Below are 60,948 nucleotides of genomic sequence, written 5' to 3'. Positions count from 1 at the left end.
ATTAGTGAAATGAGTCCAGGTTGAGTGAGACTGAATGCTTTCCCCAAGTCCCACATGGTAACTGCCTTTTTTCTTCTGTAGGGGGAGAAAGAATTGGGAAGAGATTTCAGATTTCTAGAGATTCCCTTGAATAGTTCCTACTGGACTGCTCACTGGGACAATATTCTTTTTCCTCCCCAAGGTGGCCATATGCAGCAGCAGTTCACCCCATCCATTCACTCTCATCACTTAGAATGGAGTTGTCCCCATGCAAACATCGAGCAATGGCACCGTGAGAATTGATAGGCTCATGAAAGCAAGGCTGATGGGAGCCCTGGGGTGCACCCCCAAACTAAAAGGACTCAGGTTGCAAGACCTGTCACTTAACAGTCACAGCAGGATATATTTTTTGGTAATTGAAGCCTAATTTGGATTGTGTTTTTGGAAAACGATAACATTAGTTTTCTAAAAACTAGAAAATTTGTTAGGGGGGAGTGGTGGCTCTCTCCAACTCCACTTTGAAGCTAAAATGGCAAACTGTTTGGAATACAAACTTTTCCTTCCCGTGGATTTATGTAGTAGATGTTTCAAAATGACTGGCAAATACATAGAATTCATACAAAGTTAGAGGCAAAAGGGTGCTCCAGAACCCTCTGGTTGAATCTCTTCACTCTATAGTTGAGGAGAATGAGGTCCAGAGAGGCTAAGTGTTATGCCCAAGGGCACACAGCTGGCTCACAAGACGAGACTTGAATCCGGATTGCCTATGTACTGGCCAATGCTCTTCCCTCTCTACTGTGCTCTACTTCCCAGCACCACAAGAGGACACCTACTGTGTCTTGCAGAATCTAGACTATTTTTTGAAAGCTTGGAACTAAACTTGTGACTAATTAGAATACAGTGTTCCACCACCTTTAAGTCACCAGCTAAAATCCACTGCTCCCCGTCGCAGCACGCCCGAGGCCTTCTGGGTAACCAAAGAAAGATTATTGTCTCAACTCAGTTCTCTGTGTCTAGGTACCCACAAAATGGAAATCACTTTACTTGGGGAAGAGCAAGAGGACAAGATGAGATGAAAAGGAAGCATGTTTAAAATGGATAAAAGGAGGCACTTTTTCCCCACTACACACAATTGAACTGGGGAACTCACTGCAGCAGGATATTAAGATCAATGGTGAAGATTTGTGTTTTAAAAGATTAGACATTTCACATGCATATCATCAACAGCGACACTCAATGGGATGAAAGTAAGATGGATGAAAGTTCTCAAGCTTCAGTGCATAAGTTGATCACCAACTGGGTCAGGTGAAAAGAAAAAAAGTTGTCTACTGGATTAAAATTTCACAGAAAGGCAGATCTGGGGGGTTCCAGTCATTGCTGCTGTGTAACAAACCACTCCAAAGTAGTGGTGTGAACCAACAGGCATTTTATTATGCACATGGATACGGTGGATCAGGAATTTGGAGAGGGCACAGCAGGGATGGCTTGTCTCTGATTCATGATATCTGGGGCCTCAGTTGGGAAGACTTGAACAACTAGGAATGACTTGAGGTTGGGGGCTGGAATCATCTGGAAGCTTCTTTACCTAACCTGGGATGACTTGAAGGCTCACTCAGCTGGGACTGTCAAGTGGAGCATCTATATGTAGGTGTCAAGAGGGAGTGTCCCAAGAAAAAGCACTTCCAAAAAACAAGTGTCCCAAGAGACCCAGGTGGAAACTACACGGCCTTTTATGACCTATCCATGGAAGTTTTAGAGCATCACTTCCAACACAGTCCATGGGTCAAAACCGTCACAAGCCCACTGAGATTCAAGAGGAGGAGACTTAGGACCGCCTACATCCCTCCCCTATGGGGAATGGCAAGATCACATTGCAGAAAAACCTGTGGGATGGGAGAGGTTTTCGCAGCCATCTTTGGAAAATGCAATCCCCCAGGGAAGTGGTGGGTGATGTGAGGTTACAAGAACACACAATCTAGTGGAAAAAACTGACATATGAACAGAGAATCACAGTACAATAAAATAAATTTCAAGGTAGTTATTTCCCCCTCTTTTACAAGAATTCTTTTTTTTTCCCTTTGATAAGAGTCATCACATTAAAATTTTTTCATTCATTGTCTGTCTTCTACTAGATTGGAATCTCCATGCATTTAGTTTCCTACTGTAACCCCTGTGCCTAAAACACTACCAAGCCCCAAATAGGCACTCAATAAATATTTGCTGAAAGAGTACATGAGTAAAGTGCTGTAATAGAGAAGTAGTGGGAGGGCTGTGGGAGTACAGGCAATAACAAAGCACTCAGCTTGACAGAAATGACATTTGAGTGGGTCTTGAATGCTCTTGAAGGATAAACAACAATTTTTCTGGTGGAAAAAAAAGGGCATAAATTTTTCTCCTTAAATCTCCTCCAGAGACTTCATTAGCCAAGTTTAAGTGGGCAGATCTCATCCTAAGTGTACAGACTGCAAGTAGTAGTTACAATGTTCTTGGTTGCAAGTGAAAGAAAACAGGGACTCAAATGTATTAAAAAATAAGCAGCGTATCGTATCACATAACAACAAGTCTGGAGGCCAACAGTTCAGGCAGCCTCAATGCCATCCTTCTTCACTGGGTCAACTTAGCTCCTTTGTGGTTGCAAGATGGTGCCCACAGTGGTAGGCATCACAGGCAGACAAAACAATACCCAGCAGGGGAGAGGACTGCTTCTCCTTTGGAGTAAGAGCTTTCCCATAAGCCCCTGACAGACTTACCTCACACTGGCCCCCACACCACGCCTTATTGGCTAGAACTGTGTCCCATGCATGTATGTAACCTAAACGCTGATAAGAAGAAGGGGAGAAACACGAGCAGTTAGACTAATCACGTGTTACTCCTTGGGGCTTGACCTGAAGCTCCTGCCTCTCCTGAAGCACAGGGCTATGCAGAAAAGGGTGGATTCCCCCACAAAACAGAACAAAACAAATAACGGGGGTTTTGTTAGGAAGGAAAAAGGGGAGATGACTCCTCGGCACATAATCAACAGTGTTTGCAACATTAGGCTTGGGGAAGGTTAATGTTCTGTTTTCTTTGTGGATGACTATTACCTAACAATTTTATTTATTCTTTTTCATGCTTTTTGCTCCTTTCCTTTCTCCTCTGCACTAGTAGTCAGTTGAATACATCAAGCGCTGTATCAATAGGAAAGAGTGTCATGTGTACAGTGTACATACGAATCTAATTAATCAAAAATATGTTGATTAGACGTGAGTGCACTTTCAGGTAAAAACCTTGATTCACATGCTTCTGATAGCATAGCCATGCCCAGCTGTTCACCACTTGAATCGTGCTCTTTCATGGCCTTGTGCCCGTTACTTGTGCTGATTCCTCTGTCTAGGAAGTCCTTCTCAGTTTCCTTACCTATAGTGGATACTAGTGATTGCCTCTCCAGCGTCCATTCTATCCTTCTAGTAATTTGCTTGAAGAGATGGCGAACTGCCAAACTACTTTTTTCAGACTCCCTTGCAGCTAGGGTCTTGATCTGAAATAAGTTCAGTCAACCAGGTGCACTTGTGTAAGATTTGGAGGCAGATGCAAGGAGAAGGCATCATTCTGTTGCTGTTGCTGTTGGCCAGCAAGGTTTGAGCAATAATGTTAAGAGGCATTTAATGCTGTTGGACTCAATGTCCTGTTTCAGTGTCTAGTCACCAGTTTCATGGGTGTGAAGCGCCCTTGCTGCAGCACCATCCCAACTTCTGGAACATAGCTACTGTGGTAGGCCCATGAACTCAATAGCCCAGGGGTACCCCCCTGACTTCTGCCCCTCCAGCTCATCAATTTTGTAAGCCTCTGTTTGATTCTCAGTATTAAATATTTCTCTGTTTGAAACACCTAGAGTGGTTTCTTCCTGTACTAAACCCTGACTCATAGATCACCTAATTCATATTCAGCCTTCCAGGCACAGCCTGGGTCTTCCCTGAGCCACCAGGTTGGGCCAGGTGCTTCCTCTGTGCTCCCACCACGTCCTGCCTGGTAAGCCCATGCCTCTTTATCTTTGCACCCCTGGCACCAGTGTTTGGCTCACAGCATGTGCAGCATCAATATTTACCGAACTGAAGCTCCCTCTGCCAAGATACCAGACAGGTCCTGAAATCTAGTCTAAAGGGTGCCCCACCTCATGCCTGGTCGGCAAAGCCCAAAGAACAAGTGGCTCTAGACTTATACTGGATTCTAGATGAATCCAGAGCCCTCAGCTTTTCCGTACTTTAGTCCCCCACACAAGAGGCCACACCAGAATTGAAAATTTGACCTGATCCCCAGGAAAAGGATGATAAGGAACAAGGGAAGTTGCTTATCTCAAGAGTTACCATCTGGTGGTTTTCAGGACCCTCTACTGCTGGGCCTACAACGAGGCCTGCAATCAATGGCAGCATAGCCTTTGGAGCGAGGAAAACCCAAGTTGGAAGGTGTGTGCCGTTGTGTAGCAAGTTACTTTCTGAACCTCAGATTCTTAATCTATAAAATGGGGTTGATAATATCAACCTCACAGGATTCTTGGGAGTAAAAGAGATTATATATGTAAAATGCTTAGCACAGTGCATGCACATTGGAAATGCCCAATACCCATCAGTTACTGTTACGGCCACCATTGTTGTTGACTGTGCCATCACTGTACCACAATTCTGTTACATATTTTTTACTTCATATACATGTACTTTCCTTCAGCCCAAACAGACTCACATGCAGTTAGACTAGAACGTACTTCTCTATACTTTCTTCCGAGGTGTTCCATTTTACATCATGATGTGATTAACCCTTTTCTGCAGAAGATCCAGCTAGGCCCAAGTTTGGGGCTGTGCTGAGGAAATAACAAAACCATCTATGTCAGTGGCTCTCGACCCTAGCTGAAAATCAGGATCACCTGGAGAGCTAAAAACAAAACGGCAACAAAAAGAAACAAATAAAACGAAACCAAGAAACAATGTCTGGGTCCGTCAGCCAGAGATTCTGATTCAGTAGGGCCCAAGCATCAGTAGATCTTAAGGCTCCCCAGGTGATTGTAATGTGCAGCTGAGAGCCATTGCTGAGGGTGGGAAAGATTAGCGCTTCCATCGCCTCTGGGAAAGAAGAAAGAAGCTCTTACTTTTCTATAATCGCCACCACAGTGGAGGAGGGGAGAGGACTAAAGATTACAGTTGAATGATTCCACTTATAATGTGAACAAGGCATTCTTATTATGAACCTGGATAAATGACTCATCATGTTAATCCTCTGATTAGTGTCTGGGTTTCTCATCTAGAGGTGTCTGATCTGACGAGAAGAGGAGTTATCAGAAATGCTCTAGGACATGGAAAAAGCTAGTCTGGAAATACCTGTGAGGGATTTCAAGTTGGCTTGTGGGTGTCTGTCCTGTGCCAGCCCTGTGCACACTCGCACACTTGCGGGCTGGTTGCTGATGTCAGGTGTACGCACTTTGATCCAGGGCAAGTGAAATGATCCCTGCTTTGGCATAAAATCTAGCTAATATCTAAATGCTAGAGATAGCTGGTGACAGCTGGGCGTGTGCTCAGACATAAAGTACAGGCATACCTCATTTGATTGCGCTTTGCAGACTTTGCTTTTTCACAAATTGAAGGTTTGTGACAACCCTGAGTTGTCAGATGATGGTTAGCATTTTTGAGAAATAAAGTATTTTTAAATTAAAATATGTACTTTTTTTAAAGACAGAATGCTCTTGCACACTTAATAGACTGAAGAATAGTGTAAACATAAGTTTTATAGACATTACTGGAAAACCAAAAAATCCATGTGACTCACTTTATTGTGATATTTCCTTTATTGCAGTGGTCTGGAAGCAAACCCACAATATCTCTGAGGTATGCCTGTACATCTAAAAAATGTAACTTCTTCCCCATTATTAAAGTGATACACAAAAGAAAATAGAGTGGGAAAACAGAAAAATAGCATGAACCCAGTAGAAACTAATAACAGACTTAAATAGAGTTATGAGGTGCTAGACATGGTTTTAAGCTCTTCACCATATAAATTCATTTACCCCTCACTACAACTCTATGAGGGGTAACTCCACTTTACAGATGAGGAAAGAGGACCTGGAGCTGTCGTGTGACTTGTCCAAAGTGGCAGCTAGTAAAGGAAGAGCCAAGGTTTGGACTCATGCTGCATTTAACAGGGTAGGGTCAACCTCAGAGATATATATAGCTCATAAGGTAAGCTTTATCCAAGGATTCAGTGCCACTTGCTAAAGTTTAAAAAGTTAATCTCAGTTGCCATTTATTCATCCATTTATTTCACAAATATTTACCAAAGGCATCTATGGGCAGCACACTGTTCCAGGCTTGATTATCAAGATACTGAAGAGTATACAGAGGCTACCTGTCCAGTCATTCCTATAGCATTGAACTCTCAAGTGTCTCAATATGTATAATCAATACAAGTATAGTAAGATTAGAAATGCAATAACTATTCTCTGATTACAAAATCCAAAACCAATACTTCAAAACTTTCAAAATGTCACAGTCTTACTGGATGGAATGTTTGGCATGATCCTCCGTATTTTCATCAATTAATAAGTACACCTTGGACAATAATTTAAGTTGAACCTCATGAATTCCACTTTGTAGCAACACGTTTAATATAACAGTAGTGTCTTCAAGTCAGAAATTTGGTGTTTTTGGATGGATGGATGGATGGCTGGCTAGATGGAAGGATAGATGAGTGAATTAATAGCTAAGAATGCCTGGCAATGTTCTAGTTGCTTAAAAATTGCATCTTTAAAAATAATTCAGTGTTTTCCAGTTTGTTAAACAATAACTATGACTCAGAAGAAAATTGTGATTTCTGTCCTTTCCATGGACTAAACATGCAACTTCAAGGAAGCCATTATGATGCCAGTTCCATCTGATTGTTGTGAGGATCAAATGAGCTAACTGAAATGAATTATGTAGCACCCTGCCTAATACATGTTAAACAGCATATTTTAAACTGCCTTTAAAGTGAAATACTATGTGCAGAAAAGCAAAAATTCAAATGATACAAAAAGCTATACAATGCAAAATACGTTTCTTTTGGCCAAGTTTTCCCGCTATTATTACTACTATTATTAGAGATCTCCAAGCAAAAATAACATCTCCCTGTTGATTAAGAAGGGAGAGGTTTACAGACTAGGAGATAACATCCTTTGAGTCAGAACCAAGTGAAATAACACATGTATTCTGGTTCAATTCCAGCATGAGTGATTAACATTCTCCAACTTCAAATAATTTTTATTATTAGCCAACACTTGTCCATCCCCAATAATACACATGTTGCATCCAGGCCACAGAATGAGGCAGCCTCTCTTGGCATGTTCACAATCTGTGCATACTTTCCACTGAGGGTTTCCCTTTCTTTTTGATTGCTATTCCATAGCTTTTCAACTCCCACTACTTTCAACCCTGGGATGTTTGCCGACACTGAGTGCCAAGTAGTTCCCAAAAAACCAAAAAAATATAAGCACCTGTAGAATCCCAGGGAAGGAAAGAGGTAAAGTACATTTTAAACATATTTATTAACGGTTTTAATGTTTGTGAAGAGATTTATATTTATTTCTTTTAACTTTGAGGCTGGGATTAATACACGTATTCCTCATTATTTCTCACAAAGTCTTGTTGATAAGCAGGAGGAAGAGGGCTATTCTGCAATTTTGTCTCGCAGTCTGTGTAAGTGGGATCCAGGACACAAGAACGACTCAGCCCTAAAGTGCAGTCCTGAGTCCCTCAAGAACTCAGGCCCTCCTGCCTTTTTGCCGCCTTCTTCCAGTAGAAGGAAGGGGTGGGGGGAGCGGGAAACAATTCAAACCCTCTTTGTAAGGGGCGGGGCCGGGGCGGAGCCTCCCGGCGGGCATTAGAAGCAGGTGACCCAGGCTGGGCGGGAGAGGCCAGTCAGCCCGAGGCCGTGACTCCACTGCGGCCAGCGCCGCCGCCGCCGCCGCGCGCAGTTCAATACCCGCCGGAGGTGGGCCAAAGGGTGCTAGAGCGCGGGGGAGGAGCGGAGCCCGGCGCGTCCCGGGAGAACCGCCACCGCCCCCAGGAGTCCGCTGGAGCGCGGATCCCCCTGCAGGGGAGGAGAAGAGCGGCGGGCGGGACGCGGCGGCGGGCGCGCACCATGCAGTCCTGTGAATACACACTGGCAGCGATGGGGGAAAATAAGTGTCCCTGGACTTTGGACTAGATTACAGCCAGATATTCCAAAAGCATCGAGACACTGCCCTCTGCGGCCTCTGAAAACAAATGAGACCCATAACACCCTTGCATAAGCTTTTAAAACATGGATCAGTGTAGCAAAAGGAAAGCTGTTTCCCCCCCGCCTCACCTCAATATATTTTTCTCTTCCTCCTCTTCTGAGAAAGCCTATATAGTGATGAGCACACACTTTACTGTTAGAGAATTCTGTTTGCTTTTCTAATCTATTGAACCATTCCCTCATTTATATATTAAAGTCTATGTATTGATGAATACACACGTACACACACCACGCATACATACTTTACTGTTAAAAATTCTGTTTGCTTTCCTAATCTATTTAACCATTCATTCAAGAAGAGTGTGAGGCCATTACTGGGGAAGGGGGTGACAGTGCATTGGCCAGCAGAATACCAGTGACCAGGACTGAGTGGGGACTAAATTTAAGAAGCTAAAATGGCAAAAACAATTAAAATTAGAGGATGTCTCCCTAGAAAAACAGCAAGTGTAGGGATTTGCGCTTCATTTATACCAAAGTTGGAAAAGTCAGATTTAAGCCCAGGTCAGTTTTTACATTATGGATATTAAGTAAACAAGTGTATAGTTTCCATAGTGTATTTAAGCACTTTGCTGGTGGAAAGAAGCCTGGTGTTATAGTTTTCATGGACTTTCAGAAGCTATTCACGTTTATAAAAATGCACTGCTCTTACACACTCATCCTCTGAATCAAAATTTCAGTATATTCGACAAAACCTTGTACACAGAGCTACAGAACTTTTTGCACATCTAATTCCTCTACTTGTTCAGAAGCTTCTTAGAACCTTGAAATAGATCCCCTGCCTGAGGGCCAGTTCCTCTCTTGTTTTTCAAATGAGGAACTTTTCTGATCACCTTGACCTCTTCCCTCAGTTAACATTTCTTCCCAGAAAGTACAAAGATTATTCTGCTGCCTTAGGTCATTGTGACTAATTTGGGTTTTTCCTCTTCCTTTTTTTTTTTTTTTTTGTGGAGGAGTGTAAAGATGATGCAGAATGTATCTAAAAGTTGTGGGATGATGTGGTTGAAGTGATTTAATTCTTCCTGTTAAAACAACTATTTTTCATTTTGGCAACATACCAAACCTAAAAAGAACAACCAATTTACTTTAAAAAAAAAAAAAAAAGACAGTTAAGACAAAGGATACTAAGCCAAGGAAAGGCAATACAGGTAATGCATTTGGAGGTCTAGGTCCAGGCCAACTCTCAGAGCTGCCTCTGTTTTCAGCCTCTGTTCTCACCGCTGCTCTCCCCCTCCCTTCCCTCAAAGATGAAGCCCACCTGCTTCCCTCAAGTCTTACCTCAGCCACCCCTCCCGCTACCCAGGGCAGAGAAGCCCATCTATTTATGGTCGCCCCCTATTTCCATCTCATATGCTGTTTTCTTCTGATTTTTATTTTTATTAGGCAAACAAACCACACTCATGAAAACAATTATAAACTGGAAGGTTGTGGGGTGATTTAGCAGCTTCTTCACAGCCAGCTCTGTGATTTTAGTGAGGATTTAAGGCCCAGTTTAGTTTCACATGTACAGCTTTTGGGCTGTCCCTTTCATGGTTCAATTGTAAGCAACGTCTCCCATCACAGATTAGGGGGTAAAGATTTAGAAGGAACTAATATGTGACCTCTCAGTAAATCAGTTGATAAGACTTAGGAAGTCATTTTAATTTATATTATTAACCTCACACTTTGAAGTTGTCTAAATTGGCTGAAAATAAGTATTCTTGGTGCCTTATTGGTTTATCCTTGCAAACCTTTGTCATGTTTTCTCGTAGTCATTTCCAGTGATAAGCCTGTGTGTGTATTGTGTGTAATTGTGAGCAATGTACAAGCTTAAATAACGTGCTGACACCACTGTTTCCAAGTTGGTATTCATTAGGCCGTTTCCTCCTGGGCTAGGGCTGCACTAATCCCGACACCGGCTGCCAGGAGAAAACCTCATGGAGCCCACACCGCACCTTAATAACAGCATCCGCGACCTGCAGTCTCAAGTACAGAATGGGAACCCCAGAGCTAGGAAATGTAGTTGTATATTTTAATGAACTGCTACCCCTGCTAAAGAGGCTTCTTTCACTTTTGTGCTCTACAGAAAGACCAAGGGGGGTAGGAGGGACAAAGCCTTGAATAACTGCTTTCTAACACCGAATGTGGCCAACAGGACAGAGAACATCACAAATCTAGGCAGGTGTGAGGTACAGTGGCTGAGGATTTCCTGCTCCCCCTGCATGCCCTCTCTTGCCTCCAAAGTCCGATCAAGGGATCCTGGGAAAGAAATACGCCTGGGTCGAGGAGGGTGGTTTTGAAAGAAAAAGCTACCAAGACATTAAAGCAGGGTGAATGAAGGGTAGGCAGGATGAAAGTAACTAAGTAACCTGGCTCAGAACTCTCAAAAGCTTCTAGCAGCTTGATGACAATTACAGGATTTATTTCAGTCTGTGGTACATCATTTGAAGACAATATTACTTCATGTTGTTACAAACTGTATGTATAGTGTGTATGTGTTGTGGGTGTGTATATAAATAATATATATTATATATATGAGAGATTTAGTGACTTTTGATACGGGTTTGGTGCAGGTGAATTTATTACTGAGCCAAGTGAGGCACATACTGAGTCAGTAGTTCGAGTCCAGGGCATTCAGTACTTTTCCTGATTTCCATGTGTGTATAGTGCCTGTCCCATGCGGTATTGTTAGTGTCATGTCAAATCCAGAACTCACAAAGCAGAGCCAGCGATATTTTATTTGTAGACAATCAACTAGAATCTATAAAATTATTACTGGCAGATGATTATAATTCCGGATCCCTAACACTAGCAAAAGGAAACCCAGAGCATCTTGATAAGAAGTTTTCTGTTTTTGTTTTGTTCCTGGAAGTCAGTAGAATAGCAGTTGTATGTGGTTATATTAGTGCCAAGATACTTAATTTGCTGACCTTATTATTTCAGAAAAAAAAAATTGTATGTATTATACTTGTGGGAAGTTAAAATAATGCTTTGAGATTTTTATCAAATATGGAGAGTAGTTATTTATGAAAAACAAAGAAATGTCTATTTTTGTTTCTTTGTTCCCAATTAATGTAGCTAAATTTTAAAGTGCATTAAAGCAATGGTAAAGCAAATAAGATGCTGTACAAGTAGTTTTCTCATGCTTTCATGGAGAGACACTGTTTTCTAAGAGTATCTGAAGGAGGTATGTGCATTCTAACTTCATGATCAGATTTCTCGGATGTACTTTGAATATAAGTGGCAACGTTTTTATTGATAATAAAATCAAAGAAATTCCAATCACCAGAAGGAGAACTAATGAAAACATGTTTTACCTGAATGAATATACTTCATAGGTTTCTCCTGCTGATCCTGTGATTGTTTCATGATTCACTTGAAGAAATGAAGGAAAATACACATAAGAACAGAGACATTACCTGAGATTGTGTTCTATTTTATCAACCCTCCATCTATACTCTGTACTGAAGCAATTTGGATAGAAGTGCTGCTGTTGTTGTGTGTGTCTGGTTTGCAGTCAGAAACTCCCAAAACTTCATCATTCAGCAGTTAGATCCACAACTTTGTATTAAGGTCTAAATACAAGTCAGGGAACCCAGCTAAGATAAGAGGATATATGGTTCTCCCTCTGTATTTGTGGGTCATTGGTTCCAGTAGTCTCCCTCCCCCCCGTGCCACCCCATACCAAAATCCATGGATGCTCAAGTCCCTTATAGAAAACGGTGCAGTATTTACATATAACCTACGCACAATCCTCCCATCTTCCCCCGCACCCTCCTTTATACTTTAAGTCATGTCTAGATTACTTATAACACCAAATACAAATCCTAAGTAAGTAGTTGTAAATATAATGCAAATGGTTGGTGGTGTGCAGCAAATTCAAGTTTTGCTTTCTGTAACTTTCTGAAATTTTTTTCCCTAAGTATTTTCAGTCCATGGTTGGTTGAATCCACTGATGCAGAACCTGTGGATACGGAGGGCCAACTGTCAATTGATTTAGAGTTGGCACTTCCCTGACAATCTGGACAGATGCTTAGTAAACCTGAGATAATTAATTTAGCATCAAAGTGAGTACTATGAGCATTATTAGATTGGTACATGTTAGGGCATTTGGGAGAACAGAGAATACAGCAGTTGAGCTGGATCCTGGTGCAAGAGCCACTGTGCCTTACCCGTCCAGGTCTCTAGTTGGCACATCTTCCCAATGCTTTCTCATTGTTCATTCCCCCCAGTGGAAAAGGGGGGCACTGTTGGACTTAGGAAGTTGGAGAAATAGGTAATAATGCTTCTTTTAGTGATTTAGTTACAGAGCTCTTACGTGCAACAGAATGAGAGGAAGTAGAATGGTTCTGTGCATAGATTTGGGAGCTAGACTGATTAGGGATTCAACTCCCAGCTCCATCATTCATGGGCTGTTGATCCTGAACAAATTACTTAAGCTCTTAGTACTTCGTTTGTGTACTGCATCTTATACTTTCTCATCTGTGAAAGGGGGATAATGATAGTACTTATATTTTAGGGTTGAGAGGATCTAAAAGATGAAATCAGGTTAAGGTAAGTAAAACAAGGAGGAAGCAGCCATTCAGGCATGGAATGGAAAGGGAATTGAAAGACTAGTTTTCAAATTTGTGTCTGCATAAGAATCATTTGGGCTTCCTATTAGAAATGTAGATTCCCAGGCTTCAGCTCCAGGAATTGAGATGAATTTGGGATCCAAGAATTAGGTCTTTTTGTTCTGTTTTAGTAAACTTTTAGAATGATTTTAGGTTTACAGAAAAGTTGCAAAGATATATCCGTTTTGCCCTAATATTAACATATTATCATAGCACATTTGTTAAACTAAGAAGTCAACATTAACGCACTACTGTTAACTCCAGACTTCATTTGGATTTCACCAGATTTTCCACTGATGTTCTTTATCTGTTCTAGGATTCCGCGTTGCATTTAGAGAAGCTTCATTTCTTACAGGGACTTTCAGCCCATGAGAGGCAGGTGGTCTGGAGACCACATCTTGAGAAACACTAGGACATGTCAAGGGCTGAGGAAGGTCAAATTGCCCCATCCTCACCACCATCCTGGTGGTGGGGGTGTTGGATATAGAAATTTGATTTGAAGAGTTGGGATGGAATCCTCTCCCTTAGATGAGAGGGGTTACCTTAAGAAGTGAGGCATCTATTCCTAATGCCAGATGAAATGAGTTTTGGAGTTTGGAAGGTGGGGTTGCTGCCTAGCCTGAGGAGATACATCTAGGGATGTGGGCAGATCAGGGGAGTGAGTGCAGCAAATTGGGAACAACTACTTTGTGGGAACACAGGAGGGCTCAAGTAGTTGATTAAAGGGGATTACAAGGGGCCAGTTAGCCCGTGAGCCATAGAAATCCTGTATTTCCTGGAACCTGGTGATAGTGTTTTAGAAATGGCTCATAGTAGTAACCAACATCAAGCACTGCCACATTGGACACGAGCAGAGAGTCAAAGGGTGAAGCTGAGATGACCTTGTTGAGAGAGGGCAGTGGGAGGTGGACAAAACACTGATGCCCTGCGTTTGGAAGAGTCGGTTCCCACAGTGAGGAGATAAAGGGCCACCATCTGGGGAGCTAGAAGTAAAGGTCAGTAGAATTGAGAACGGTAAGATGAAGGAATAGATGTTGTAAGAAAAAGCTAGCAGAGTAATTTGAGGTCTTGAAGTAGAGATCGACATATTCTTGAGGACCTTAGGTTCTGAGGCTGTCACTGACTTTCTCTAATCACATTCAAATTATTTAGCTGCCCTCACAGCAGTTAAGTAATCACCTAACCTGTTCCTTTTTTTTTTTTTTTTTTTCTTTACAGAACATTCACCTCTTTTCATTTGACTCTGGATTTCTCTTAATTTCTATACTACTTCACTTTCCTGGTTCTTTCTGCATGTTAGCGATCCTAAACCATAAACTGGTATTCATAACATTTCTTTCACATGAAGTACATGTTATCTCATCTGCCAAACCCATTTAAAACGGACTAGTGGAAATTGCCTCAGAAGCCAAACAGATTGCACCTGTGTACAAGGGACCAGGTGTCTCTGAAGGGCTCCTAGATCTTTTGTATTCTTGCTGGCACGGTGTCAGGCTGGCCAGGCTGGTGAGTGGCTAACAGTTAAGATTTTAGGTGATCTAATCCTTAACTTGATAGATGCTGGGTGTAATCTACAGATTCTGCATAGAAATTAGCACTTACCCCTGGGAGAGCCCCTACCAGCTGTCAAGTGCTTTACCAAATAGCTCTATACTCAAGAATGCGGCTTCTGGGTGAGGGAACAGTCGTAGTCATTTTACATGTGGTTAGAGAGAAGTCTTGGGTGATGAAAGATTTTAGCTAACCTACACGCTATAGGTAAACATTTCCAAAAACATTGCATAACCTGAATACAGAGTGAATTGTTTTCCAGTAAATACTGGCTTCAGCATTTTTCAAAAGTCAAGGAATGGTATATTTTATAGAATGGGAAAACTAAGAAATGAAATTTGACCTGTTGTAAAACTAGGATTTAGTGCTGTTGAATTTCAAGAATGGGCATACAGGGTACATTAGGAGTAAATGTGAAAGCATAGGGTCATGATGGAATCTGATACAGGGTGGAAAAAATTTCTCTTAACCAGAAACACTGGGCCCTAAGAAGTTGTCTTAGGGTCAACCACATGAATTTAACATACAAAAATGGCAATTTAATTTGGTTCAAACATACATTTCAAACTTTTGTCTTTTCCTTGTAAAGAATAAAGTTCAGTTCACGGTATACCAGAGTTAAAATTGCACAGATGTCAGTATTCCAATAGAGAAAAATAATTTTTCTTAAAAAGCGAAAAAATAAAATTTGAGTTCAGGTAGTCAGATATTCTTTTATAGTCTTACTACTTTAGGGAACAAACCCTTCCTCGGTATAAAAATCTGGAAAAACATGCCATAGTTGCCACCCTATTAATAACTAGTTTCCATGCCCCATATTTGTTGGAGAACCTACTTTGTGATGTTTAAATTTTTACCTTAAGTTGCCTCAATTTCCCATTTATTAAAATGGCTGTATTGCCTCTAGAATTAAAGCTGAAGGGGAAAAGCAATTTTTAGCGATTCCCCTTATTCTACCAACTTGTTCTTGAAGCTACAGTCATGCCCAATGTTCCTACCCCCAATTTTTTTTTTTTCAAACCTTCGACCACTCGAGATATGTCAGCATTTCTGCTTAGTAACTGGCATATTACTACGCGGTGCAAACTATTGATATAAACAGTGACTTGTGATCGATTTTTTTTCCCTTCTGTACTAAATCAGATCATTTCTCCTCATCAGCAACTTAACAAGAACAAAGTTAAAGATGTGACCTTAGGAAGGTAACTAAGGTGGAGGAAATACTACGGCAATACTATCAGGACTGATGGAATATTGCTCAAGTGCAGTGGCTAGGGTCTAAAAGAAACTTGAGAGATCTGGTATATTTCCAACTGAATGTTAAGTGAAATAGCATGTTAAAGTCAAATTACGTGGCTTGTTTAAAAGTCACCCTCTTAACAGCAACCACAATTCTACTGCTTCCTGTTCTTCCATTTTCTTTCCTGTTCAATTGCTTGAAACCCTCAAACAACAAGTTCTGATTCTACAGTATTCCTGTAATTCCTTTCTCTGTGGATTTACCTACTTTTATCTTTCAATGTGCATTTCCATCTTGGCACCATAACAAACAATTCAAAAATGCCATCTAATGCATTATGCCACTGAGCACTGTAGCCAGTGATTTTAAGTGGACTAGATTATCTTCAGGTTGAAAAGAGCGTAAGCTGAAGAAATAAATGTCTACATCTTAACTAAAGGCAGGGGTCAAAACAACTTATGAATGGTTAGTTGGAAAATGCTTTAAGGCCCGACTATCAGAGCTGACTGAAAACATTTGAGTTAGGCAGAGTTGTAATGTTATGTGAACAGTGAGAAGTGTTACAAACACAGTAGCCATATATTTTAATTAAAACAGAGTTTATTAGCTTTTCTTTTAATATAAACATGAGGAAGAAAAACCACATAAGTTGTAGCATTCTTTTCAAAATAAAACTGCAATCAGTACTTGAATTTCCAAGCTCCAAACTCCATAAACAATATTTTTTGAGGTGGTAGATTGTAGTATTTTATATACCATAATTTATCATTTATGTCTCTGTCCCTTAAAAATGATGGAACCTGCAGCACTCAGTATAATGTGAAGCCTTGCTATAAAGAGAGAAAGTACTTCTGGCCCAGAAATGCTTTGTTTACAGGCAAAATTCCTAGGATTACATTTGAGAAGGTAGGAGGAGAAAGATTTCACATAGTTGAGAACACTTTTTTTTTTTTTTTTTTTTAATATTTCAAGTTTAGGTGACATCGTTACCAATCTCCAAAAAGACTGATTACTGGACCTCCCTGCCTTTTAAAGCCTGAGGTAAGGGTTCCTAAGGTTTATATGTTTCCTCTTACATAGAACTTGAAGTGAGACACCTACAGCCAGGTTAACACACAGGATAGAAAAGCTGTTTCGTATCACTTACTCTCCTGTCACTACTACTAGGGTCCAGTTCTTTTCAATTTATTACATGTGAATTAACACTGTTGTTCATAATTCCTTCACCAAATCTAGAAAAAAGAAACTTAGGTGATCAAGCAGGTAAGCAGCCCAGCCTTGCAAAGGACTATTTTAAAAAGAGGAGGGGAGGTATCCCCTCAAGTCTTAGTGCAATTTTAAGCTTTGATACTTGTAGAAGTATAAATGCCACAAACTTACGAAACATCATTTGAAAGTTTAATCGAATTTCTTCTAAACTCATTTAGTTTTGTAAATTTTAAACGTTAAGCGTTTATTGTTTTATTTTTTATTTTTTAAAATTTATGTATTTATTTATTTATGGCTGTGTTGGGTCTTCGTTTCTGTGCGAGGGCTTTCTCTAGTTGTGGCAAGCGGGGGCCACTCTTCATCGCGGTGCGCGGGCCTCTCATTATCGCGGCCTCTCTTGTTGCGGAGCACAGGCTCCAGACGCGCAGGCTCAGTAATTGTGGCTCACGGGCCTTCCCAAGCCAGGGCTCGAACCTGTGTCCCCAACAAGAGAGCCTGCGACAGTGAGAGGCCCGCGCACCGCGATGAAGAGTGGCCCCCGCTTGCCACAACTAGAGAAAGCCCTCACACAGAAACGACCCAACACGCCATTAAATAAATTAATTCATTTAAAAAAATAAAAAATAAAAAAATAAAAGCTTAATGTTTAAAATGTACAAAAGTAAATGAGTTTAGAAGAAATTCGATTAAAGTTTCAAGTGATGTTTTGCCAGTCTAGCATTTATACTTCTGCGACACTGTTCTGGAGTATCCAAGCACACTATATTAAAGCTTAAAATTGTTCTAAGACTTTTGGGACACCTTCTATTTCATCACCGGCTTGTTAATTACTGGACCACCATGTTGGCTGGAATTATGAAAATATCCTTTAACACAAGTACATAACAAAGAGGAAAATCATCACAAAATCAGAAGCACCATTATAGTTAACAAGAAATGCAGCACGGACCCAATAGAAGGAAATAACCTACTTTCTCTGTTTATGATCGCAAACATGCTAATATGCTAATAAGTACTGCCTGCAAAGAATTTGGATGACATGTGTTATTCAGCAGCTTTTTGGTTTAAATTGATTGCCAATAATGACTAGCAGCTTCAATGATATAGTAGGGAGGAAGAACCCTGCAAAACCTAGCGATGCTACAACAGTCTGTTCCGAAGTTTGGCTTTATGAGTTGTTAGGAGTCCCATGTTTTTTTTTTGTTTTTTTTTTTGTGTTTTTTTTCTTTTTTGTTTTTTTTTGTTTTTTTTTCTTTTTTGTTTTTTTTTTGTTTTTTTGGTTTTTTTTCTTTTTTTGTTTTTTTACTTTTTTTTTTTTTTGGAGTCCCATTTTTTGATGGTAATACTGCACTGATTCTAAAGGAATATGCAGCAGTATGGGACAGTGAGGTAAGAAAAACATAGAAGTTATATAGCTAGTGTCTTTAAAGTCTAAAAATTTAAACTATTAATTAAAAAACGTCACATAGCTCACAGCTATCAGATATCTGTGCGTGGATTGGGAGCAGATATCTGTGCGTGGATTGGGAGCTTTTAGCTTTGGAGTGGTTTTTGTAACTCTGTTTACAATAAAAAGGACAGAAGAGCGTGTTACATTGACGAGGTCCCGTTCTTTCCTATGAGCATAATCTTCGCTTGTCCATGAGTCTCTTGAATTCAATGTCTTTCTTTAAGGTGAAAATACTAACTTTGCTGGTTTCTGAGCAGGAGAGGTGATATTTCTCCAGTCTTTGTTTCGAGGGGTTTATGATGTTACAACCCCTCACTTCTCCCTTAAGAGAGGATGGCATTGGAGCGCCGAATACCAATGAAATGATCAGCGCTGAAAGACCTTCTCATAGCAGCTCTACACACGTCTTTGTATTTGTCGTCACACAATCTGGAAATGGCCTAGGAAAGTCAATCAGGTAGAACATAGGTATAATTAGGGGGGAAAAAAATGTTCGGACCTTAAAAAAACAAAAAAAGCATCATTGATAAGCCACACATCTCCATTCGTTTAGATAAGTTCATAGTTACTGCTACTTTGGATAGCTGATATCTACACTAACTGACAGTTCCCTAAGGTAATAACCTTTAAGGGCTATGATTAGATTGCTGGGGCAAGGGGTAACTTGCCCTAATAACTTAGAGTTACTTAAAAATTGGCTTCCTAATGATAGGCTCCTAATAGCAATATCATCTGTTACCTACACACGTGATCCTTAAACGTAATGGACATACACTTGGGCAAAATCAGTGTTTACTCAGCTATTCAACTTCTCTTCAGTTTTCATTAGTTATTACATACTCTAAGAAAATTTTAATCAGGTAGGTATGTGCTGAAGGTAGGAGAGGTCTAATGACAAGCGCTGAAAGGTGCTATTTCACTTGCACATAAATTATGGTAGAAAAACATCTTATTCTAAAGTACCACCAAGGTACCACAGAAAGTATCAATTTTAAATGTGTTCATTTCAGTTGTGAATTTTGCTGTATACCCACCAAAAATCATAAGCCATAAGTATTACGTTGTTCCATGTACGTTACCATTTATATTAAAAACTCATGTACTTTCTACATCCAGTATCTGAATCCACATTATACCTTCCAAGTATAGGTCTCTCAGGTTAGCCACGGATGCTTTGTCTAATAAACTCATGGGACTGAACTGTGATACACACACACACACACACACACACACACATACACACACACACACACACACGAACTGCAAGCTGAGTAAAAAACAGTTAAGAGGGAATTCCCTGCTGGCGCAGTGGTTAAGAATCCGCCTGCCAATGCAGGGGACACGGATTTGGGCCCTGGTCCGGGAAGATCCCACATGCCGAGGAGCAACTAAGCCCGTGCGCCACAACTACTGACCCTGCGCTCTAGAGCCCGTGCTCTGCAACAAGGGCAGCCACTGCAATGAGAAGCCTGCGCACCGCAATGAAGAGCAGCCCCCGCCCGCCGCAGCTAGAGAAAGCCCGCGTGCAGCAGCGAAGACCCAATGCAGCCATAAATAAATAAATACATTTATTTATTTATTAAAAATATCAAGACAGTAGAAATAGTCCAAAACATCAATTATTAAAAAAAAAACAGACAGTTAAGAGTGGTAAGTAGATTCTGTAGGTACATCTGATTAGGGATACAATTTTAAGAAATTATTCATGTATGGTTATATGTAAGTGTAGAGGTTCAAATGGAAAACCATTAAGAACAGATTAAATATGATTGAAAGTATTCTGAATTATGGTTACAGAAGAGACAATTTTTTTTTTTATAATGTGGGATCCCTGTATAAACCATAAAAGACACAGGAAATATGATGCCAACGGGTCAATAAGCTCTTCAAACTGTTAACAGCTTTCCATTTTCCTAATCACTGCTTAATATAATTTAGCTACAGGTGTGGCTTCGGTGGCTGACAGAAAACCCCAGTTAGTGATTTCACAGCCTTACCTCTAAGTTCTGTGCTCTTTCTTTGCTAAGAGGAGTGAATAGAACATTCAGGTTGTTGTCATCTGCTAAGGAGCGAAGGTCAAAGTAGTATTTGGCATACACACTGAAAGGAACATTAATATTAAACTGAAGTAGCTCCACGAAGTGCCTTTCCATCTCATTCCTGGGGGAGGAGGAGAAGACAAAACCAACACAGGACAATTTTAGTCAACTGGGCTATCTTCAAAAATACCATTCTGAGCTACTAGGATGGCTCTAAATACTGTTTTGAAACCAATAATGGCTACCCAGCTGGATTAATACCCTAATGTGCAAACAAGGTACAGCTATTTGTGGTCCTTTCTGCGTCCCAGCACTTTGAGTCTGGGACAAGGGGGAAGAGGTCATGGCCCTCTTATGCACTCATGCTGCTGACTCAGGGGCTCATTCTTCAGAGTTCCATTAGTGCAGCTGTACGATTCATGCTCCACACTCACTCACGAGGCCCCGCTCTAGTGATCAGTTGAAAGGAATGATGTATGCTGTTTATTAGCTCTGAAGAACTTGCAGACATTTTCACCGGGCTGGTGACAGGCAGGGGCTTACTGAAGTAGAGACGAGCCAACAAAAGGAGTGGGCACATCACCACGGCAACAAATGGATCCATCGAGAGCCACTGCTATTATCTCTGAGGGGGGAAAACTCTTGAGGCAACAAGGATTCATCTCAAGTAAATAAATAAATAAGCTACATTCGATGGGAAAGGGAATCCCCCCACCCCCACCCCCACCCCGTGCATGGGGCTGTGTCAAAGGGCATAATGCAAGTTTCTGTTCACCTTAAAACCTTACTAGGGTGAGTTGTCGTCACCATGACAGGACAGGATGCACTTTTTAAGCTTAGGAAGGCAGTAAGATTATGTCTCAGCTAGACTAAACCCACTTTACGATACGACCTCTGATAGAGCAGTTGTTGCCCCCGGTGTTAGGAGAGCAGCCCAGAATGTTCAGACCTACCGCCCCTTGCCAGGACAGACTGCACACGCCCACAGAGGGCGAATTCAATGAAGTGGGAAAGTAGAGTGCTGGGAGCAGGCTTCTGCTATATGACCATATCCAGCCATTTGCTTGCCAAATGTTTAAGTAAATAAATATAAAGTTAGAGTAAATCTTACCACTTTTCACAGCAATCACTTTAGAGAGTTGATTAGATAAAAATGATAAATACCCAAACAAACATGCAAGTGGCTTATTTTACAATACATTTGGTTTCTTGGTTTTCAAGTGTTAATATTTTATCCATTGGATAAATCAACAAATGCTCCATGTTCTCCTGTATGGAGAGCAGAGTATGAGCAGAAATGAGGTTTCTCATTTGTTGAACTTTAAACCTAACTGAACCTACTTCCAAAATTAATTTCCTGTTCATACGGCCAGAAGTCTATAGAAATGTAAATCAGATAATGTTTTGATAATCAGCTAATCAGGACTTAATTTACTACAGGAATAAATGCACTTCACTATCCCTTTTATATTTTCTCCACTAATACATTTTAATTGTGTGGAAATACAGTACTTCATAGGATTAACATGTCTATTAATAGAGCTTTAATCACTGAAGAAAAGCATTATGCCTACAGAATATGCATCTTCTGTGTTTTTTGCTGTTTGTAAATGGCTAGGTGGCTGAAGAGCCTACCACTTACAGGCGCAGCAAACTGTCTGAACAGCAGCTGCTCAGTTTAACTTACTCTTTTGAAGGGAAATATATATTTAACAAGACACAGAGATGTTAGAAAGTTTTAAGGAAAAGCTGATAGACAGCAATTTTTCAATTCAGACTCAAAATGAGACCATTACAAATAGTAGTCAACAGCAGAGGGATGAAACAAATGTGTATTAAACACTTTGTTGTAATGCTTTCCAACTCCCAAAGATCATAAACAAAAGCAGCCTATTATAAACATAACTCCTGGTGATTCTCCGTTCTACACAGAAAAGCGTTGTTTAGAATTAGTTTCTTCATAGCTGGACAGTGCCGCCAATGCTCCTGGGCTCAATGTCTATGAACACCCACACGTTTCCCTGCATGTTCTCGGATGTTGTACCTGGAACCAGAGCCCCAGTCAGCTCAGCTGCAGATTCTGAGAAAATTTCAGCTGCCATCATGGCAGGGATGGTGTTCACGATTACAAATTTTCCTTCCTTCAAGGGACCAGTTCAAAGACTGATGATAGTGTTGGTCAACGTCACTTTAGTTTCTGCAACTTCCAAAAGTACTTCTATTCATTTCAAATTCATTATCTGCTGTTCCACTGTTTGCTAAGATTGCTACCAGCAATATCACCACGACCACCTGGTTTACATGATCACCAAAGTGGGCATTTTCACCAAAAGCCACTTTGACAGCTACTGACAGTCACTGGTCCCTTCTCTTAGTCACAGCTTTCCTCGCTTCAGCTGTAAATATGCACTTTGGTAATTGTGAATTATCTAGGGTAAGGGGCAAAGGTAACAAAAACAAACTCTTGCCCCTGCCTGCCATCTTGATCGGCCTCTGCTGTCCAATATAATCAAGAGGTGTCCTTTCACATTTTCCTGAATGCCACCCACAAAGACAGGTTCACTGTCAAGCGGGCACTTCGAGAGTCTGCTGGAATTACCTCTCTGGCTCATCCTGCTTCCCACCCTTGGGGCCCTTCACCAGAGCCAGATTGGAAGCCTGGCGTTTCATGCCAATGTGAGCGTGCCATCTGTGAGGAGAACCTGCCTAGTTAACTCAAGGCCCCACAAAGTGCCGCTGTGTTTGCTGAGTGCCCTGGGTGAGGCCCCAGGGATGCTTCCCGGACGACCTGAGAGGTAGGTGTTTCCTAGCTCAGCAGACTTTAGGGGAGGAGACAGGAACACAGGGATCTGAAACCTTTATATGTGGCTACCTGTACATCATAGTTTCTGTAACAACAGAACCTCAGATAAAAAGGAGAAAAAGACCAGCAAAAGCAAATACACAATGTGTGACTCAGGTTGAAATTATAACCTGTCAGTAGTCTAGAGGCCCTAAGACCTTAACAGTGGCCACTTGCTTCAAAGACCAGGCATGTGCCCCTTAAAAATGGACTGGACCTGGTAGACAGCTTTAAGAAAGCTGTCAAGTTACTTACTGTACCATGTTGCTCTGGTAGTGAGCTTGTAAAATGTTTGGCAAAAACCACCAGAAAAATAATTTCAATTTCTCAAGCAGAATATTACAACAATAACACATCAAGACCTACCAATGAATGAGGGGAAATACAAATTGTTATACTACAGCTAGATAGAAAGAAGGCTGTAATTTTATGTCTATTTCAGCTCTCTGCACAAGGTAACCTTTCTTAAAATGTAACATTTCTTAAAAATGTAAACTTTATGAGAGCAAATGAGGTATTGGAAAATGGTTAGAAAGTTCACGGTAACCTTACAAACTCACATGTCCTCAACTGTAACGTCCTTGAGGATCTGGCAGTCGTCCACATTCCATACAGCCCGATCGTCCCAAAACTCGGAGGCAAGAAGAATGGCTCCCAAAACAATTCTTTTCCAGTTAGTGGGGCAAATGTCGATCTCAGCATAAGTTAAAAGCCTTTCTAAGTAAACCTGCAAAAGTAGAGCACTGATCTTTGATTTTCGTTCAGTTTAAGTGCTGTGATAAGAATTGTTAGGAATGACAGATTTCATCTCTTTTTGACACCCCTTTTATTCCTAGGTTCTACAAAGACTTTGCTCAGCCAAGCCAAGGCCAGAGGCCAGGTCACAGTTGTAAGTCAGATATTTCTGTGAGTCTGATATTTCTACTCTGCCCGTGTGAATTTCCAACCCAATTTTGGTCACAGGAATGAAAGGACATCTCAGCAAAGGGCATTCTAAAGACACGCATTGTATTATTACCTTCCCACTTGTCAAGGGCAGCACATACAGCCCAGTGTCGACTTCAACTGTTCAGTAAATGCTTGAGTGCCTATCACGTGCAATGTTAACTACAAGACTGGTGGTGGTTGCATGGCGATTTTACATAACGCTTGAGTGTGTAAAATTCTGGTAAGACTGAGCACATCTTTACCTTCTCTTCAGAGTCAGTCACCAGTCCTTTTGTGGCATGAACTTGAAGATAAAAACTGGTGGTCAAGAGAGCCTCCCAGTGGCTGCTGCGTGGCACAGCAGGACAGGCAGTACAAAGGGGCTTTACAACTGTCAAGTATTCCCATATTTTAGTGCCTTTTGAAGGAACACACATGCATACAAAGGGTAGTCCTTTTCATAGCCCCAATTTTTCACATCTCCATTATCATTTCATTATTCATTTCTGTCTTACATAATCTGCAGCTTAGTCAATTCTTTTGGTTTTAAGGTGGGAAGACCTGCCTGTGTCTGTATCCCTGGGGCTCCTCTAAACCTGCCGGTTTGTGAGATGATTTCACGGTTTCTTTTACATGTATCAAATGTCTACCCTACAAAGAACTGGATGGAGTTAACAGCTGAGCAAAGATTAGAGAGGTAAGCTGTGATTTGTTGTTACCTCTGTAGAAGAGTGTATATGCCATTTGACAAAAAGAAAAATGTCCAGTTTGAAAGAGTCTGTTTACTCTCTGAAGGGTTATCAGATTGACAGCTCAGATTCGCCCATGCCCTCCAAACTCTACTGTGTTTTCAAACACGGGTATTGAGATTATATGTTCTTAGTGAAATTCGGCTCCCATTCCCCAAAGAACTCAGCACTCTCTAGTACCCTAAGAACGACTCTCCCCGCAAGGTTCAACTCTCTACTTTATGGGACTCATCAGAGGCACTGAAACGACACTGGCAATCTCTCAACTTCCTCTCACCTTTGTACTGGCAAACTTGGTACACGTGCTGATATTCATTTATCCCACTTGCCCTCCTGTCTCGGAGGAAGCGAGATTTCTTTCTTTTCACTGAAGCTAACTCTCCTATGAATGAAGTTGATCCCACCTCACTTCTGCAGAGCACTGTGCCCACAGTTAGTCTCCTTTTGAACAACTTCTCCCTCTCTGTCAGAGGCTTCCTCCAGTGTGAATGCTTCCATGTCCCCAGCCTGTCCCCCACTGCCCCTAGACGGCGTCCTCAGGCCTGAGGCCAGCTCCTCATCTCCCATCCTCTCCTTAACCCACTTCAGTCAGCCTCCTGCTGCTACCACTCTACAGAGACTACTCTTGCCGTGGTCACCGGTGCCTTCACACAAACAACCCAGAGCTCTTCGTCCCAGAGCTCCACTCCCCAGGCCTTCCCTCATAAATGAAAGAGCACTGCCACACGCCCAGTCGCTGAGACCAAAAACCTGCACTTGAGTGTATCCTGCTCCAATCTGTTAGGACTTCTTGTTATCTCTACCTTCACTGGTACCCTGACCGCTTTTCTGTCTGTCACTTCTGACTTGTATCGCTGCCACTGCCTAACTTCTCTGCCTCCCAACAGACTACAGTCTGTTCTCCCCAAAGCAGCCAGGAGAGCCTCTTAAATTAAGAGTACTTTATGCGCCTGCTCCAGATCTGCCAGAGGCTTCCCATCAAACAAATACCTTCTTCCCGTGGCCTGCAAGTTACGAGGCCCTGTGCGGTACGGCCTTGTCCTTCCGTGACCTCATCACCTATGCTCTTTCCCTCATTCCCCGCTCGGATCACAATGGCCACCTTGCTTTTCCTTGAACACACAGAACAAGTTCCTGTCTCAGAGCCTTGCACTTGTCCCCTCTGCCCGTAATGCCAGCGTACCTGATCTTCCTCAGTTCAGCCAGGTCCTGGGTTCAAACATTACCTCTTTAAAGAGGCTCTTCCTGAGCTTTCTAGTAAGCCCCTCTAATCACTTTATCCCTTTACCTTGCTTTCTCTTCATGGTTTTTACCACCACTTGAAATAGTCATCTTTTAAAAAACACTCATTAAAAAAAAACACTTATACTTTGCTATACACCTGAAACTAACACAACACTGTAAATCAACTGTACTCCGATAAAAAAAAAAAAAAAAAAAAAATTTACGTCTTCCACACTTGCTCCATAAAGGCGAGAACTTTATTTATCCAACTTGTTCTCTCCTCCACCCCCCACATGTAGAAAAGTGACACAGAGTAGGTATTCAGTGACATGGTATTTATGACATGAGCAACTTCTTGGTAGCATTTAGCGTTTGGACCATACTCTCCTTCTTGAACCTCTCCTGGTGTCTCTTAGGGTTCTCTGCTGGGTTTCCTACCACTGTAGCCACTCCTCTGGGGATCTGTCCCTTAAGTGCTGACAGTCCCTAGTAGGATCTATCTTCTACCCACTTTTTATTTTACATACTTTCTCTGCATTTGAACAGCTACACTTAATTCCCTCCCTCTAGCTCAGATTCATGCTCCAATCCCATATATTCAAATGATTACTAGACACTGCCATTCTGCTGTCTCGCAGGTACATCAAGCTTAACTTGGCTACAAAGAAATGCCCCTCTTCCAACCCAAATACTCTCCTTCCTGCATTTCCTAGCTCTCCATATGCAAGCACCATTCCTGCCTCTCTCAAGCATGTGCTAAGCACTCCAAGTGGCCTGTAGCGCCAAGAAAAGGCCTGTGTCTGATCCAGTACCCACTGAGGGGTCTCTTTTCAAAAGGACAAGCCTCCTGTCCTAAATTCTGCCTTGATAGGAGCAGGCAGTGAGTGGCCTAAGTATTCCTTCCCTGCAGACCACGCAGCTGACTTTCCCCCCTACAGGTTTGCTATAGGGAGGAGTAAAACAATCCCAACTACCTCTCACTTGAATATGATTTATTATTCAAATGATAAAATCTTACCATAGGAATTAGGAATGGATGACAAAAAGGTCCTTACACAGCTGTAGCTTAGCAGGCTAACTAGAGTAAAGCCTTCTGAAGTCCTACTGGCACCCTAGTCCTGGGCAACTTCACATGCAGGCAGTAAGAGGACAGCAGGGATGGTTAACACCATTATCCATTATCCAAGGAACAGAGAACTGAGGGCAGTAGTTCTCAGTCAGGACACACATCAGAACTGCCTAGGCAGTGCAGTCTGGGACTCAGCTTCAAACTGCCCGGAACCTGTTTCTGCCTGTGGACCAGAGCGCTCAGTGATTGCCCCGCCCCACCACCACCACACGCGTCGTCTGTGTGTGCGTGTGTGCACTGTGCGTGCGTGTGTCCCCTCAGGTGTGGAAGGAGAAACCAGAAATCTCTCCTGCTGCCTTTAATAGCAATTGTTTTGTGATGAGAAAAGCAATGGCAACGTTTTAAATCATAATGATGATTAAAGCTCAAATGTGTATACTTTACTTTCTTTTGATAGGTTTCTCTTAATAAAGTTCTAATGATCGTTTCAGGAACCTACTTTCATTTGGGAAAAACAGGACCATACCATGTGTACAAGACAGAAATTTCTACAGATGCTTTATGAAAGAAAAAATATCTTACCAAAGTTACTACTGCACCTTCAGCAGTTAGCTGTGCGGCACTAGAAAGAGTATGAACAAATCCGTAAATGAATTTGTGTTCAGGATCATGCTCGAAGTATTCCTCTGGAATCTTTTCTCGCTGAAGGGAGAAAAAATGCAATTTAAGTATCCACGGAAGAAAAATACTTAAAAGTACCCTTAAGATAGCAGTCTTCACACTTGGGCCCACGTGCCCCTTAAAATAATTCTGATTGGGTGACATGTCTTGTAGTCTTTTAAATCTAAACAATGGGATCCTAAAATACCACAGTGATCCAGTACTCACCACCATTCATTAAAGAAAAATACAGGCACAACCGCAGAAAATTTATGTATTTCCACGTTCCTCCCCACAGAATTCTAACCAAATGTAAACTATTGGGTTGGCCAAAAAGTTCATTTGGTTTTAAGTAAAAATAAAAGACACAGTTTTCATTTTCACCAAGCATTTTATTGAACAATATATTCACTAACCAAACAAACTTTTTGGCCAACCCAATACTTTTAGGCTCAAAAGTCTTGCTGATCACCATATGTCATACTTTTCTGTAGTCAACTTTGAAAACACATTTCCAGTGTCCTGTAACCATAAGGCTCTAAGAATGTGCTGTCCTGTACAGCAGTCGCCAGCCACGTGTGGCCACAGAGCACCCGGAGAAGTGAATTTTAAAACTTTGTCATTTTAATTCGTTTAAAATGTAAACAGTTTTCTAATTTTCTTCTTAGAGGCCTTATCATATTAGGTTTATTTACAAATATTTATATTGTTTGATGCTATGGAACATCATCCTTTAAAAAGATACATTTTCTGTTACTTGGGTATGTTTACTTACCTGCTCACTATTCACACAAAGTGCAACTCGGTTCATATCCATCAACCCCTTATACAACACGTCTTCGGGAAAATGACTAGACACAACATGGCGTGGGGAAGAAGACTTAAAGGAAGATGAATTTGACTTCGAGCTGGAGGAAGTAATTTTCTTCTAGTAATTAATTTCAAAGCAAATCAGCATGAAATAAACACAACTGTATAAGAGAAAAATACCACTTCAATAAAACTGACACTTACTGTGAGTGGATGTAATCTCTCATCAAAAATATCCAAGGATCTATCTGCAACTCTATAAAATAAGAATGTGCATTTAAAAAATTAATTCAGGACTTACTATCTTAGTAAAATATCGGCTAGGAGTAGAGAGAGGGGTAGAGGAAGCTTAACCTTCAACGAAGCAAACAGTTTTATAAATTCTTCTCCTGGATTCCACCCTTAGAAAGGTTTCCTGACCTATTTTTACTCAGCACATCAAGTTCTGTGAAACCTTTTCTACAACAACCAGCCAGAGTTGCCTCTATAAGCACTGACCCTCCCTAACAGGCAATGCTAGTAAACCAATATATTTTCACCCCTCTAACCTCACACTGGAATATGCAAGAACATTTTATGAAGCAGTGGTGGTGGGCAATAAATTCTTCTCACTTCAATCAATGTGAATATGAGATTCATGGTTTTTTCCCGTTTTTTTCTCTTTAGTTCTTTATATCCTTATTGTGTATTTCTTCTTGTCTCTTTTAAATAGTTTGAGTTAAAAATGTAATTGTCTTTTTATTTTAAAAGAAACCAGGCTTTTTAATTTAAAATTTCACCACACTAATACACTGCGCTCATTTGAACAGCGGTTCTCTAAATGTGGTCTGCAGGCCTCTGGGATTCTCCCCTATCCCCTCCTTCAGGAGGCCCAAGAGGTCAAAACTGCTTTTATAAGAATACTAAGACACTACCTGCCCTTCACATTGTGTGACATTTGCTATGGATGTATAAAAGCAAAAGTGGGTAAAACTGCTGGTTTCTGAGCATGAATCAAGGCAGTGGTACCAAACTGAATTAGAAGTCATTCAATTATTCACTGCCACTTGCAGTTAAAAAATCTGCTTGAAGAACATCCTTGATAAAAGAGTAAAAATTAATAGTGTTCTTAAACCTTGGTCCTTCTTTTTAATATTCTGAATAAGTGGAAAGTATGCATTAAGCACTTTTACATACTGAAATATGGCTGTGTTAAGGAAAAGCACTTGTGACTTGGCGGTAAGTCATTTTTTTCATAGAACACCATCTTTATTTGAAACACTTTTTTCATCGAACACCATCGTTATTTGAATGTACAACTGACACAGTCATTCTTTCAAAAATGAACAAAGTGAGCCTGTCACTTCAAGGAAAATAACTCTAAAGTTATTTGTTGCCAATGATAAAATTCAAGCCATCAAGCTAAAAATATCAGGAGTTTTGGAAAACTTCTACCTTCGATTGTGAACTTGACAACTTCTCAACACTTAAAAGACTTTTCTGGTAAGACTGGTGGTGATACTAACAAAAGTGAGTTTTTGACACTGTCTAAAGAAATGTGAACCAATACTTTCCAAATGACCAATGTATAATATTATAAAGTCAGGTACAGGTAAAAAGATCTACTCAGTATGCATGACAGATCAATGGGTATTAATTTAACATAGTATTTATTACAAGTTCATTGATATGATTTAGAATTCCATTTTAACTAATTTAAGAAACTAGCACATGCAGACTTTTGGTACAGTATCAAAGAATATACCAAATTATCTGAAGGCTTTAAAAATACACCTTTTTCCAACTATATATCTGCAAGCGGCTGGATCTTCTTCATATTGTTTCTTCAAAACAAATGACTGAAGACAGAATAGATATGAGAATCAGCTGTCTTCTATTGAGGAGATACTTTTCTCTCAATATTTTTTGTTGTGGAAAATAGTTATTTTTCATTAAAAAAAATGATTTATGTTGAACACTGGGGTTCCCAATCAGGGGTGATTTCGTCCCCCAGGGGACTTCTGGCCATGGCTGGAGACAGTTTTGGTTGTCGTAATGTGGAGGGAAGAAGGTGCTACTGGCATCTAGTGAGTAGAGGCCAAGGGTGCTGCTATATATCCTATAACACACAGGACGACACCCCACAACAAAGCATTATCTAGCTCAAAATTTCAGTAGTGCTAAGGCACACCCTGTTTTAATATACAATGAATTTAATTTTTTAAATTCTCAATTTCAATTTCTAATACAGTAAATTATCAATATAACCCATATAAACAACTACTCTTTGGGATGCTCAGTAACCTAAGAATTAAGGGTCCTAAGAGAAAAATAAATGATTCACTTCTATATTGTAATAAAAGCACTCTAATAATAAAAGCTTATGCCAGTAACATCTATAGTTATTACCTAACACTAAACTTGATACCTTGTAAATTAATTAGCTGGAATAACAAGATAGGTTTCAAAAGAGCTCACCTGTTCTTGATGTGGTAATATATTGCTAAGGTCATACTGTGGAGGAAAAAAAATACATTGTCATCACTGATTTTTATCATATCAGGCCTGAAGACATTTTTAAAAAGGGGTTAGCAAGGAGGGAAGACCTTCCAGAGGCCCAGTGGCCCCGAAATCCTCGAATTCAGAACAGTACCACATGGGTGCTTTCCCCCTTGTTTTAGGTTCTTCAGCTTTTAGCAAAATTAGGAGACCCAAAATGCTAGATATGCTGTTAGAAGGCATGTTTTGGTTGATTATTATAATATATAAATTATTACATATGTCCCCTGTCATTTGTCCTTCTACCCACAAAACCTTCTGTCCTGTACAAGTTATATCTATCTATACACATGCTTAAATTTAAGCCATATAGTAGTTTGTGTGTGGGTGTGTGTGTGTGTGTGTGTGGTTTTTTTGTTAGCCCCTGCATTTCAGTTGATTTAGTTCGCTATCCACCTACCCATCCGTTTTCCATTATTTCCCTAAAAGTAAATAATAAAAGTGCTCTATACCAAAATGATTTCAAATCACTTTTACATAATTATTAGAAAATTTAATAGCAAAATTTTATAGCCACAAAACTGATGATAGGTCTAGCTATCCTGAAATAAGCAGTGCTAATAAGACAGCATAATACTACACAGTATCCTATTAATGACAGGTATTTCCAAATTATTTTAAATAAAGTATTAACGAACAGATAGATACAAGTCCTTAGGTAGTCTTTTTTAAGTTACTATATTCCTAAGTTATTCACAGATGTTGTATATTAGGCAACAAAGGGGTTCTCTGGTTAAGTTATATGCTCCCCTTTGTTCTCAGTGTCTAAAATGAAACTCAAAATAATTGAGGGAAGGCAAATCTGAATTTTAGAATAGGTCTATAGAATCTTAGCACTTGTATAAAGGCCTGTAACACCGTTAGCATCAAAGATGGATACTTCTATAGTGCTTCCAAGTTTCATCTTCAAATTGATTTTAAAATCACAGCATTAGAAGTTTTATGATGGAAAGGACCACTGAACCGTAGATGACATTTAATTAAACCACCCATTTTACAGATAAGGGAACCAAGGCTTAAAACTGACTTACCTAAGGTCCCACTAATTATCAGAAGCAGTTCTCTTTCTCCTGCCCTCTAACCAAATAGTGGCTCCCAAGCTCAGCTGCACACTGGGATCATCTGAGAAGCTTTAAAAACTGCCTGGCTTCTGCTTCAAGATGTTCTGATTTAACCGGCACTGGGTATGACTTGGGCATCAGGACTGTTTTTAAAGATCCCCAGATGACTGCAGCGTGCAGCAAAGTTTAGGGATGAATGAGTTAGGGTTAAGATCGGAGAATCACTCGGGATGCTTTTGTCCATATAATCATGCTTCACATCATTCCCCATCTTGTCAACAGGTGTGTGTGCGTGGGTGAGAGAGAGACAGACAGACAGACAGACACACAGACACTGTGTCTTGGAGGCGGGGGCAGGCGGGTGGACTTTGTGCATCCAGAAACATATATCTTGAAAAGTTGCATAAGTGATTCTAATAAGGCTCACCTACCCCACTGAGAACAGCTACCCCACTGAAAACTAACCCCATGATAAACATTTTCAAAATCATTCCTAAAAGCCAATTGGCCCTATTAATTTTCTCAGTAAACCTTTATTTCACCAATAATGAATGTGATGAATGATCATTTCTAAAACTTCATGAGAGCAAATTAAAATTTACTGTACTTCCAAAAATTAGACTAGGTCGGGAAAAAAAAGGATGAAACCTTCTTGTCTGAGCAAGGTAAATCTTTTTTTTTTTTTTTAATTTTATTTAATTTTACTTAATTTGGGATGCATGGGGTCTTTGTTACTGCGCGCGGGCTTTCTCTAGTTGCCAAGAGCGGGGGCTGCTCTTTGTCGTGGTGCGCGGCCTTCTCACTGTGGTGGCTTCTCTTGTTGCACGGCACGGGCTCTAGGTGCGTGGGCTTCAGTAGTTGCACACGGGCTCAGTAGTTGTGGCTCGCGGGCTCTACGGCACAGGCTCAGTAGTTGTGGCGCACGGGTTTAATTGCTCTGCGGCATGTGGGATCTTCCCAGACCAGGGCTCGAACCTGTGTCACCTGCGTTGGCAGGCAGATTCTTAAACCACTACACCACCAGGGAAGTCCCTGAGCAAGGTTTACTTTCAAAGTACTTTTGAATTATATACTGGACATCAGACTCTTTTGAATTCAAAAGAAGCTGCGACTCTAGCCAAAGTAGAGTGGTTTTTGTACCCACAGATTCAGTGTCTTGGCTGAAGAAAAACATTGAGTGATTATGTGATAAGTGCCCAAACTCAGGACTTTAGAGATGGGGCTCAGTTTTTGCTGAAACATGACTTGACTGCAACTATTATTGTAAGCAAGAGAGGAAAGTTACATTATTATGACTGTGAACTTGCTGTCTTTAATTAAAGTAGAAGTTACTGAGAATTTAAATAGCTAAAAAAAAAGCTGGCACATTAAAAACCAATTAAAAATACAATTAGCTTATAAAATTAAGACAACAAATAAAATTAAGGATAAGGACATTAATATTTTCAAATAGCATTTCCCAAACTGTGTTCTGGAAAATCAACATTCATATCCTAAGGAGATGTTAATGTTTCGTGGACAACCGCGAGGGAGGAGGCAAGAAGCTCTGCATCCCGTTTGGTTTTTTTCTCTTAAATAAGCTTGAAAGGTTCATCATTAGGGTGTTTTGAAAGTGCATCTCCAATTGTGGACTATGAGGTGCTCCCAGAAATTAAAGAATAGTTTCCATCATCATGACACTGTTCGTGTCTCCTTAAGTATAAGCCTGACCACAGCCATGTTTCCGAAACCTCACCTCTTTTATTGTTCTCTGCTGTGAGTGATACAGTGTGTTGGAGATATATATATATAAACAAAACTTAAATGTGTCTATTAAGTTAAAACCTCAGTTGAACAAATTTCATCTACAAAGAAATTAAGCTTGAGTGTGTATTTCTTAAGACTGGTTTGATATATTCTCCCCCTCTTTGGGGGACAGGAAGGAGAAGTAAAATTTCATACAGAAAGAGTGCAGGAAAAAAAAAAAAGCACAGTGGGATAAATCTGACAAACTCCAATTAAATTTAAATGCAGATTCGCTTTGGTGCCAGCAGGGGACAAGCTGTTCCTTCTTCTAAGAGCAGCTTCCAAAGTAGTGCACGTTGTTTGAGGACTACAACTCATACAGTAATAATTGTCTCTAGAAACAGCCAATCAAAAGCACCTCTCTTTCTCACTGTGTTCAACAATGGCTTAGCAACAGAAACGCGTCAAATAAAGATTTATACTTTTTCTGGGATTTCTTATTTGCTAACTGGCTTTCCCTTCTATCATGCGCTCTAAGATTAAAATGGAAACTGAAAATTCATATTTAGGTCCTTGAAATCAATCTATAGTTGACACCAGTTTTTTAACCTGATCACTGAAAAGGACAATTCAAATGAATGAACTTATGTATGGCTAGGATGCTTTTAGCGATAAGGGGGTCTGTCACTCAGCCCTTGGCAACCTACTTGTACTCACCATTTTACTGTGGTTCTAAGATTAGGCTGGCTGACCGTGCTGTCATCTAGAAATATTGTTGAGCATGAGCTATACTTTTTAGTAAGCTGCCCTGGAGATACCTGAAGGGGAAGGGAAATAGAAGAAAATGTCACAGTAAGTTAAACCTATCAAGTGTGTGTTTTTCCTCGGTTAAAATGTCAAACGATAAAGCATTAAGATTTTTCTTACACTCCATGAACTGCCTGAGTGTGATATCATGTGCAGCTCTATGGGAAACCTCTATACTCTGACTTCCACAGACGAGCTTTGAGAAATGGGTTCTAAAATGCTGCCTTGATATAGTACCTATAATCAAACCTGGCAAGCACCTATTATAAATTACCTTTATAATAATGTAAAAAGTTTAGAATAAGATTTCAGGGTTTTTTCCTTAAGCAATGAAATGCAGCTGAGATTTCCTATTTCTATTCAGTTACTACAATAAAACGTAATGCTTTATGTAATACCGATGTAGGAGCATTTCACTGCAGTAAATGAACACCAATAATAAATGTTCAGGAGACAGTGTGACGAAACAAACGTTTTCCAATCAGAGGCTGGGCATGCCAGGGCTGCTCTATCACTAAAAAGCTGGGGGCCATAAGTCTCTCTGGGCCTCAATTTCCTTATCTGGAGGACAAAAAGGTACTGCTTAAAGATTCTCTCGCATCCAAAAAAAACGGATAAAACAACTCTGAGAATTTAACTTCTCACTTCATGTTTAAGTAAGACTGCCATTACATTACTCAAGTGAGAACCTCAGAGAATACTTGCCATTCATTTCAAAATTGTACTAGTTCTGTTCTACGTGTTATTTGACACTCCTGCCTCACCCATGCTGCTCTCTGCCTGCAATGCCTTTTTCTTCCTCCTGTCCCAGCAAGCTTGACCCCATCTGCCTCTAGGATCCCTTTGCCAGCAGGCACACCACAAAACTTCTCACTTTCTGCACACTCACACATCTAATTTACCAACTGTTCCATGGTCTCAGCTGCTTGCATAGTACCACCCTCTTAAGTAAACAAGCTTCTCCAGGTTAGGAAGATTCTTCTCCTACCTCCAGCTACTGAGCACAGAATCTGGGACAAATTAGGATTCGACAAGTGTTTGAGAAATTATTTAAGATCAGTTACAACTGGAGGTAAATCTTACTAAAGGTACAAATTCGTGAGAATTTATCTACAGTGGTGTTGGATAGGTGACAAAGAACTTTTTGAGACCCTCTAGAGAATGAACTATCTTTAAAACACTTTAGAAGTATCCATTTATTTGTGAAGAGCCCATGAACACGGCAATAGTCAAATACTAAAATGGCCTAAACTATGTTAGGACAACTCTCTTCCTTAAAGTAAGGCCAATAACCAAATCCCAATCACTGAAAGCCACTGGAAGGAAGAGTAGCATTCTTTAATACCACAGAATACGAACAATTTTAAAGCTGGGTTTTGGTTTTGGTTTTTGTTTGTTTACTAATTCAGATGAGCCTTCCTTCCTCCTATTCATATAAAATAGTTTTCACCATGCTGTCACACTCTCCCATCAATGTCCTCCACAAATACATGAAAGGTGAGGCAGGGAGAAAATCTAGTTGATGCTTTTTAAAATACAGAGCATTTAAATAAAAATTGCCAGTATCCAATAATCAGAAATATCCAAATGGCATATATAAAACACCATTTTGCTTGTTTCAGATGCTTTATGCAAAGCCACTTATTCCTTATTAACAAAAAGTTCTAGATGTAACATATTTGAAACAGTATCACTATTTGGAAGACTAATTTCTCCTTCAAGCTAGAAATGTTTTAAACTAAAACTCTGATATGGTCCTTAAGCTATTTGGTTAATGTGTAATTTTAGAATCTCAAAAAACAGATACAGCATGAAAAATGAAAATTCACTCATTCAAATACTTTGATTCTAAACGAAGCAGGTTATCTTTTAAGGTCACTACTATTAGGGTATAATATGACATACACTACACGTAATAAAAGTCAATTCTGACCAAAAATCTATATATATGAGGGGAATAAAAATAGTAAGGAAATGTACCAAAATATAGACTAGTTGGTAGAGCTTTGGGTGCTATTTATCCTGTTTTCCTCTATTAAAAACTTTTTTTTCTATTATGAATGTATATTGATTTGTCTTTGGAAATATTACTGCTAAAACATTTAAAATTTTTAATTAGATGTGCTCTATAATCCTATGGGGGCTCATTTAAGTTGTATCAGCAACTTACAGTCTACTGGCTCGATCCTACAAAAGAAACACTTCCACAGGCCTACTCCTGAAACTATTCAAACTTTCCAGCATCTAGTGTTCACTAAAGGATGGCAGAATTGAAGCCTCTGAGCAAAGCCTAGATATGTTAGCTGCCAGCAGATTACTTTCCTCTCATCTTGCTTGAAAATTTAAGATAACTGTCCCTTATGATTAAAGCTTTACCATTGCTGGCTCACAACCTCAATAAACTGCACTGACACACATAAGGGTATAAAATGCAAATACAAAAAAAAAAAAAAACAAGTAGCAAAAAACACTACTGACAGTTTAATGTTCATAGGTATTATTTCAATTGGTCACTGAAGAAGAGTATTTATCTTCATTCAGCACTAAGGACAAAATACATGGACTTTTACAATCTTTATAAGGGGAAAGGTTGCTTAGTAGACTGCAGGTTTAATGGTGAAGACTAGAAAATAATCATACCTAGGAGGCTAGTAAGTAACAACCCTCAAAGCTTATCATTAAAGGTCAAGTACCTGTTGAAATCCTGCCCCCACCCAATGACTCTTCCCATTGTGCCTACTGCCTCTGATTTTAACCCATTAAAAGAATAAAGCTGGAGAGAGCGAGAGTACGAAGTGCGGCAACCCGAGTCATGGCAGGACAGGCATTTAGAAAGTTTCTTCCCCTCTTTGACCGAGTATTAGTTGAAAGAAGTGCACCCGAAGTTGTAACCAAAGGAGGCATTATGCTTCCAGAAAAATCGCAAGGAAAAGTATTGCAAGCAATGGTAGTAGCTGTTGGATCAGGCTCTAAAGGAAAGGGTGGAGAGATTCAACCAGTTAGTGTGAAAGTTGGAGATAAAGTTCTTCTCCCAGAATATGGAGGCACCAAAGTAGTTCTAGATGACAAGGATTATTTCTTATTTAGAGATGGTGACATTCTTGGAAAATATGTCGACTAAAATAAGTCACTATTGAAATGGCATCACGTGAAGCTGCCCGTTCCCCCAATGGCATCACGTGAAGCTGCCACTGAAGTTCTGAAATCTTTCATCCTGTAAATAATTTCCGTGTTTCTTTTATAATAAAGTAATGATATCCAAACTAATGATATTCATTGTCTCTGAAATTTCGTTTTCTCTGTATTGATTTAAACATTCCCAAATAAAAGTATATAAATGAAAAAAAAAAAAAAAGAGAGAGAGAATAAAGCTGAAGTTCACTTTTTTCTTCCCCCTTTTCACAAGTTTTGGATACGTTTATTAAGAATCAATGACTTTCACTGAAAAGTCTGTAATACTCCATCTATGTTGCACATTAATGGACAATAGGGTAGGGTGAGTGGTTTGAATAGAATTCATACTCAAGGCCTTAGTAGAAAAGTATAATATTCTAATTATAGGTATAATCAAAAATATTGTCTGAATTAATATCGTTAATTATATTGCATTAAACTTCAAACTCAGAACCTATATTCAAAGAATAAATCTAAGTTTGAGTAGACTGACCACAAATCTATTTCCTCTCCCCCTTCTTTCAGATATCATCTCATTAGAATTAAAGGCATTTTTTAAAAAAGCTATACATAAGACAGGATAAACAGCAGATGATTTTTAATGTTTGAAAGGTGAAAAGACTAGATAAAGGAGTGGTAACTGACATGGCAGAACAGAGGAAGCACAACCTTGGTACCTACAGAGGCTGACTAGGACAGGAACAAGAAAACCAGTTTGTCTTACAGAACCCAAGGCAGGCTCAGAGTTCAGAGGCGTGGTCCCCAAATCCTTGCAGTGAGGCCCATCAGTTAACGAGTTGTCCAAGTGATGCTTCCAATTAGATCTTAACAGACAGCCAAGGACCATCACACGTTTGAGGGAAGCCCCCAACAAGTAAGAGATCAAAACAGGAAGAAGGAATGGGACTTCCCTGGTGGCGCAGTGGTTAAGAATCCGCCTGCCAATGCAGGGGACACGGGTTCGAGCCCTGGCCCAGAAAGATCCCACATACCACAGAGCAACTGAGCCCATGCGCCACAACTACTGAGCCTGCGCTCTAGAGCCCATGAGCCGCAACTACTGAAGCCCGCACGCCCTAGAGCCTGTGCTCCGCAACAAGAGAAGCCACTGCAATGAGAAGCCCACGCACCCAACAAAGAGTAGGCCCAGCTCACCGCAACCAGAGAAAGCCCACGTGCAGAAACCAAGACCCAATGCAGCCAAAAAATAAATAAATAAAATAAAATATAAGGACGCTTTAAAAAAAAACAAAACAAAACGGGAAGAAGGAATTGATGGGAGTGATAAAAACTCAGGAGCAAATGAAAACTTGAAATTGCATCAGTGAAAAAAAGAATGACAGGATATAAGAGAACTCTATAAATTGAAAATAAGGTAGACAAAACAATATATTCAATAGAAGGATTAGAGCACAGTCAAGGAAATCTCCAGGAAGCAGGACAAAAAGACAAAATGCAAAGCAGGAGGGGAAAAAAGTTAGCGATCTGGTAAGTCTAAGACTTCCAACATCTGAATAATAGGAACCTGGAAGAAAAAAACAGAATATCAAAGAAACACACCAAAAAGGTCTATACCAAACCAAATTATGAAATTTCAAAATCCCAGGGAGAGGGAAGGTACTAAAAGGTTCCCGAGAAGGAAGGGATGGGGGAAAATGACTAAAATCGGTCATGTACAATGTACCATACAATGTCAACAGGTTTAAGAGCAACAGTGTAAATGAGAAGATGAGAGGGAAATGTCTTTAGAACGGCAAAAATTAGTTTCAACTGAGAATTCTATACTTTATCAAATAGAAGGAGTTTCAGAGAGGCTAGATCTCTCTAAACTTTCTGCCCATGTGCCCTTTTCCCAGGAAAATGTGCTCCAGTAAAACAAGGAAGTATAACAAGACAAGAGGGAAACAGAATCTAGGACATAGGGGATCCAACATAAGAGAGCAGAGTTATGTGAGATCCCAGATGACTTCACACAGATATCCCAGGAAAAGAGGCATAGAGCAGGCCTAGGGGAACACTAGTCTATATGGGAGTAGGAAGACAAAAGATTGGGGCAAAGTGTCTCCAAGAAAAAAATGGAACAGATGTGGCTTAGTAGACGGAAAATAGTTTTCATAGGCATGTGACAAATGTTAAAACATTTGGGGAAAAAAATAGCTGTTAGAAAACAGGCAAGTGAATATAGTCAGGAAATTAATTCCACAGAAAAAATGAAGAATGTGAAAGCAGGGAGACCGGGCAGGGAGCTACTTACTGCATTTGGCTGTGTGAGATCACGTTGGCTAGGAAAAGGGGGATTGGGTTATCCTAGAGAAGTGCAGAAGTGCTCCAATTTCATTAATATTTAAGAAAAAGAATGAAGGGTGTACAAGGAGGAGGCACAGTCAGAGAACTCTATGGCTCAGCAATGCACAATATTTGCAGAGTCGTAGTAATGTAAACATTGATTCTGATTTAATAAAAACTGATACATGTTGAGGGAACACAGGGAGGGAAATAACGTCATGGTGGAGCGAAGAAGCTCAGCTTTCACCTGCTATGACAAGAAGTCAATGGACAGTGCTAAAAATTAACTTACCTGTTATACTTTTATTACTTTGGTTAAAAAATAAGATCAAAAAAATAAGGCAAAAGAATTTAAGGCAGATCTTTATACTACAACCGTATTAGTGAAATTTAACGGAAATGTCAGAACCCTTAAAAAATGGGCACTACTAAGTCAAAGACTTTCCTGAATCCATTTGATAATTAGGAAAATAGAGATTTAGAAAATCTACAAAAAAGAGGTCCATGCTAACAGTATTGGATCCATCATATTTTTAGGAATCATGGCAGACATATTTTTAATTCAAACTATTAATTTCTTAACTTTTCAACTGTTTACTTACATGGTTGAAATGGTTGCTCCTCCTCTTTTCCCGCACTAAGAATAAAAAAAATTAACTGATGAATTCTGATACAAATGCCATAGAAAAATAAAAGTAGTCACTAATTATCTGATGGATTACCAATAACACAATGAGATAAAATTCCATTCTATTTTTTAAAATAATTTCCAACAAAATATATAATTTAAATCACCCAGCAAGATGAGTCCGATAAATAAAATCTAAAAACTTACTTTCACTTTTTTGACCTAATAGATATTCTGTATTAGGTACAAATAAAAGACTCCCCATTTACAAAAGAAAAGGACAAAGCAAATTAGGCCAGGTGAGAAACTTAGCTAATAAAAAAATGTACCTGCTGCATAGCTGAACTACTAGCCAGGAGTATTTTCTAAGTCTTCATTTACACACAGCTTACTTTAATTACCACAATCTACAGATGACAACTCTACGAACCAGTTTCTGGCCAGGCACTCATCTCCGAACGCACCAGGATCTCTGGAAGCATCCTGAACCACTTAATGGTAACCTACTCAAATACCTTACTGAAAAAATACACAACTGGAAAGTAACCTATGTTAAACGTAAATTTTAAAATGAGTGTGCTGACCTAAATGAACATATCTACAGCACACAAAATGGTTTTGCTCCAACAAAGGCCAAAAGAATAAAAGCCTGAAGAGGGTCTTAGGCCACACTCTTGCTCACATTGCCTCCTTTAACTCCAGACAGGCATCACAGGCACGGATTCCTTAAGGCTGAAGAGAGAGACAGGCATGGGACAGCTTTTCTTTTACTGTCTCCAGAGCCCCTCTACATGTGAGCAGCTCATGGCTCTGGAAGAAACTGAGAAATAGAGCAATCCTAACCAGAAAGGAGTGGCTCAAGTACACACACTAGAAAAATGCAAGTTAGAAACCCCAGGAGCTTCCAGGTTGGTGAGCATGTAGTACCCTTGCAGAGGGCATCAAAGCTCTGTGCCCTGTCCCCATGCCTGGCCCTATGCATCTCTTCCATCTGGCTGTTCCTGAGTTATATCCTTTTATAAAAACCAGTGATCTAACGGAAAAAAACAAAAAGCGAAACAACAACAACAAAAAACCAAACCTCCGTTTTTTATTGTGCTGCATCACTTTAAATATTATGGAATGTTCACTTCTTGTATTCCTGCTCTCGTAATCAACTGAAAAACTTGGTCACGTATGGCTTTTTAGCAAATAAACTAGGATTTAACATAACATTCAGGAAGACAAGCAGGCAAGCAGGAGTGCAAAAAATTCTACGGTTCTGATTCTCATCTTAAAACAAGGAGGACACAGGAAATTTATATGAGTTTCACATGCTGAGGATAATCTTCTGGAAAACCCCATATGGCATGTTGCTCTTATTACCCTGGCACAGCACTACATTAGGATGAGAAAGTTTTGAATAGCTTAAAAGTTCTGAGTAGCATAAATCTGGATGTGAGATAGGCTCGTCTGGTTGAACACTGTGTAAAACAGGGCCAAAATCACAAGGCTCAATTCCCATATATAACAACTGATTTTTCTGCTTTGATCAAATGAAAACCTAACTGTGACCTAAACCCTATCATTTGTCTTTAACATATGTGCTCTTCGGAGTAAGGGGAAAAGGACAAAGTAGCATGGAGAAATAGACCACATCTAAATCATGTGGCCAGTTGACTATGTTGATAAAGAGGTGGCAAAATGTATAAACAGATAGTCTAAGTGTTCTCCTCCCTAAAACACTGACAACTAAAGGAAACTGTATCATCAATATATTAAAATAAGACAAGTGAATACATAAAAAAGTGAAACATTTAAACCACTGTAAGAGTTTTTCTAAATACCTCCTATAATACACAAAACAAAAACAGTTTTCACTCTTTTTCTCAGGGAAAAAAAAGCATTGCCTTACCATCTGTTTGAGATTTGCTCGGAAAAATGGTGCTTGCCCTTGGGTGGTCAGAAGGGTTTGGTTCCAAAGCTAAGTCTGTATAGGAAGAAGAGAAAAAGGTGTGGTGATTTAGTTGAGTAGAAAAATACATGATTTTAAAGATAGCTACACATTGATTGAAACCACTTATTAATAGTCTTGAGAAGAGCTTTTAGTAATGACAAAAAGGCAATTTTAGTAAAGGCACAATATAAAAATTCTATTGGGAAACAGCAAAATTGTAGAAACTCTCCATACATGTGGACTAAAACCATGGCTATGTCTTAGACTTCTTTAACTTGCACCTAAATAATCTATGCCATTTTTAGATGAATCATATATGTGACTCCCCTCCTATTTATCAATTAAAAATTCAGTCACCCTCTTTTAAAGCTGATATTACTAGCACATTCCAGGAACAGTCTCAAGAAGCAAGTTATGCTGTGGCCAACTACTGTCAGATACCAGCTCAATATATCAAATATGCCAAAACGAAGTGAGTTGCTTTTGGCAAATGTTCTTCAGACAATCAAATGGCTAATTCTAACTCCATTCAACAAATGAACTCATTTCATTGGCTGTGGTTTATCTGGGGGCTATTCATCATGGCAGATTTAAGAGGACTACATAAAAGTTCAATGTTCTAATCTAGAGGAACACTTCCATGAGAGTGATTTTTAACTTTGCCCTCTATTTCCAAAGCTAAACTCACTTCTTCATTCCACGCTGCATGATCAATTTGGGGCTTCAATAAGAGTACTTTCTGGAGCAGATCATAGGGCTACTAGAAAAAAATTTTGGCCATACCTACACGAAAAGGTGGGTCTGCCTGTAGCCCACCTTGCACCAAGGTGGGATAGCGTCTTCTATTTAGGCAGAAATACAAAACAAGCACAAGCTACCACATAGGATCGTAAGGTTGTTGTTTCAAACAAACAAACAAACATAAAAGCCCTATGACACTTCCTCAGCAAAGTCCATCTCAAACCATTTAACCAATCTTTTAAGAAACTGGACCAAGATTCAGATAAAGAGTAATGGTTAAGGCAATTATTTCCCAAACCACATAATAACTGATCTGTTTTTGAAAGATGGCTTTGATGGTCAAAGTGAAATACAAATATATCCCTGCCTCTTAGAGAATCCAAAGAATACACACATTGATATATTAAAAACTAATTAGTCTAGTAGTGAATTCTGTCTAACCCAGCATTTCACAAATGTATCTACCTAGAATCCCCTTTTCCCACCCAGAAAGAATGTGGCACGAACAGTAATTTTGGACTTCCCGTTTTAACAGGAATCTGAGCCATCCATTTTAATGTCATTGCCAGCACTAGTAATTTACAGAGCTAAACCAACTGCTTTGTTCTTCATGAAAATTCCTTCACTGAATTTGAAGTTTATCAAGCTGCTTTTGGAGAAAATATTCTATTCAACATTTTTATGTAAAAGACCCATACAATTATTTTAAAGTTTTTTTCTCCTACATATTTGAAAAATTAAGACAATGGGAAAATAAATTATTTCAGCTGTACACAAAATGGCAGGCAGAGACTTTCACAGCTGCCTCTAACCTATAGCTTCCGAAAGAATTCATGACTACTTACCTATACCAAAAAGAAAGTAAATAGACTACATTTGAATCTAAAAAATAAGCAGAAATGTTTGCAAAGTAGCTGTCTTATTTATCAGTGTCTATGGCATGGTAAAACTTAACAATTTTCAATGGAAGTCCAGGAAAATTAAGTGCCAGAATCAAAGAGAAGCAAGCTTTAACACACACACACACACACACACACACACACACACACACACACACACACACACACACACACCCGCCAAACCAAGATGTGCTACTACAGATCTAAATATAAAAGTCAAGAAGGCTGGGATAAAAGAAATGACAACATGCAAAAAAAAAAAAAAAGTAAACTGAGCCCAAGTGACCAGAAAAAAGCTGGCACTCTCCCTACTCTATCCTAGGGGGTTCAAAGGTAGGCACAGGACCCAGGACCGGCCAATCAATCACAGCTGTCCTGGGACGTCCCAAGAAAAGAGAAAGGCAGAACTGTACTCTAGGATCCTTAGCTAGTCTTGAGCTGCTGGACACTCCCCTTGCTATCATGAGGGGAAAGGCTTTTCAGGAGACATCAACAGAGGAGAGCAGAACTGAGGAGATCAATTAACTCCTGGGTCAAGTAGTGCTTAACTCTGTGATGTTCTTTTACCTTGCAACTGAAGGAGACCTGGTTAATCAGCAGTACTGATGATCACACTAAAGGTGGGGAAAGGTAAAAGTCACTTGCTCATTCCTTTAACAAATATCATGAACAAAAATCTGCATGAGACAAAACGATGCTCTGTTTAAAAATTACACACAACCATTCACAATCATTAACACACAATGATTCACAACCGTTACTTTTAGTTGCTTTTCTTATACGTTAAAAAAAGCTCTAATTAGTGTACAATTTATGTCTTCTTGTTACTAACAAGCGCTCTCCACCCCACTGTTGCATATTTATTGTTTAATGAATACACACTGGCCCATCAAGTGTTATTCCTATACTGGACTTAGCCAATCCCCTATTGCTGGGGATTGGTGCTTACAAAGTTCTATTCTTAAAATATTATGAGGAAAATCTTCATGCACATAGTTTTTTAAAATAATGGTTTTATCTCCGTAGCAAAGATCTTCGGAAGTGGAATGACTAAGCCAAAAGGTTAGATCACTTTCACGGCTCCATGTACAAAGCTAAATTGCTTCCTAAAGAAGGTGGGGGGCACATTAGGGTATAATGCTACCAATCATGACATTTTGAGTTCCTACCCTTGCTTTGGATACTTGAAAAAAAAAAAAAAATTCCTACTGATATGAATGAGGAACCTCACTGTAGATCTAATTTGTATTTCTTTTGATTACACAGTTTGACCATTTTCCCACAGTTATCAGTGTTATTTCCACTTTGGTGAGTTGGCCTATCATTTGAATGTACTGTAAACATCAGGGCCCTACTGCTGTCAGTTTGCATGAGGTTTTCAGAAAATATTAATCTTTTGTTTATAGCCTATATAACTAACAATTTTCTATATAACTTGCACTTTTTGCTAATGAAAAATACCACATCACTATCTTATAGAATGGACATGTGAGCCATTAGACAGTAAACTCATACATACACACAATATTTCTGCACTTCCCATGAACTATCTTCCCAAGAGCCTAAGGAGACTATGATAAAACCTACCACACTCTTCACTATCACAAAGGTAAGACTGCCAACTATTAAGCAAAGCTTTACCACCCACCATCCCTCTCATCCCTCTCCCCACCACATGCACACACAGTAATTTAGAGACTTCAGGAAATTACTGTGCATTCAGGAAATTACATGGATTCTTCCGAAAGTTATTTCTTTAGAAACCTCTAAGAATGTTTTACCCAGGAGAAATATTCTTGAGCTCATGATTAGGGGTTATGATTAAAACTGTATTTTAAGACCCATCATTTTTGTATTATCAATTTAAGTTGCAACTTATTTGACAGCATGATAGGTCGATGTAGAAAAAGTATGATTAAAGAAAAATTAAACTCGGTCTTAATGTAAACATTCCTCAGAGGAAACCTGTAAAACACCACCGACACTGAATACTGTTTTTCCTCCAATCTAAGATTCTACCAGTTGTTAAGATCCATCTCAATTGCAGTTGTTAAAAGTGTGAAAACATAGGCAACTTAGAACAAATGAAATGCATTACTGAAGGCTAAAAGTGTTAAAACTATGCTATCAAACTGTCGATAAATGATTTGTCCTTGTTAAAATATTAGAGGGAGAGGGAAGTGACCAAGAAAGCATCTGACAGAAGCAGCATATTTCAGAAAGCGATTAATATCGACATATTGATTTCAATATATTCCAAATAAACAGGAGATGTCAGCAGTTTCTGGGCCAACTGCTGAGCACCAGTTTACTTAACGGTAACCACTGCATTTACTGAATTGCCCTAGCATCCCTATACTGTGCAGTGTATTAGTTTTATGGCTCATAATACAAACATTACAATCTTTACAATTACCATGTAAACTGATGATTTCATCTCTGAGTCCACACTTTCCACCGCAGTCAGGGAGTTCCTGCCAGCCAGCCCTGAGCTGGGCTGCCTCACCAGCGGGTACACAGCAGGCTCCTGCACCTGCCAGGCTACTGCTCACCCAAGCCTTGATCCTGCTTTCCTAGCTTCTGACAATCCTGGCTTCCAAACTTCCCAGCTCTGGTTTCCAACTGCTTCTGTACCTGCCTCTACCCTGGTTCTCAGTTTTGCCTTATTTTAATCCTCAATCAGTGTTACAGTGATCATGACTGAGAGGTGACACATAGGTAAGTACACCTGGCTTTATATATTTCTAAAGAGTACTTTACTCAGTTTCTTGGACTTTTAAGAACCTTTCTGGGTTGCAAGTTACCTTCATTTCATTTCACATTACGCAGTGTTACTGTTTTAACTCTTAAGTTTTATTACTTTAATACACTAAAACAACAACAACAAAAAAGGCTGAGAAAAAAGGTAGTATTCCAAAGAAGCTCACATAATGTCAACAATAAATTCTGTTCCTATATGCCATGCATTTGGAATTTACAGTCCTACTCTCTATCAATACTCATTTTTAAAACCTTGGACAACTCAATTTATACCTAAGAGAAGAATTCCTACACTACCTAACTCAGAACATGGTGAGAATCAAATGAAATGCAAGAGCAATCTATATACTACAGCCTATTTTAGACCCTTATTAATATCGCTTTTTTGTTCAAGCCACTGTTGGCTCTCACCTGAGCTACCGCACCAGCCTCCTAACTGGTCTCCCTCTCTGCTTCCTTCCACCCTTACAGTCTATTCTCACACAGTAGCTGGTCTGATCTCCCTCCACCCTCTCTACCCCCCTTCCCTTTTTCTAAGAATTAACATCATTCCCCTGCATATAATCCTTCAATGGTTTCCCATTACAATTAGACTAAAATTCATATTTTTTGGTCAAGGCCCACTAGGCATACAAGGTCTTAATCCCCCATATTCCTCCTGGCATTCATTCACTCAGCTGCAGCCACCCATCTTTCTGTCCTTGGCACGCATCAAGCATATTCCCTTCTTAGGAACTGCACAGAAGCCTCTTCTCCCACAGCCTCACATGGCTCTCTTAGGACTGCTCATGGGTCGCTTAAGGAGAGAAGCTGTCTTTAACCACCCCTTGTAAAACTGTCCTCCTCCCCAGCCCATTACCTTCATTTTCTTTCTTACTGTTCTCACTACCTGATGTTATTCTTGTGTCGTCAGCCCCCAGGCACCTCTAGAAAGTAAGGACCTGAGTTAGGATACGGGTTTTGTCTTGTCTAACCACTGTTTGTCCTGCCTCTGGAATGGTGCCTAATAATCATGTTTCAGTGTACCCAAAACCAGTTAAGGTTCTCCCAATTTTCCCACATCATCTAAGATTTCTTCTAATGCTGTCTTTTGATGTGTCTGTCACCTAAGACCAGAGTTAATTTCAGATCTCTTAGAGTAGTAGTTTAGTTACTCAGAATCAAAGACACAAGACAGGTTACCAAGAACCACGAAAACCTAAAAGAGGAAATCTAATGTTCAGTGAAAAATCAATGGTAACTTTAATTTGGGAAAAGAACATTTAATGTTAAAATACCTTTACTACAAAGTGACTCACCCTAGGAATTTAATTAAGTCATAAGACAAAGTGTACAATCAGAATGCTATAGGGAAGTATCAATATAATGCATCAGTTTTTATCTGTGTCCCCTGAATAAAGCATTATAATGGGATTATAAAAGATGCTCAACCATAAAGGCTGGGTAAATGAATTATGCTCCAACCATTCGATGGCACAGTAAACAGTTGGTAAAAGGCAGGCTGTAGAGCTATGCACAGTTGCATGGAAATACATCACCCTGGAGCACTCTCTAGGTGTCAGCACAGTTCCAGGAGCTTCATGTTGTTACTTTTCTTTATAACACAAAGTTACAAAGTGGCACATAAAGAACAATCCCATCTTTGTAAAATAAACACAATGTTATGTTTATATGCATACAAAAGGTTCAGGAAGAATCAACACCAAAATATTAATAAAAATTCTGGATATTCTGAGTGTGAGTGAAGGACTTTTCTGTGTTTTCTCAATCTTTCACATCAAATGTTCATTAATACTGTCACCAAAAAAAGGAAAGATCTGTTGCTCAGAGGTTTTTCCACATCATATTGCCAATTCCTTCCCTACCCACTCTTCAGGGGGATGGGAGGTAGGGGTCACTTGAGAGAGCACCTTTCACCAGAAAATTAGCAAAGCTCCTAAGGTCAGAACATAAAGGTTGTATGAAAAGTTGATGAATAAAAGGAAAATCAGACAATAGGACCGTAGCATCTTCTTTTCTATTATGACACTACCATCAGTTATATTAGATATACTGTTAAAGACAAAGTAGTAAAAAATTCTTTTGAGTCTATCTGAAATCTATACTACGTTCTTAGGAGTTACTTTTTTGAGATGGCTTGAAGAAATCATGTTCTTCTCCAATGTTTCTGAAGAACAAGACAGAGCATCATTTATGTACGATTTTCTCTAAGTAACCAAATAATTCTTCACTGTAGAAAAGCCAAAATGTTTTATATCTGAGTAGGTATTTCTCAGTTTCCAGGGAAACTGATACAAAATTGTCTGAAATAAAGACATGAAGAGCAAACTTCCAATGTGCCTGTACTTTATATTTGGTGTTCTGACCTTGTTTCTATGGAAACTTAATTAATAGGCAAATGCTGAAATTGAGGTTTCTCTTATCACTTTATCGAATGCCCCCCCAAAAAAGACAAATTGAAATGAAATTTTAACAATCATGTTAAACATAAAAAGGTAAATTCTGTACTCATGAACTCTATTTTTCCAGTTCCTGATTTAGCACTCCTTCCTTATCATACATAGTCGTATGCTAAATGCTTAGTACCTTACCTGCCCGCTTACCAGCTTCCCCTAATGTCCCTCTGTCCAGGGCATTCTCGGCTTCAATTGGATTTCACCAGAACAAACTCTTTAAATTATATCAACGTGTTTACCTGACTGATAAATTTAGGCTATTTCATGACTTCTACCTTTATTCATATCCATTGCAATGTATGTACAGACAGAGAATGGAGAGGTAAATGTTGCTTCTGAGTTGTGTACAATAAACTGGAATGGCAATAATCAAAACTGGAGTATGCTGAGATAGGCCTAACTTATGGATAAATTATAAAATATAAGGTGCACTCTAAACAGTTTCTTAAGCATCCCAAGAACTGAATTTGGCATATCTACCACCTCCCAAGTCTGTCTCTTTTGTTCAGTAGCTGTGTTACACAGTCATTTCAGATCTCTAAGTCTTGGCTTCTTCATTGGCAACAGAGGGAGAATATATACGGGCCTTATTTGTAGATGGAAGGGCCGAGTGAAATACACAAGAAAATGCATTGTAAATCTTAAAAGAATTCTATAAAGGTCCAATTTTCGTCTCTCATCCTACACTAGCCAACTACTAACTGTTTTTAAAAATCATTTAGAGGCTTACCTTATAGCAACAAGCAGAGCAGTTTTCACAAGTACTTACATGCTTTGTGTTTAAAGCTACAATTAATTCACATAATTTGTTCATTCTTTCACAATATCTAACGATTCTGAAAAGGGAGTACTTTCCACTTACAAAGCCACGTCCATCATAAGGGTGAATCCACAGGCTTCATTATTCTAACTTTTAAAGAAATTAAATAAACCCAACTAAAATTTAAATAGAAGAGCTGTAAGACATTTCGTCTATGAAATAATGAAATAATCTCTGGCATTTAAATGAAACAAATGGGCCAGTGGGGCTTTAACATCTTTATGATACAATGTTTTATACTTCAAAGAACAGTCTTTATTAAAGTGCCACTATGCTACCCAGAAATTTTTTTTTTTTTAACCTAGAGCCATCCCTTTCCAAAATTCTAGAGGCAAAAATCAAAACATTTCCTCTCTTCTCTCTCTCCTCTCCTCCCCGACAACACCCACCCCCAGCCACTTAGTCTTCAGAACTTTTACCTGAACATTCTTAAAGTTAAATAGTATTCTACTTGGGTGGGGGGGCGGAGGAGGAGGGAGCCATGGAGACATTTTTCTGCAGGATGGATGTGGTATGTTAACTCCCAAACCTTTATATTACAAATTACAATCTGAATTTGTTTTTTCTCCTTTGAAACTTCTGTCCAGCAGTCTCAGGAACCACCTCACCCCTCCCTTAGAACAGGCAACGTGCAAAAGAAGTCGGTTAAGGCTGTGCAACTGAAGACATACTTGTGTCAAAGTGGGAATTTAAAAGTAATCAGAACTCCACGGGGTCTCCTTTGGTAAAGAAAAAAAACCCAACAACTATTCTCTGCAGCCGTGGCAGTAACGTTTCACACCGTTCACAGTTATTTTAAGCCCCTCTCCCACCATTTTCTTTCCTATCGTGTTCAAATTATAGTTAGAAGGGATAAAGTAGCTTCTATCAGGGCGACTGAAAACATTAAAATCCAAAGAATTTTAGTTAAGAACACCACACTGACTCTGTCCATCTCTATTTTGAATTTAAATGACAAATCCTCTAATGTTTGTCTTAATTGTCTCGAATATCAACTACCTTAACAAATAGAAGTCTATCATCAGGCCCTTACCTAGTTCCTTCGCTTAGGTACCATCTGGATAGGGAGACGGGATGGATACGCCAAAGTTAGAGTATTTAAGTTTGCATTAAGAAAAGAGAGAATACACCAGAAAGTCTCTGCTAAGTCCCACGAGATGTTAAATAGAACCACGAACAGGAAGGGCCGCGGATTGGAGGGTCTCAGGCCGGGCTGGGAAATGGGAACGGGGGAAAGAATTGGGCATTCGGGTAGGGAAGAGGGAAGGAGACTGGCCGGACGCGACTGGTAAAGAATAAGGGGTGGGGACGCCAAGCAGAGCCAGCCTTCGTCCCCGGTGCCCAGCCCTGGGAGAGCCAACTCCGGGCAAGAAGGAGCCCTAGGCGGCGTCTCCCTCCCGGGGGACCCTGGGGGCGGCGGAGGCCAGAGGTAAGCCCGAGAGCAGACGGCGCCGACCCCGCGAGGGGCGAGGCGCGTCAGCCGCTTCTTACCTTCGGGCATCTCCCGGTCGCTGATGTGCTGCAGGTGGTGGCCTTCGCCACCTGCGAAATCCAACTCGGCGGGTTCCACGGTAGCCGCCGCCGGAGCTACTGCCACCGCGTTCCCGGCCGCCGCCTTGTAGACCTCAGACTCGCAGTCCGGCTCCGCTGACCCCCTGCGCCGGCCCGACTTGGGGCTGGCATTGGGGGACAGGCAACAACACAGCGAGTTCCCCATGGGGCGCCTTCACTCCTCACCGCCGCCGCCTCCGCTCGTCCCCCGACTCCGCCGAGCTCAGAAGCCGCCCCCTCCCCCAACAATGGCGCGGCGGGCACTGGCAGCCCCGGGCTATGCCGGGGCTGTGCCGCACATGCAGACGCGACTTCGCCCGCCGCTCTCCTGTCCGCCCAGCCGCCGGGGCCCCGGGCAGGGGTACGGCCCCGGCCGCACCCCCGCCCAGCCGCTGGGCCCCGGGCAGGGGTCCGGCCCCGGCCGCACCCCCGCCGCCGCCTCCCCGGAACCAACTAGTCTGTGAGGGCGGTGACCAGACCCGCTTATTTAAAAGGGCTGGGAACCAGACAAGTGCTGAGACGCGCAGGCACTGAGGGAGAGAGCGCAGCCGGAGCTCCTCCTCCTTCCGCTGCCGCCTCCCGACTGAAAGTAGCTAGCCCGGCCGGCCCTTGCCTACCGGAATGTGTCCTTCGGTTACCTGGTTACGACGGACCAATCACGACCAGAGTTCCCTCCACGCGCCCTCCTCAGAGCGCAGGCATGTGACTCACAATGCCCCGCCCCCGCCCGCGGCTGCCCCGCCCCCCGAGCGGCGCGCCCCAGACTCTGGTTTCCATTCATCTCTCGCGCTCCGAGCTTTCCGGTCCTGCGGGAAGCGCCGCGGGAGTTTGTTAATCGAAGCCGTCCTGAGTCAGTGGGCTCTGTAGAAAGCCCGTGTTCGTAAAATACCAGTTCAGTTAGCAACTCGGTTTCACCGGGTCCACAGTTGACTCATTTGATGTATTGCTCAACGAACTTAGTTTCACCCCAATTTTTGACCGTTTTTTATAACTGAATGCTCCTCCTCTCTTGCCTTCCAAAGAGTGTTAGTTTCCGCCTACAGTTTAACCATAGCAACCCCCGGGGCCCTGGTCCTACTCTCAATAAAGAGCTGTGGCTGTGTCTTGAATGAGACTCAAGGACACGTCACCCCTCCACTTCCTCATCAGTAAATTAGGGAACGAACTCCTCCCTCCCACCTCTGAGGCGCTGGGATTCAGCAACTCGCTTTTCTCGCCTGTTGCTCTCTTCCACGGCAGGAGTTTCCAGGTTTCCCTACTTTAGCCAACAACAACGCATAAAGCACGATTTTCTCATACAAACTTGAGAGTCACAAAGTGAAGTACCACGGTCTTGATTTGATGAAGATGATAACGATAGTTAACATTTGGCAAACACTATGCGCCCGCCCCCGTTCCAAGTGAGGTACTCATTTAACCCTCGGGAACAAAATCCTCAGAAACCTTCATTTTACAGATTTTACAGACGTTAAGTCACGTTCCCAAGGTCACATGATTGCTCAGGGGTGTGGCCAGGATTTGATCCCCGATTGTGTGGATCCCCAAAGGCACCTTATTGTGATCATCAGAAAATAAAGGTCGAAGTCAAATTTGGTTGGAAGTGGCATAGTGTATCAGGATTTTCTTTTTTTAAGGAGGAACAATTTTTTGATGTGGATTTTAAAATACTTTCCCTTCATTCAACATTGATTAGTCCCTCCTACATGCCAGGCACCCGTGTGTGAAAAATAGTCCTGCCCTCAGTGACCTCAGGCACGGTGAGAAAACAAAGGCTTAGAAAGCCCAATAGTCTGAGGTAACACTGCTGCAAAGTACTTAAACCTGAAATTCAAACCTAGATCTATTAACCCCAAGTAGATGCTGGGGTAAAGAGCTTGGTTTTCTTCCCAGAAACATGAGAGCCATTGAATGTTGTGAAGTTAAGGCGTCACTATCAGGTGGTTTGTAGTGAGGTCACGCTTGAGAATAAGTAGGACTGATGGAAGCAACAAAACCCATTAAGAGACTTTATATTCATCTAAGAGAGGAGTGAGGGCTCAAACTAAAGGCAGTGGCAGAGATTGGAGTGGAGGGAAAGGATCTGAGGTCATTTGGGAGGTAGAATAGAAGTGCTCAGTGACTAGATATGGAGCGGGAAGGGGAAAAGAGAAGCAAAAATGGCTGCTAGGGTTCTGGCTTAGGGAACTATGTAGAGTGTGGTTACTTTTTCTTAGATAGTGCAGGAAAAGGAAGAGGTTTGGGAAGGAAGATCATTTTGGGGTTCTGTTAAGCGGAACATGGAAATGGAGCTCTCTGGTTGAAAGTAAGCCTCTGCAGGCTAAATCCATTTTGTGATATCCCAACTTATGTTTTCAAAAATAACACATTAAATCAATTTAAAAATGTGATTGGGGAAATTCCCTAATGTTGACAGCTAAGAATATCACATTTTTCATGGAGCAACTTGGAATCTATGGTTTTAGTAAATGAGGCATCCTATGTAAAATAAAACTGGTAAATGAGAGCTCTACCCACCACCAGAGCCTCCCATCAAGCCTCTTAGATAGCCTCAACCACCAGAGGGCAGACAGCAGAAGCAAGAAAAACTACAATCCTGCAGCCTGTGGACCAAGAAACACAGTTAGAGAAAGATAGACAAGATGAAAAGGCAGAGGGCTATGTACCAGATGAAGGAACAAGAAAAAACCCCAGACAAACAACTAAATGAAATGGAGATAGGCAACCTTCCAGAGAAAGAATTCAGAATAATGATAGTGAAGATGATCCAGGACCTCGGAATAAGAATGGAGGCAAAGATTGAGAAGATGCAAGAAATGATTCACAAAGACCTAGAAAAAGAACAAACAAACAGAGATGACCAATACAATAACTGAAATGAAAAATACACTAGAAGGAATCAATAGCAGAATAACTGAGGCAGAAGAACAGATAAGTGACCTGGAAGACAGAATGGTGGAATTCACTGCTGCGGAACAGGATAAAGAAAAAAGAATGAAAAGAAATGAAGACAGCCTAAGAGACCTCTGGGACAACATGAAACGCAACAACATTCGCATTATAGGGGTCCCAGAAGGAGAAGAGAGAGAGAAAGGACCCGAGAAAATATTTGAAGAGATTATAGTCGAAAACTTCCATAACATGGGAAAGGAAATAGCCACCCAAGTCCAGGAAGCGCAGAGAGTCCCATACAGGATAAACCCAAGGAGAAACACGCCGAGACACACAGTAATCAAATTGGCAAAAATTAAAGACAAAGAAAAATTATTGAAAGCAGCAAGGGAAAAACGACAAATAACATACCAGGGAACTCCCATAAGGTTAACAGCTGATTTCTCAGCAGAAACTCTACAAGCCAGAAGAGAATGGCATGACATATTTAAAGTGATGAAAGGGAAGACGGAAGACCCTACAATCAAGATTACTCTACCTGGCAAGAATCTCATTCAGATTCGATGGAGAAATCAAAAGCTTTACAGACAAGCAAAAGCTAAGAGAATTCAGCACCACCAAACCAGCTCTGCAACAAATGCTAAAGGAACTTCGTTAAGTGGGAAACACAAGAGAAGAAAAGGACCTACAAAAACAAACCCAGAACAATTAAGAAAATAGTAATAGGAACATACATATCGATAATTACCTTAAACGTGAATGGATTAAATGCTCCAACCAAAAGACACAGGCTCGCTGAATGGATACAAAAACAAGACCCATCTACATGCTGTCTACAAGAGACCCACTTCAGACCTAGGGACACATAAAGACTGAAAGTGAGGGGATGAAACAAGATATTCCATGCAAATGGAAATCAAAAGAAAGCTGGAGTAGCAATTCTCATATCAGACAAAATAGACTTCAAAATAAAGAATGTTACAAGAGGCAAGGAAGGACACTACATAATGATCAAGGGATCAATCCAAGAAGATGCATCCAACATAGGAGCACCTCAATATAAAGGCAACTGCTAACAGCTATAAAAGAGGAAATCGACAGTAACACAATTAATAGTGGGGGACTTTAACACCTCACTTACACCAATGAACAGATCATCCAAACAGAAAATTAATAAGGAAACACAAGCTTTAAATGACACAATAAACCAGATAGATTTAATGGATATTCATAGGACATTCCATCCAAAAACAGCAGATTACACTTTCTTCTCAAGTGCGCACGGAACATTCTCCAGGATAGATCATATCTTGGGACACAAATCAAGCCTCAGTAAATTTAAGAAAATTGAAATCATATCAAGCATCTTTTCTGACCACAACGCTATGAGATTAGAAATGAATTACAGGGAAAAAAAACGTAAAAAACACAAACACATGGAGGCTAAACAATACGTTACTAAATAACCAAGAGATCACTGAAGAAATCAAAGAGGAAATCAAAAAATACCTAGAGACAAATGACAATGAAAACACGATGATCCAAAACCTATGGGATGCAGCAAAAGCAGTTCTAAGAGGGAAGGTTGTAGCTATACAAGCCTACCTCAAGAAACAAGAAAAATCTCAAATAAACAGTCTAACCTTACACCTAAAGAACTAGAGAAAGAAGAAAAAACAAAACCCAAAGTTAGCAGAAGGAAAGAAATCATAAAGATCAGAGCAGAAATAAATGAAATAGAAACAAAGAAAACAATAGCAAAGATCAATAAAACTAAAAGCTGGTTCTTTGAGAAGATAAACAAAATTGATAAGCCATTAGCCAGACTCATCAAGAAAAAGAGGGAGAGGACTCAAATCAATAAAATTAGAAATGAAAAACGAGAAGTTAACAACAGACACCACAGAAATACAAAGCATCCGAAGAGACTACTACAAGCAACTCTATGCCAATAAAAGGGACAACCTGGAAGAAATGGACAAATTCTTAGAAAAGTATAACCTTCCAAGAATGAATTAGGAAGAAATAGAAAATATGAACAGACCAATCACAAGTAATTTAATTGAAACTGTGATTTAAAATCGGCCAACAAACAAAAGTCCAGGACCAGATGGCTTCACAGGTGAATTCTATCAAACATTTAGAGAAGAGCTAACACCCATCCTTCTCAAACTCTTCCAAAAAACTGCAGAGGAAGGAACACTCACTCATTCTATGAGGCCACCATCACCCTGACACCAAAACCAGACAAAGATGCTACAAAAAAAGAAAATTAGAGGCCAATATCTCTGATGAATATAGATGCAAAAATCCTCAACAAAATACTAGCGAACAGAATCCAACAACACATTAAAAGGATCATACACCATGATCAAGTGGGATTTATCCCAGGGATGCAAGGATTCTTCAATATACGCAAATCAATCAATGTGATACACCATATTAACAAGCTGAAGAATAAAAACCACATGATCATCTCAATAGATATAGAAAAATCTTTTGACAAAATTCAACATCCATGTATGATAAAAACTCTCCAGAAAGTAGGCACAGTGGGAAGCGACCTCAACATAATAGAGGTCATATATGACAAATCCACAGCAAACATCATTCTCAATGGTGATAAACTGAAACCATTTCCACTAAGATCAGGAATGAGACAAGGATGTCCACTCTCACCACTATTATTCAACATAGTTTTGGAAGTTCCTAGCCATGGCAATCAGAGAAGAAAAAGAAATAAAAGGAATACAAATTGGAAAAGAAGAAGTAAAACTGTCACTGTTTGCAGATGACATGATACTATACATAGAGAATCCTAAAGATGCCACCAGAAAACTACTAGAGCTCATCAATGAATTTGGTAAAGTTGCAAGATACAAAATTAATGCACAGAAATCTCTTGCATTCCTATACACTAATGATGAAAAATCTGAAAGAGAAAGTATGGAAACACTGTCATTTACCATTGCAACAAAAAGAATAAAATACCTAGGAATAAACCTACCTAGGGAGAGAAAAGACCTGTATGCAGAAAACTATAAGACACTAATGAAAGAAATTAAAGATGATACAAACAGATGGAGAGATATACCATGTTCTTGGATTGGAAGAATCAATATTGTGAAAATGACCATACTACCCAAAGCAATCTACAGATTCAATGCAATCCCTATCAGATTACCAATGGCATTTTTTACAGAACTAGAACAAAAAATCTTAAAGTCTGTATGGAGACACAAAAGACCCCAAGTAGCCAAAGCAGTCTTGAGGGGAAAAAAATGGAGCTAGAGGAATCAGACTCCCTGACTTCAGACTATACTACTACAAAGCTACAGTAATCAAGACAATAGGGTACTGGCACAAAAAGAGAAATATAGATCAATGGAACAGGACAGAAAGCCCAGAGATAAACCCACACACCTATGGTCAACTAATCTATGACAAAGGAGGCAGGATATACAATGGAGAAAAGACAGCCTCTTCAATAAGTGGTGCTGGGAAAACTGGACAGCTACATGTAAAAGAATGAAATTAGAACACTCCCTAACACCATACACAAAAATAAACTCAAGATGGATTAGAGACCTAAATGTAAGATGGGACACTATAAAACTCTTAGAGGAAAATATAGGAAGAACACTCTTTGACATAAATCACAGCAAGATCTTTTTTGATCCACCTCCTAGAGTAATGGAAATAAAAACAAAAATAAACAAATGGGACCTAATGAAACTTCAAAGCTTTTGCACAGCAAAGAAAACCATAAACAAGACGAAAAGGCAACTCTCAGAATGGGAGAAAATATTTGCAAACGAATCATCGGACAAAGGATTAATCTGCAAAATATATAAACAGCTCATGCAGCTCAATATTAAAAAAACAAACAACCCAATCCAAAAATGGGCAGAAGACCTAAATAGACATTTCTCCAAAGAAGACAAACAGATGGCCAAGAAGCACAAGAAAAGCTGCTCAACATCACTAATTATTAGAGAAATGCAAATCAAAAGTACAATGAGGTATCACCTCACACCAGTTAGAATGGGCATCATCAGAAAATCTACAAAAAACAAATGCTGGAGAGGGTGTGGAGAGAAAGGATCCCTCTTGCACTGTTGGTGGGAATGTAAATTGATACAGCCACTATGGAGAACAGTGTGGAGGTTCCTTAAAGAACTAAAAATAGAATTACCATATGATCCAGCAATCCCACTACTGGGCATATACCCAGAGAAAACCATAATTCAAAAAGACACATACACCCAATGTTCATTGCAGCACTCTTTACAATAGCCAGGTCATGGAAGCAACCTAAATGCCCACTGACAGATGAATGGATAAAAAACACGTGGTACATATATACAATGGAATATTATGAGCCATAAAAAGGAACAAATTGGGTCATTTGTAGAGACGTGGATGAATCTAGAGACTGTCATACAGAGTGAAGTAAGTCAGAAAGATAAAAACAAATATCGTATATTAACGCACATATGTGGAACCTAGAAAAATGGTACAGGTGAACCGGTTTGCAGGCAGAAATTGAGACACAGATGTAGAGAACAAACGTATGGACACCAAGGGGGGAAAGGGGCAGGGGCAGGGTGGTGGTAGTGTGATGAATTGGGAGATTGGGATTAACATGTATACACTAATATGTATAAAATGGATAACTAATAAAAACCTGCTGTTTAAAAAAATAAGTAAAATAAAATTCAAAAAAAAAACCAATTAAAAATTTTTTAAAAAAAAATTCTTTTCCCACAGTGCTCCCATATAATATGCCCCTCCAATTTTTTAGTGTTTACCAACAGTGTAAGTCAAACATTTGTTCCAGTAAACAAGTGAATACAATGACTGGTAGTTTTCTCTTTTAAGGATTGTGTACAGAGTAGTAATGTCAGGGTTATAAACACGATGAAAAAAAAAGAAAAAAAGTATGATAAGAAACAGGATATGTGCATATTGTCAAAGTATCTCCTCACAAGATATTTTTTAATTTCAAAGGAGAAACAGTAACTTTACAGTGGAGAATCCTGGCAGACACAACTGTAACCAAATGATCAAGGTTAATCTCACCAGTAACGAAACATGCTGACATCAAGTGTTCCCTGATATGATGCACTGAGAAGAAGACAGTTTCGATTCTGTAGTATTCTTGCCAAAAATGCATAACCTAAATTTAATCTTGAGGAAATACCAGGAAAACCCATTCACTTAACAAGTGGCCAATACTCTTCACAAATGTAAAAATCATGAAAGGGAAAGAAAGATTCTGAAACTGCCCAGATTGAAGAAAACTAAGAATATACCACAACAAAATACAATGTGGGATCCCAGACTAGGAAAAAGACATTAATGGGGAAACTGTTGAAACCTGAATAAAATCTGCAGGCCAGTTAACAGTATCATATCAATGTTATTGTTTCTTCATTCTGATCATTGTGCTATGGCTATGTAAGATGTTAACATTTTTAAAAGCTGGGGGAAAGGGATATGGGAAGATTGTGTACTAGTTTTGCAACATTGTTTGTAAGTCTCAAGTTTCTGCAGAATGAAAAACTAATAATAATTTTTCTTTTCTGCACCCGGTCAACAGCTTTTGGAGAAGCAGGTGGACTGTCAGAAAGACACTCCCAAGTCAAATTCTGGATCTGATATTTATCTAGCCACGTGACTTCAAGGTAGTTATTTACACCCACTAACCCTGAGCTAGTCCTCCAGCTGTACGGTACTCACCATGATCCCCACTTTACAGAGGAGTCAGCTGAGGCAGTGCACATAAAGTGCTTATGACCTGGTATATATTATTATTGTTATTATTATTATTATTATTATTATGAGACATAAGGGAATGTCATTATGCAAGCAAAATCACCTATTTCAATTATTTTTATTAAGAACTTCCTCATCTAACGAAGAATCAAAGGAAGAAGGCAGGGATGCAGTGAGTGGGAAAGAAAAGAAAAAAGGAGCTAGAAGGAGGAGGCAAGGGCTAGAGAGAGGGAAGTGGGAGGCAAAAGAACTGCTCCTTAAATGATAATAAAAGCTACTTTTCA

At 40.0% G+C, this 60,948-nt stretch overlaps 2 protein-coding genes across 2 annotated transcripts; one reads left to right on the top strand and one right to left on the bottom strand.

Moving 5' to 3' along the window:
- Positions 1-18,344: 18,344 nt before the first annotated feature.
- On the bottom strand, positions 18,345-52,164 carry LOC309663532 (cyclin-Y-like protein 1). Its single transcript, XM_082478880.1, has 8 exons — positions 51,938-52,164; positions 42,729-42,803; positions 40,809-40,843; positions 31,073-31,108; positions 27,728-27,847; positions 23,737-23,903; positions 20,293-20,455; positions 18,345-18,735 (listed from the first exon to the last, which is right to left on the bottom strand). Exons 1-8 carry the CDS (start codon positions 52,161-52,163, stop codon positions 18,619-18,621), a joined length of 939 nt encoding a protein of 312 aa, XP_082335006.1. The 5' UTR covers position 52,164; the 3' UTR covers positions 18,345-18,618.
- Positions 37,127-37,989, top strand: LOC309663531 (10 kDa heat shock protein, mitochondrial). The gene has a single exon (XM_082478879.1). It carries the CDS (start codon positions 37,559-37,561, stop codon positions 37,865-37,867), a length of 309 nt encoding a protein of 102 aa, XP_082335005.1. The 5' UTR covers positions 37,127-37,558; the 3' UTR covers positions 37,868-37,989.
- Positions 52,165-60,948: the final 8,784 nt, after the last annotated feature.

This window comes from Balaenoptera physalus (genome assembly GCF_965194825.1).
Source record: "Balaenoptera physalus genome assembly, contig: SUPER_6_unloc_3, whole genome shotgun sequence".
NCBI lineage: Eukaryota > Metazoa > Chordata > Mammalia > Artiodactyla > Balaenopteridae > Balaenoptera > Balaenoptera physalus.
The sequence above is the reverse complement of the archived record's forward strand: the minus strand, read 5'-3'. Positions and strand labels throughout refer to the sequence as shown.

Excerpts from the sequence above, each read along its gene's own strand:
- LOC309663531 (XM_082478879.1), top strand. The coding sequence starts at position 37,559 with ATGGCAGGACAGGCATTTAGAAAGTTTCTTCCCCTCTTTGACCGAGTA.
- LOC309663532 (XM_082478880.1), bottom strand. The coding sequence starts at position 52,163 with ATGGGGAACTCGCTGTGTTGTTGCCTGTCCCCCAATGCCAGCCCCAAG. Across the intron at positions 23,904-27,727 it reads AAGGTGCAGTAGTAACTTTG|GTTTACTTAGAAAGGCTTTT; the intron begins GTAAGATATTTT and ends CTACTTTTGCAG. Across the intron at positions 18,736-20,292 it reads AAAGAGCACAGAACTTAGAG|GCCATTTCCAGATTGTGTGA; the intron begins GTAAGGCTGTGA and ends TGACTTTCCTAG.